This window comes from Adiantum capillus-veneris, chromosome 29 (assembly GCF_014529385.1).
Source record: "Adiantum capillus-veneris isolate H3 chromosome 29, ASM1452938v2, whole genome shotgun sequence".
Taxonomy (NCBI): domain Eukaryota; kingdom Viridiplantae; phylum Streptophyta; class Polypodiopsida; order Polypodiales; family Pteridaceae; genus Adiantum; species Adiantum capillus-veneris.
In genome coordinates, this window is record NC_140959.1 from 24,441,667 (window position 1) to 24,502,614 (window position 60,948).

Consider the following 60,948-nt stretch of genomic DNA (forward strand, 5'->3'; position numbering starts at 1 on the left):
TGCAAGAGTTGGGTCTTGAGTAATCAACTCAAGGGTTTCTGATGTCGAAGCTTTCTGATGCTATCTTCCAAATAGAAAATCTTGTAGCTTGTGTGCTCTTTTCTTGATTGTACCATCAGGATTCTTTAGCACGCTGATCCCCTGAGCTTTTGATGTCAGTTTTGACTGTTGTCGAGCTTTTACTTGCCATTGATACCTTGGTTTGTCTTGGTTAGAATGGTGTGGTTGAATTTTCTAAGACTTAACTCTCCATTGCTTAATTGGTTTTATGGTTTGCGGAGAAGATAAGTGCTCCTTTTTCTTCCAAATTGATTTCGTGTTAGGTTCCTTGTTCGGAGGTGCTCCTCTTTGTTTTTTGATCTTTGGAACCGTCTTTGGTATTGTCGATGATATTTTGGGTACCCAGATTTGAATCGGCTTGTCCTTAAGCTATGCTTTTGGTACCCAAATTTTCATGACTCCTTGCATACTATTTTTAGCAATTGCTTGTTGATGGGATGGAGAAGATTGATTGCTTCGTGGTTTGCTCTGCTGGTAACTTGCTTTCCATTCCTCCTTGCTTGGTGCAATTGGAACAATGAGTTGCCCGCCTTTAGGTGATAACTTGAGTTAATTCGTATCCCAATCTGGCACTGCCTTGTACGTCCGCATCCATGGGATTCCAAGAATCATTGTCTCATTCATGTGTTCAGTTGGTAAGCATACAAACTGATGAGAACATGAACATCCATGTACTATCACATTCAAGTTGACTACTCCCAATGTTGGTGTTGGGTTCTTGTTGTATCCTTTGATAGTCGATATTCCTGCTGTCAAAGACTGACTTGTTGCTTTCTTGTACGTGGAATAACTGACTGCATTTACTCCAGCTCCTGTGTCAACCAATGCATTTGTGCTATGATTTTTGAGATGTACTTTGATGCGAAGGTCCATTCCATCTAACCATTCATCATCTGTTGACACTGCATCTTTCGGCAATTCCCATTGTCGGTCATCTATTTCCAGGGTGTTGATGGGAATAGGTATTTGTTGATTCTTGAGAGCAGCTTTCCTTTTGAGTACTCAAAGCCGAGCTTTTTGGGCTTCATCAATAACTTATTGTCGTTTTATCTTCCTTTGCTTAGCTACATGCATCCTTTCTAGCAATTTATTGGTTAGTGGCAGATTGTACTTCTTTAAATGACATCCACTAATCCAATTAGCCATTGGTTCACCATCTAGGGTGTAAAACTTAACTGCTCCATTTGGAGATACATCTTCAATGATAAACGGTCCCTTTCCATTTTTCTTAAACTTGGGAACTTGTTGCTTAAGGGAATAGAGTAGAACTAAGTCCACTTTTTTGAATATTTTTGTAATTAAATGGGAATTAAAAAAAAATGTTTTTGTTTTTTCTTTTGTGCATAGATGTGAGCTACAACAGTTAGCCTTTGCTCATCTAGCTTCTCTAAATCTTCAGTCTCTCTGATAATTCATGTCCAATCCACTCAAGATCCTTAGCTATCATTAGTGTCGGCAATAGAAATTCTATTGGCAGTATGGCATCAAGACCATAAACAAGGTTAAAGGGTGTAGCATTTAAAGCTGTTTTGAATGAAACTTGATAAACTCATAGAGATGCATGGAGATTCATTTCCCAGTTCTTCCTTTCTGAACTAACCACTTTAGTCAATACCAAGCTAAGAATTTTATTCGTATGCTCAGCTTGTCCGTTTGCTTGTGGGTGATAGAGAGCTGATTTGTTATGGTTGACCATAAATTCAGTAAGCAGATACTTGATTACCTCATTGAGGAAATGAGTTCCCCTATCATGAACAATTTCTATTGTCAGTCCATATCTCGTGAATAGATACTCATATAAGAATGCGGTAGTGGTTCTGGCATCATTCTTTTGAGTGGCCTTAGCTTCGGTCCACTTGGTCAAGTAGTCCGTAGCTACAATGATATATTGAGCTTGGGTTCTATAAGCAGGTGGTTGTATTGGCCCAACAAAGTCTATACCCCATTTTGCAAAAGCTGTAGTCCTCATCATTGGTCTTAAGGGCATGCTATCTACACGTATTGGCATTTTTGCTCGTTGACAAGCAACACACCTTAGAACATATTCTTTGGCACTTACAAAAAGTATTGGCCACCATATGCCCACCATTAAGATTTCTCTTGCAGTGGTCTCATTAAAAAAGTGACCTCCAGCTAATCTAGCATGTGCATGTTTTATAATTGGAATATATTCGTCTTTGTTTGCACAAAGACGTAGATGTTGGTCCTTACCTCTCCGATACAATTGGTTTCCTATAAGAGCATAGTCTCTTGCTTCAGTTTCAATTTCTCTTTGACGGTGTTTACTCATATCCTCAGGAAATGTTCGGCTTGATAAGTAAGTAACTAGATAGTTACTCCACTTAGGAACAGGTGACATTTGGAACAATGTTACATGAGGTATGGGTGTTTTTTTTTTACATTGAGAACAATTTTTCCAAAAGAATTAACATCACTCCTTATAGTTGGCCAAAATACTCCAAGTCTCAAGATTCGTCGCATAGTTTGATCTTCCGCAAAGTGAAGTCCTACTATGGTAATATGTGTTTGACTTAGGTATTGGTTTTTATCTTCAGGATTAATGCATAAGAGCAATATTCCATCCGATTTCTTTTGTATAGCCTACTAGCTAGTAATTGATACATGGCCGATTGCTCAATTAATCCGATTGTAATAGGAAGTGGTATGTGTGAATCCACTTGAGCTATGGTCATCAATGATACCATATTCTGACCATCGAGGTATCATTTCCACGGAGAACAAATATGCATCTGGTAGATCATCGTCTACTCCTTTAGGTGATTCTCCTGAAACAATCCTTGACAAATGATCTATTCTTTGATGAGTAGTGTCCTTTTTTACAACCACAGTGAAATCAAATTCCAGAAGAATGATGAACCATCTCACTATTCTTCCTATGTTGCATGGCTTGTTGACCAAGTACAATAAGGATTGGTGGTCCACAAAGAACACAAATTTGTTGGCTAATAGGTAATGTCTATACTTTTTTATGGCATAGATAATTCCTAATCCTTCTCTTTCGATGGTGGTATAATTCTTTTCCACCATGTTCAACTGTCGGCTAGCATAAGAGATAGGAAAATCAATTTTCCCGTCTCCTAATTGAGCTGGTATACACCCAATGGCAAAATTGGAAGCATCTACATGTATGTGGAATATCTTATTCCAATCTGGTGCTTTTAATATTTGAGCTGAGGTGAGAGCTTGCTTAAGCTTTGTGAAGGATTATTAACATGCCTCAGTCCATTCAAAGTGTATAATCAGGCTATACATGGGTTTTGCAATTATAGCGTACATGTAAATGAACCGTCTGTAATATCCACAATGTCCCATGAAGGCTTGAACCCCCTTGACTGTTGTTGGTCTAGGCAAATCAGCAATAACATGAATTTTATCCATGTCATAGCTATGCCATTTTTAGACACTATATGTCCAATAATTTTTCCTTGTCTACCCATGAATGGGTACTTTTCAGGATTTAAGCAAATCCTGTAAAGTCTACATTTTTTGAATACCTTAGATATTCTTTAAAAGCATGGCTCATCAATCTTTGAAAGCTGAAAGGAGCATTAGTTAACCCAAAAGGCATAACCCGATAGGCAAAAATACCCCATTTCGTTGCAAAAGCAGTTTTATGCTGATCTTTTGGGTCAACCAAAAGTTGATTGTATCCCGAAAAGCCATCTAAGAAGCTGTAAGCTTCCTTCCCTGCAACTCGTTCTAAAATATTCTTAGTGATTGGAAAAGGGAAGTTGTCTCTACTGGTAGCTGCATTCACTTTCTTGAGGTTGGCACACACTCGTAGTTTTTCATTTTTCTTGGGTACTACCACAATTGGAGACACCCAGTCTGTGTGTTCAATTTCATAAATGAATTTGGCTTCCTTTAGTTTTTCAATCTCTTTTTTTATCTTTCTGGCAAATGTCTCATTTTATGTGTATGGCCTTTGTCTACTTGGTTTTGCATCATCTCTCATGGGTATGGTATGTTGATATATTTTTGGATCAACACCCTTGAGAACCTTGTAAGACCAAGCAGAGATATCTCGGTATTCTTTCACCAAGCTTAACAAAAGCTCTTCTTCTTCCTCAGTAAGGTCATTTGCAATGTAGGCAGGCCTAGGCTCTTCTCCTGGATCAACCAAATCTATCTTTTTTGCATTTTCAGGCCCTTTGTAGGACTCACCTTATTTTCGTAGTTCCCTAACAGGTTGTTCGACTACGATTTCCCGATCTTGGAGAGTATATTTCTTGTAATGGGATGGAACACTCATTACATCTTTACCATCCTCTTCTGTGGTTTCCATTTCTGTCATATATATCTCCTTTAGAGCTTTTTTCAACTCTTGATACTTCTTTTTTTGCTCAACTCGTGTCATGGTTGACTCCTTTTCTAGTTTCCTTGGCTTTGCTTGAGTATCCTTCCTCGTTTTTCTCAATGTTTTTGGGGTATAAGCATGTTAACTTGTCATGCTTTTTGGTGTCCCGGACAATGCTAGTAAGAGGTGCTTGTTAGCATTTATTCAAAACCAAAGAGCAAGTGAATTTTGAAATTTTAATAACCATAAGATATATTATTTGTTCCCTCCCATATGGGGTGTGGCCTCTGTTCTCTCTCTCTCTCTCTCTCTCTCTCTCTCTCTCTCTCTCTCTCTCTCTCTCTCTCTCTCTCTCTCTCTCTCTCTCTCTCTCTCTCGCACATTGCTTCTTGCCTCGAAGTTGAGTTGTCAAAGCTTAGCAGACTTGCAGATATGGAAAACCAGCAGACAACATTATTGCCACTAGAAATGGAGGCAAAAGGGAGCCATTACAGAAGAGAGCCATTACAGGAAATGAATCACAACTACCAGCATCTAGCTCTTTCTATTATCAGGAAATATGAGACAGAAAGAAAGCGTAAACAGCGGGAGCACCGACAGATGACAACTAAACAAGGACATCATGCCGTCGACGATGAGGAGAAAAGGAAAATCTCCTTCGAGATTGTGAAAGCTTTCAAGAGCAAGACTGAAGGTCTCAACAAAGAAGCAAAGTGTGAAATTTGGAATCTTGTTGCTCAACATCCGCTTGTTCGGGAAATCCGTGATCAATCTTTAGAGGAGGAGGCTGTTGTGCAGAGTGCAATTGTCTCCAATGTCCGCAACACACTAGCTATCGTCAAGCAGTAAGCTTCTAACGAGGAGCTGTTTTTTAAGAATGCAGCATTGTAGATGATGATAAATTCAAAGGAAAACATGCCTATTGCCAAATTCTCCACGGTCCTAAAAGTCAACCATCGCAGCTTGTTCAAAGCAAAATCATGGCAGGTGAAGTCTGGTGTCAATGCTCGACTGTTTTCATTGGCTAGATGTCACAAGCAACACCGTCATAGCCCTATCACATATGAAATTAAGGAATTGGTCTACACATTTTGGACAGAGGAGACTCGTGTTTCACCCAACAAGAAGGATGTTTGTCGAAAGAGAGTGGGAAGGAAAAGCTACATAAAACACCTTGTGCACCTCCTGGATGAGTCTCAGGTGATCAATGACATATTTGTGCCATAACTTATGCATTCTAGCATGCTAGTAATCTACCTAGCATACAGAGCATGCTAGTTATCACAATATGTTATGCTATGTATGCCACCTAGCATGTGTGCTAGTTAGCATAGTCTCACTCCTAGTATGCTGGGTATGTTGTTTAGCATGATAAGTATGCTGTCTAGCACAATATGTAAGCTACTATAACACCCTTTATGCTAGTTAGCATACCTATTATGCTAACTAGCATGCTCAAAATGTTCTTTGACACAATGAGTATGCTAGCTACCTTTCGTAGTATGCTAGCTAGCATAATGGGTAAGTTGGTTTATGGTATATGCTAGTTAGCATTCCTGTATGGTGGGTATGGTGTTCAGCATAAATCTTCTGCTAGTTAGCATGCCTAGTGATCTTGAGGACTACGCTGGTTAGCACAATATGTATGCTACTTTAACACCTTTTATGCTAGTGTGATGGCTATGCTATTCAACATAAAAAGTGTGCTGGTTAACACAATATGTATGCTAGTTAGCATACCTTCTATTCTTCTTAGCACACTTTGTGTGGTTAACCATGACTCATATGTTAAACTACACACTAATTTTGCTTGTTAGCACAGCTAGTATGCTAGTTAGCATACTCAGCTGTGCTAACTAGCAATATAGCATGTTAGTAAGCATACTCAACTAGCTAACTAGCATGCTGAGTATGCTAGTTAGCAGAGATAAGAATGCTAAGTAGCATAACGGGTAAGCTGGTTTATGCTAGTATGCTAACTAGCATACTCAGCATGCTAACTAGCATGCTCATGAGTATGCTAGTTAGCACAACTGAGAATGCTAAGTAGCATAACGGGTAAGCTGATTTATGCTAGTTAGCATTTGTAGTGTGTTGGCTATGATGTTCAACATAATAAGTGTGCTGGTTAACACAATATGTATGCTAATTAGCGTACCTTCTATTCTTCTTAGCACACATTCATGTGGTTAACAATGACTATATGCTAAATTACACACTGATTATGCTTGTTAGCACAGCTAGTATGCTAGTTAGCATATTCAGCTATGCTAACTAGCATACTCACCATGCTAACTAGCATGCTGATGAGTATGCCTCGTATGCTAAACTACACACTGATTGTGCTTGTTAGCACAGCTAGTATGCTAGTTAGCATACTCACATGGTAACTAGCATGCTGATGAGTATGCTAGTTAGCACAGCTAGTATGCTAACTCAACATGCTAGTTAGCATACTCAGCATGCTAACTAGCATGTTGATGAGTATGCCTCGTATGCTACACTACACACTGATTGTGCTTGTTAGCACAGCTAGTATTCTAGTTAGCATACTCAGCTATGCTAGTTAGCATACTTAGTTGTGCTAGTTAGCATACTCAGCATGCTAACTAGCATGCTTAGTATACAATGTTATACCCAGTTACATGCATGTTAGGACCATACAATGTGTTTTTTAACACACCAATTTGTTTCTATGGTGGACGTATTAAGTAGCAATGCGTATAGTCCTGTTTGGATTATTTCTCCTAGTAAACATACTGATCAAATATGGATATTGCAGGCTGAGCTCTTTCAAAGATTCAAACAAAAACATCCAGATTGCAAGATTGGCATGAGGATGTTTGAGATGTTAAAGCCATTCTTTTGCACTTCCAAACCCCTCGAATTGAGTATGGAAATCAAATATGTGTTCTGCTCTTAGCACTTGCTTAAAGCTTGCTAAGTGGTCGTATGGATCCCCTGATCCACTGTATTTTCTAACCCATTTTCGAAAATCAGCTGGTTTGACACATCTATTTGGTTCAACTCCCAATCTCCTGGCAGTTGGTCCTGTTCCGAGTCCTTTAAACCAGTCTGTGGAAATAGTGACTCATGTAGCCCTGGACTGGCTTTAGTGTCACCCGGTTTTCTTTGTGATGAGGTGGTTTCTGGTTTCTTAACATTACTCTCAGAAGATCTCTCACAGTGTTCATCTCTTGGAATACTTTCTGATCCTCGGCCCAATATCCAATCCCTTATGGAATACCCTTGATATTTGGTTTATTTTACCTCCTTAGGAGTCATCATAACAAAGTTGTTGTTATAAAAATCCCTAAACAGGTAGGTTGGTAGGTCTGATGAACCCTTATCTTTGATCTTGAAGATATAGATGATCTTCATGGGTGTTAGTTGTCGCGATTTGGCATGCGAAGTCCACAGAAGATCTTTTACATTTCTATCCTCCCAACAATAGACTCCAATCCTAGGATTATCCGTACTAAGCCGTTTCAAAGGCTTCAAATCAACTTGATCAGATCCCTCAAATTCTGAAGTTGGTGGTCCTTCTTTTGCGGCCATATCTGGAATTATGTATATCACGTCAGGGTTTTTGACTTGTAAATACTGAGTTTCGTTTCTATCCATGTACATTTTTCCTTGTTTGTTTGCTCTAATCTCCTCTTCGAACTCAATACCATGGTCATCAATGCAAATAGCATACTCTTCGTTAGTATCCAGGTAAACCTGAGCTCCATGGCGATTAGTCTTATAAAATGAGAGTATATGCTTGTAGCGCATTGTCATTCCGGTTTCTGAATGAGTCGAATAGGATGACATTTCAGAGTTGAATCTGAAAAAATGTCTGAGACTTCTTCAAGGATAGTGTGCAAGGAATTGCCTTGATTCACGCTTTCTTCGGTGGATACTCTAGTGGAGGCTTCTCCAAATATGCCCTGATTTGGAGAAGCCTCCACTTGACTGGATTGCAACTTCTGTCAAATTGTTGATTCCTTGTCTGCAACCTCACTCCTGTAAATTGTTGATCAAGTTAGCTATTCTTTCACAAAGACGGTATAGGTTTTGCTAGCTATTGTGATTGGTCTATGTGTAACATTTCAAATCGAGCTTATTTAGTCAACAGTTGAGACTTTCAGATTCAACTTTGGCAAAAAATCAAAGGACTAATCTGCAACCCAAAAACTGAGTGAACATGTACCAATTTGGATCCGATTGAACCCAAAATTTCCCGGTAACCTTGTATTATGTTGGTCTAAGACTGTACAAGTTCAAAAGTCAAAAGTGGTGTCTCTGTGTAGCAGTAGTAAATAATCGCGATTATTTATTTTTATTAGTTTTTTATACTTTTTGGCTTGATTTGCCAAGTATACAACCTGTTAAGGTCCCTGGACAAGTTTCAACAAGTTTGGACTAAATCTGTTCAAGTTTATCAAATGTTTCGTGTCCGCAGACTCTAATTTCAAGAATCCAGCTTAAGTCTCACTTTTGTGATCCAAATTATACCAAAATTGATTTGTGTGGTCTACTTGATATGCTTGACCTTGTGATATACTCAAATGTGCAAGATTATCAATTTTTGAAGCAGATGTAAATAATCGCGATTATTTACTCCAACTAAATTTTTTCAAGTTTTTGTTCCAACCTTGACACAGACCTGTTAAGCACTTCAACTTGAGGTCTCTAGCCAAGTTTCATTAATTTTGGACAACTTTTGGTCAAATGGTCATCAGTTTTCTGTCCGCAGACTGACTTTGCAAATTTGGTCACAATTTTCAATCCAATGATCCAAATCTTACCAAATTTGATTTGTGAGCTTATTACAACATGGTAAAACTAGTGGTATGCTAACTTAGTCAAAAAAGTTGAAAAATAGGGCAGGTAAATAATCATGATTATTTACTTCTGGCAACTTTTTGCATCTTTTTGGTCAAGTGAGCATGTACACATGTCTATCACATCAATATAAGCCTATGAATCAAATTTCATTGAGTTTGGACAATTTTTTCTCCAATTTACACTCAAGTTCCTGAAAGTCAGTACAGACTTTAGTTTTTACCCAGTTTTTTGCCAGTTTGGTGATCCAATTCCTATGTGTCTTTACAAACGTTGTTTATACACATGCAATGAGTCACTGGTATCAACCTTGGTCAAATTTGAGCTGAAAGTAAATAATCACAATTATTTACTTTATGCCCAAAATGAACACTTTTTTGCACTTTTTCAATGGACATTCTTTTCATGAGTTATTTTAAGCCTATGAATCAAGTCAAAACTTAATTTGGCCTAAAATGTCAAGAAAAAGTAAATAATCTGAGTTTTTATAAACTCTTTAAATTTTTACCTCAATGTGTCCTTGAGCTTACCCATTGGTTCATACAACTTTTAAGCATACTCTCCAGTCGGATTGAGTGGTTTGGAGTCTTTTCGTGCTATTTCTAGCCGTAAACCTAAAATTTTGCAACTTCAAATAACAACTCACAATGATTCTTTCGGAGAGAGAAATGTTCTGAAATCCACCTCGGATTCTACTTACCCTACTTGTAGGTTTTCATGCAATGGGGTTGTGGAAAGTGTCCACAAACACTCATTTTCTTGTTTTTTATGGTTTTTTGAGCATTGATCTTAAGACTTGTCCCGTCTATCAATCATCCTCACAATTCTTATCTAGTTCTATAATCTTACAATCCTAAAGGCACTCGACAAGTATAATTACTTCCAAGCTACCTCTACACAGCAAAACACAACAATCTTAAGCTATGTGGTTTCTAAAAAGAAAGTTTTGACTCTAGGAGATCCTAGAGGAAGTTAAAGGATAACTTCACAAAACGCTCGTTTTTTTCCCTAGTTTAGGTCTCTTCGATCCCCAGAAGCGGCGCCAAATGTGGGACGGGTGTCTAACCTCACTCCTATCTTATTGCAGATTTAGCGAGAACCATAATTAAATTGTTAATCCATGGGACGAAGCTGACTCGACTAGTGCATAGAGGCTACAAGAGGTTGTCAATCTCTCGAAAAACAACAAACAACTTGCATCTAACTCAAGCTACACTCAAGTGACTGAAATCACCAAAAGCCAATCGCTCATCGACAAACAAATCACATCCGTTACAGCATCAAATGACTTCCAAACGTAATGAAACTTCTAGGATAAGTTTATAAGACCTAAGAACACATGCTTATGGTCTCAAATCCCACTTTAGGTCAAGTACAAAAATCACGATTATTTACAACGGTGGATTTTTGACCTAGTTGTTTCGACCCAGAATGCACCTAAATGCTTAGCAATGATGCCTCAATACCCCGCCTATGCTTAGTTTTTGAATTGGAAGTGTAAATTTCTAGTTATGATGAAATTAGGCCGCGGATCTTGGCGACGCCAAAAGCTACGAAATACCGTGAAGTGTTTACATCAATGCGTAGAGCTCTTACCTGCGGTTGCAATGCAACAAACACGACTGCAATGTGACAACCGGGGAGGGAGTAGGAAGCGCGAGAAGGAGAGAAGTGAGTGCCATTAGCTTACGCTGTGTATTTCATTATCCAAAACTTAAAATTAACTTACAAAAGTTGGCGTTTATACCTTAGCCAAGGTTTTTGGTGGTCAAAACTAATAATCTGGAAGCTCTAACTGAAGATGGGTAATGACACGTTGATACAATCTGCAAGCTTGTAGCCCCGTCTCATCAATTACAAGGTTTATCCAAAAAATAGGAGTTACAGTATTCTTGATTTATCAAAATAATAAGTGTTTTTACAATGAGAGCTCTGAAAAATGGTATTTGAGTTAGCTTGCTGCTAACAGAGTTCAAAACTTACCAAAAACCAAAACATTTTCATCAACAGACCCCTGGTAACTGACATAATCACTGTACGAAAAAAGAGTTGCAAAAGAGGGTGGAACATGGATCGCGATCCATGTTCCTCAAAACCTAAAACTAGAGAAAATTGCACAGTAAGTTGCCCATAAGCCCAGAAACAACCTCCACTAGTTGGAATTGCAAGATGCTTCCCAACATGGATTGTGATCCATGTACCTTGATGACAAAATGAAGGGTAGGAGTTGATCGTTGGCTGAAGGATGCAAAAGTATAAATGGCCATGAAAAAATAGTCACAAAAAGAGGTCATAAAATTATTAAAACCTAATGATTTGTTACCTTCAGTCTGCAAATGGTCATCTGCCAATAATCAAGGGTAAAATTGTCAGTTTCTAGCAAAAAAATTATGGAGTAGGAATATGAGAAGGATATGAAGCTACCCCACTAGCCATAGCAGCAATTGAAACATCTTGGGGCTTTGTTCCAAAGAAAATTAAAACAAAAGGGAGTCTCGAAGAGGGTGAAACACAAGCATCAAGGAGATGTAACATTAAAGGTCTCATTATGGCCAAAGCAAACCAAAACAATACCTACAAAGTCGTGCAAATTTCTTGGACCAATTTCCACCTCCAGATGGATTTAGAAATTGATAAAGGTTGATGGGGAGATAGACAAAACAATGGTATTCAGCCACAAATCATCCAGAGTCAAGGCACTATCAGATGTCAGTTAAAAAAAGTGCCCAAAAGTGGTTCCAAAAACCAATATGGTCAAGACGAAAAAAACATGGTCATAAACTGGGAAATTGAGTAACCAAAGAAAAAACAAGTCCAAATTTGAAAGTATTTCACCAATGTGCTAGGAAGACCTATAGGAACATGTAATTCACACCATCTAGCTCAGAATATCGAACAAAGCCTAGCCATGAAGTATCAAGTCATTTGGATTCCAAGAATTGACCTAAGTACCAAACCAATGATCCTAATCCCAAAAAATTTGGACTAAGGCACCACCTTGATGTGCCCTACCAGTTGGTATCACCAGATCTTCAAAAGGTGTTCCAACATGAATCGCGATCCATGTACCTTAGAGCCAGACTTCATATGTGACCTCATAACCTTGTTACTATAGTAATCCTAGATGCACTGGTTAAATTTGGGGTAGTTTTGACAAAGCTATGCTCATTTTTCATTTTATGGTCAAAGTTTATGTTTTCTTCAACTTTTTGACACTTTTGATCAATTAATAAATCATATTTTCAAATCTGAAACTGGCCTCAGGATGCCTCAAAGAAAAGCACAAAGGGAGTAGGAAGCAGCTCCAAATGAGATCACAGATATATCCGCAGTGATTTTAGAATGGTATGTGTCCTCTTTGCTTCAAAAATGCTATGAGATCATTTTTGAAGCAAAGAGGACACAAACTGAACTATCAAGATTTTATATACTCAGAGACAGAATTGCCGTTGCGCCTCATATCGCAACATTTCAAAGTACAAAAGCCACCGCAATACACTAAACCACTTTTGCACATGGCAGTGGTGATAGCAATGGAGTTCGCAAAAAGAAGAACTGTCAGCTGTGACTTTGGCAACTACCTACTCGACAACATAGTGGAGACAAATCTTAAGGGTAGCCAAAAGGGAAAGACCTACATAAATGTTGGGCCAATGCGAACTCGAATCACCTACCAAGCATTCGGAATGATTGAAGATCTACCACCTGTAGAAGCACAACTAGATTTGATCCACAAATCTAAAAGAGCAGTAAAGCCGGTAATAGGACTATCTACGAGGCCAAAGCCGAAAATCAAACAAACACGGCAGAGCTCAAGGCAACATGGCACTGAAAGTGAGAAGACAGAGTCCGATGCACCAAACAGTGAGGAAGAAGGGTCAAAAGAAAGAAATACTTTTTCCGAATATCAGTCTTTAGAAGAGGAACATGGAAGTGAGTTTTCATTTAGACACACAAGACTTAAGAAAAGAACAACCTGGGAGGCAAAGGCCATCCCAATCACCCAAGCCCGAAGAAAAATGGAAGAAGCACAGGCACAACGAGAAAAAATCCGCCAACAGAAATACGAGGAAAAAAGAAGTAAGGGGATGGAATCGGATGATGAAAAAGAAGAAGAAGAAGAAGATGTGCCTCTACAGCACAGAAGATCAACAGCGCTAGAAAGGATTAAACAACGCAAACGAAAGGAAGCAGAAGAAAACCTGATCATTGCCAGCAAAATGCGACAACGGATTCAGAATGAGCTTAAGCGCAAGATGGAGCAAAGAGCAAGAGAAGAAGCAAAGTGGCCATGCGTCGATGATCTCAAATCATCTGACAAATCTACCAAGGCAAAGGAAAAAGCAGAAAATGAAGAAGAGAAGGGTGATCAGGACACACTTGACCAGCAAGAGGATGATTTTGAATCACCAAAAGACAAAAAGTCACCTTCAAAGGCTGGAACAAAAAAAAGAGAAGAAGCTTTATATCTTCCTAAATAAATGACGGATCAAGTGCTACCACAAAAGAAGGCAGATCAAGAAAAAGAGACAGCACCGCCAGAAACCACTACAGCTCCAACTGCTCTTGAGGTACTGAAACAAAGGAAAGAACGACAGATGAGGCTAGTACCTCGGATCAAGGCCAAAGAAGTAAAAAAAACCAAGATCGCCTCATTCGCAAAGCTGTGGTAGAGGAGGGAGCCGAAATGATCAGGTCATTTAACATTGATGCATATTTAGACCAGATAAAGCTCCATTTCTAATGCCAATGAGCTCTCTACACTTGTGCGAACTAGAGCTGGAGGACACCAAGAAAGAGGCAATGAAAGCAGTTGAAAACACACTGCAGCTACAAAACAAAATAGAGTTGCAAAAAGTCCAGTTGCAACTCCAATCAGAGTTACAAAGGGAACAAGAGAACATCGCTTATTAATACAAGGAAGTCCATCAGTTCAATGAAGCCAACACTACTCTGCAAGTTGAGCAACAAAGACTAGAGGAAGAACTAGTCAAGGAAAGGGAATAGAGTGAGAAGCTACAAGAGTCCTACGCGGTGGTCAGCAAGACTCTGACCCAACTTCTAGCTTTGCAGGAGACGTCGAGCTCCTCAAGCATGAAAGGTAGATTGGCCTCGTTGAACAAAGAGGTTCAGGATCTAAAGGAGGCCCTTGCTCAAGAGAAATATTACAGACAAATTATGACAGCAGGGCCTAGAGCTTTGCAGAAAGCTAAAGACAAAGAGATTGAAAATTTGAGAAAGCAACTGGCAGAGGCACAGGGAGATTGGATGCTCTAAGGGCAATATAAGCAAAGCCCAAACAAACAGCCCCGGTGGAATTTGAGCAAACAGGAGGACTTGAGCATTTCACTTTCAAAGCTCACCAAACGGATATGCCAGGTACAAGCACAGGAAAAGCAACGCAGGAATTTGAAGATCCATCCCATCTTTGATACGACAAAAGAAGAAATTCAGTGCTAGATCTCAGAAGTCAAAGACCCTTCACACAAGGAGTATCTCCAATATGAGCTCAAAGTGTTGGAGTCAACAGTCCTCCTCATGATCACTCCAGGTGAAGTGGCAAAGAACCTTGGGCATGAGAGATCGCCCTACCACTGATGAGACAGGAGGCTCTATTGTGGAAACAAAAAATGCTACCTACTCATTAGGAAAAATATGGACTCTCCTTGGGCCTTTTTGATTAGTGAAGGCTTAAGGGAGAACCAATGAGAATGGGATATCACCTAGAGGGGGAGGAATGGTAGGGGTGCAGCCTAATTGTCTCCCTCTTCAATGCTTGATTCTTAGAGAGAGGTGGGAGGTAGGCTGGGGGGGGGTAAATAGGAAGAGAGAGGTGTCATAAAAGAGGGAGGGATCCAAAAAAAAAAACTGGCATGCTTAAAAACCCTAAAAAATGAATTTTTTTAAAAAGTTTCGAAGTTGACTCATTTGCCTCCAAAACTGCCCCAAAACATAAACTAATTTTAAAAAATCAATTTTCCCCCCCAAAATCCACTTTTCTCTCTCTCCCTCACTACTTTTCTCTCCCACACTCTCCCTCTTCTCCCTCCTCTCATTCTCTCTCTACAGTCAAGGCAGCCATAGCCAAAAGCTTTCCACCACTCTCTTTCTCTCTCTCCATAGCTTACCCTTCTCTCACACCTCCATCAACCCTCTACAGTCCCATACTCCAAAGCCCACAGCTCCACTATCCTCTCTACCTCTCACTCCTCCCCTCTTTCTCTATCTCCACTGTCAAAGCCACCATAGGCAGCTCACCTCACCCTCCCCTCAGCCGACTTCTCTCCCTCACCTTCCTCCCACCCATTTCAAATCCCTTCCTAAGCCCAACTTCCCAAGCATGTCCACGCATAGACGGCCCAAACCAGAGATAGAGGAGATTGTGTTGCACAACACAAAATATTCAGAGGGGGTATGGATCCCACAAGTATTCAAGAAGGGTGCATGGGTCTACATGCAACTGTCACGTGATGGACCTCATCGCGTACGATGTCGAGGCGTATTGGAACGTCATTGGAAGGGCCAACTATTGGCATTCAAAGAAACAAAGTCCGGAATGGTGGCCATCGTGCAACACGTCTACAGTGCAGCTGAGATCCACCTCAAGAGAGCTTCAACTCAATTTGCACCTCATTGTAAGTTTTCATGGTTTAGCTATCCCATGCATATGTCATGTTTACGTTTATGCGATCATTATGTTTGACTAAGGGCATTTGTAAAGATGTTTTTCCACTCAGCTTAGTTGAGGAGCAACCGCTTGAGTGCCTCTCAGGCATGTTCATGGTTGTGCGTGCTCACATTGGGGAGCTTATGTTTCCTAATGTCTCATCGAAAAAACTTACCGAGCAGCGAATATTCATGTACTCTCACAAGTACGTGGTGCCGAAGTCAAGCCAAAGCTATGGTAGGTTAGAAGCCGTGGAGACACCCTCATTGCAGAGTGCAGAATGGCCAACTCCAGACCATTGGGCTTTGCTTCCTTTCAAGCGCAAGGTGCTGCAAGATTTACAAGGGTCCCTAAAGTTTGGTAAGGCAACCAGATCGGTGGGTCTCAATTGGCATTGTCCCATTCATTTGTTTGTGCATGCATTCCGCTCTCTACCGATTGTAGAAACACCAACAATGTTTGTTTGCAAAGAAGTTGACATAGATGCAATGGACACCATTCTAGGTGTCAACTGGGGCTATATTGATGGTTTGCATGATGGTGACCGTTATAAGTGCAATGTGTCCCCCACACAGCTTTGCCTTCGGTATTTGAAAGTAAGGTACACCTTGTATGCACGGTTTAGCTATGAGAGGTGGATGCAAAAACGTGGCAAATGGATACCCTTGCAGCTGACGCCGAAGAGGTTCAATCCTTTGAAATTCGTGTCCACATGCCCAATAATGAGGTAGAGGTGGTTGCAGTGAATCCGCATTGGACTCTTGCCAATCTTCGGGAACACTTTGTCATAATGGGATTCGAGGATGTCGGCAATGCAAGTTTCAAACTATTCGTGTCCACATGCCCAATAATGAGGTAGAGGTGGTTGCAGTGAATCTGCATTGGACTCTTGCCAATCTTCGGGAACACTTTGTCATAATGGGATTCGAGGATGTCGGCAATGCAAGTTTCAAACTAGAACAACGCAAGGTCTGCTTTGTGCTTGCTTAGCTACCTTTTCTTATTTTTTGTGGGTATTTGTATTTTGATTGCCCATTTTTTGGTTGTGTAGATTGGAAGGTGGATGGAGGCCACTATGCTTGTTTACAAAGATTGGGCTACAGACGAAATCATCTTGTCTAAGTGAATTGGGTTGTAACTTTAATCGTTTATATATTGGATATTTTATTAAAGATTTTGAAAATTTTTAAGGTGTTGTACTTGATTTTGTACTTGAGTTTTAAGGTGATGTAAATTTATTTTTTAAATGCATATTTTTTATTTTTTTCGAGATGGAATATGTCTATATAAGGGGGACCACCTCCTGATTTCACCATTTTCATCCCAGTATTGCAGAGAGACCTAGCATACCCAATCACGCAAAGAGAAGACATGGCTGCTACTAGTGCTTTAGATGCATTCCTTACTGAGGTTGGGCATGCAAATCGCCCTGAGCTTCAAGCATTTTCACAACCCAACCCGGTTTGGAAACCACCTTGATCCTCCACTCTCAATCTCTTGAGCACATTACTTCATACATTTCCACGTGCATGGGGAGATTCATTGTTGAGTTACCAAACCGGCCAGGGAAATGGGTCCCTGAAGGCCTTCTCCACCACATCTACCAAGGGGACATGCCATTTCATCATCGGCTTGCACGCTTTGTCACCATAGCACAACCCACCGGACAATATGTGCGGCTTGAAGCTGATGATGTGCGAGCAATGCGTAAGGGAAGGATCGAAAACACTTTTTTCTCTGTTCAGGCCATAATGATCTTCCTCCTTCACGAGTGCCCAGCAGGCCCTAACGTAGTGCTACCACACTTGCAGATCGGCGGGGTACTGGCTGATGTGAAGGACCCCAAGCCCGCGGCCATTGACTCATCCGCAGAGGAGAGGACGCTTGCCTTGACCTACCTTGTAGGGATTCAAGGCCTCTCCATCTGTCGGTTCATCCTCGGGACTGCCAGAAGGAACCACCACTCGGGATGCCATCCCTGAGGTAGAGATTACCTACTTCTCCTCCATTGTGGTGGGTGGGGAGGAGTTTTTGTTTATGCACGATCTAGAGAAATCCTTTAGGCTTCGCATGGATGAGTGTTTCGCCATCCTCGATGCCCATGGCAAGTTTGAGGTTGATACCACCACCTCCCATGACGATGATCTCCTACTGCCCATGGGGAATACTTTGGCGGACACAGTGGCGATCGCACAAGCCGAGGTGGCAGCAGCCGAGCAGGCCAAGGTCTCTGAGGAGGAGTTTGTGTCCGTGCAATCCATGTGTTTGGCTAAACGCGCAAGAGTGGATTCACCACCAACTGCTGCAACACCTATTTTGCTTGATCCAAAGGGGAAGTCAAGTGTGGATCTTTACTTGCACCCGGATGCCAATGAGGAGGATCGTAGACAAGAGGTATAGATGCTCACTTACATTTGATTGTTACAAATGATTTTGTTAATGTTATATCATAATTATGTGCCATATCTCAGAAAACCTATGTTTTGCAGGACGTTCTGGAGGTTGACGCCTGGGCGCAACGGTCAGGGGGGAGGAGGACGCCGTTCGGACCTCAAGCGGCACTTGCTCACTACCTCGGCACACTTCCGACTGGTGTCGTGGTGTTTGTCCATGCCGACTACTCTCCCAATGGTCGCTACAACATTTTTGCTCTCCGTTCACTCTCCAAGGTGTTGTGTTTAACAACACTTGCCAAATCGGCCAACCTTGTAGTGCTTGTAAAGAAAGATTTTGCAATATCCACTTTCGGTGTTAACTTTCGCGGGCGCCTTATTGCCCATGTCGGCATGAACCAAGCTGTAGGGGTTAATGACACCCAAGAAATCACAACCACTTTACTTAACAGGGAGCCACCCCAAAAGGCCAAGCGCCAAAAAATTGTACTTCGAAAGATCCTAAAGCAAAAGCCGGATATCATGTAAAGCATTGATTTCTTTAATGAAACTACTTTTTGGTGTCTACGACTCTCTTACTTGCAAGGTTTTGAATTTCTTATATGTTGGGCTTCCATTGTGTATGAGAAGCACCATAATTTTTGATATGACTACTAAAGGGTTTGGCAGGCATTAAAATTATTAAAATGCATACTTTGTTATATCTAGGCTTCCAAAGTTATGGATGTGCCTACTGAAGGGCTTGGAAGGCCCTAAAATGGGCTGCCACAAGGGCGCGCATTAGGGCCTTCCATCAGCAAATGAAATGGGCAAATGCGCGCCCTTGTGGCAGATGATTTTGGACCCATCTAGGAGCATACCCAGGTGCACAACAAAAAGACAAGACATTAATATGTTTTAGCTGCTCATTTGGGGTAACCTTAAGCCCATCTTGGCCCAGATACTTAAAGTTGTATTAACAAACCACAAGAGGAAACTGTGTGGCAATCTCTAGCCCATTTTGGAGTATAGGACTGACTTCACAGATGCAATAACCATCCTTCAAAATTTCTATGCTACATGGACTAAGGGGGGATGATTGCCAGATGCATCTATGCTAATTAAAGCATTGAATCAAACAAAATATCCTTATTGCTTGTTAAAATTATCTGGAAACCATTGGAAAGTGTTTGGAATGCACTAGAAAAGGCTGCCACAAGGGCGCGCATTTTGTCCATCCATATGCCTCTAGAAGCCCCAAATGCGCGCCCTTGTGGCAGCCAGTTTGGCGGAATTCCAAGCCATTTTCAACACTTTGTAGATGCTTTTGCCATGCAATAGTGAGTCACATAGCATGGATGCATCAGGAAGTGCATGCCCCACTTAGCCAAGGTGCTTAACGTAGGCAAGTTTTCACAATAACAAGCTAATGGCTACATACATACAATAGAAGGTAGACAAAACTTGGACCAGTGCTACATCGCATGGTACATAATTAAAACAATACAATGTGCAGTGGGGTATACAATAAAAGACGCTTATATTCAAATTCTACAATGCACAAAGTGGGGTATAGAATCAAAAGACGCTTGTATTCAAATTCTTCCCAATCTTGGAAGTTCCGTAAATACAAAAAGGTTTGATGCCTAATTACAAGCTATTCCTCATGGCACAAACGGTGAGCAAGCTGCATATCCTTGGGCATAATGGTTACACGCTTTGCATGGATGGCACATAGGTTTGAATCCTCGAATATGCTAGTTAGATATTGCTCTACTGTCTCTTGGACTGCCTCTATGGCCACGGCGCCCATCCGAAACTGAGTGTTGTACAATTGCAAAACCTCCCTGCATAGCTTTGCAAAAGGGGCCCTCCGAATCAAGAGCTCGGTGCTCTTTTGATAGTGTCGAATCTCCGCAAAAGCACGGCTGCGCTTTCGTACCTTCTGAGGTCGACGTGGAGGTGCATTTTTGGCACGAGTTGGGGCAGCTTGCTTCCTCTTCTTGTAGACAATGCTCTTTCTCTTTTTTTTCTGCACGAGCACTTCCAACACCTCATAATCTGATTCCACCCACTCTCCATCTAATTCGTGCTCTTCACTATTGAGCGGATGTGATGGTGTAGGTCCACTCCCTTTACGAAGTGTCTTACCCCCAATAGACATGTGAGCCTGATAAGTTTGTATTTTGACGCCAAACCATGGGGCATCTTCATCCGTTTGCGTCTCTTCGGAGCCTTCTGACGACTGCTTTTGGCTGTTTGTTTCTTTGCCTTGGTCGCTCTCATCCTCCCTGTTGCCATCAGAATCGTTGGAGTCCGATGAATAGACAACAAGGCGATGCTTCCTTCTCTCTTTTGCTGCTGTAGAGGACTGGCCATGCTAATTTGAAGCTCCAGCTTCTTTTGTGTGGACTTTACCTTGAGCTTGTGAAGTTCCAGCTTTTGTTGTTGTACCTTTGAGTCGTTGGCCATCCGGCCCCGCTGGATATGCAATCCTTGCCGTTTGTTTTGTTCTTGCCATGGTAGCACCTAGTAGGGAAAATGACAAAATGGGCGCCTTCAACCTGTAAATAGGTTTTTTTGAGATTTGGGCCCTTTCACACTATGAGGCCAATTGAGTGAAACTCAAATAAACCAATTGAATTTAACAACTAAACCTGGATCATGCGGACGGCTGACGCGACGCCCAAACGCTACCTTTTTTGGATACTTAGTTTCACGCCAAGCTCATGGCCCAGGGACGCTCGCGAGCGTTTCCACTCCTCGGATGCTGTAGTACGGGAGGCGTTGCGTAACTACTTTGCTAACATCGACTCTCTTGCTTTCTCGATAGTGCGAGTTCTCCCAAAGGTGTGCCTAAAAAACCAGTTAAACATCTCTTGGAGGTAGTTGGAGTGTGAACTACCACCACCATGCCGAGTATTCTTGAAGTAGACTCCTTTTTCTCGATAGTGGGACTTCTCCATGCCTTGTGTACTCCATATATCAAGCGAACCATAGCGGTCCATGAAGTATGCACCATGTGCATAGAGAATGTGCTAAAACAACCAAAAAGGAGATAAGCCAATAGAAAAGTTGCATTTTAAAACATTGCATATGTATTAAGTCCGTTAAAACAAACCATGTAGTGTGTAATCTTGTTTTCAGACCATCCGTCCTTAGCGGCCTTTGTGAATTCATAAAGCACCTTCTTGAACTCCTCTTGCTGCTCAACGGTGGTGCTTGAAAGATTCATCAATTGCACAACCTTTTGAAAGGATGACCATACTAGCTTGCGTTAGTTAGCAACCTCCACATTGGGATTTTTGTCCGTCGTGCATGAACACAAATCTTTCCACAACTCCCACCACTTCTCACTTGCTAGATCGACACTTGCCTTGGATACCTGCATTGGAGACTTTGACATCTTCTTGAAAAATCGACGTGCCTTGGCTCCATTCATGGAAACCTTCTGTGCCACCTCATATGTCTTCTCCCTACAAGTCTCTGCTACAATGTTCACCCTTGATCGGTGACATCCAGTATCATTAAGGAGCGTCTCCACCCCCTGCAAGGAGTCTTTTGACCGTTGAAGGGGCTTCATTGTGAAAGCATAATCAATGTGATGCTTTAGGATCCTATCAAATATTCGCATAAACGCCTGCAATGTACAAAAGTGAACATTGTTGAGGGAGAAGGGAATTATGGGGTTCCACCCAGGATCTTTGCTATCCCTATTGGGCACCTGTAGCATATCACATGAAAGAACCGAAGTTTGCCACTCCCTATTTATATGGTCATCATTATCTTCGTCCTGACCTTCCACTTGAGTTGCTCAACTTGTCTTGTGCCCTTTCACACAGAATGGACAGGGAAGTAAAGAATTTGCACCTTGTTTGCATCCAAGCATGCACTTTATGGTCTTTAGATCACCACCTAAATGCCTTTCAACATCAAACTACCCACGTCCTGGAACCATGAGCTTCTCACCGTTTATTTGAGCTTTAATGACCTGTGTGACCCATGGGATTCTACTGAAAATCCATGCAAGGACTTCATGTGTCTCTTTCGGAACTTCAATTGCACCAAGCCACCATATATCCTTCTCTGATTGCACAGTAAAAGAGGGCTTTGTCACTTCACTCGAACTACAAGATTGCTTGGCATAAGCTAGGGCTTCATTCATAAGCGTGATGCTCATTCTCTCCAACTTTCTCCCTTTAACAATTACACACTCATCCAACTTCAGCACGAACACAAGCTTGCCTTCAAGAACTGCCAACAATATAAAGCCTCAGAATGCATGTTATGACACATCATAGAGCATGTAGGCAACCCTAAACTAACCTACATCACTCAAATTGTAGAAAACAGCCATGGATTGCTGCAATCGTATCAAGTCCACAAAGATATTGTTGAATTTGGTGTAAACAAACCCTTCGGTCCGCAACACACTGTTAGAAACAGCACCACTTTCCTTCCCGCGGCCCTTCCTTCCTTGTGATTTGCTACGGAGCGGCTGAAGAGGCATCGTGTCTTCAATATACAAGGAGTCCCCTAATCGGTGAACAACATCTTCATTTGACACCTTCTTGGCAATCGCCACTCTGTGAGGAAGTGGGAATAGGTTTTCCGTGACTCCTCGACTTCTTAATGCATCTTTTAACACTTGATGTATTGCTTGATAGCCCTTCGTACTAATCCCAACAGCATCACAAATATCCTGAACATCTAGATCAGTGACAATATTAGAAAAATCACTAAGAACTCTCTTAGTGATTGCGTCTTTCAAGTGTTTTGCCTTTGGAGCATCAAGCATCCCAATAAAGTTCTCTTTGTTGAAACAAGAACGAAGTAAAGAAGCCGTAGCTGACGCATTCTCGCTGCCGCACATTTCTTGGACGAAGTTCCTATTACCCAAAACAACAATGATGAGCGGTATTAGACTTAAACAACATGAGGGACAGAACATCTTACCTCATAGCTGTCACCCTTCATTTTCTTGCACCTCCACGTGGTGCAAGAGTCTGAATTTCGGACAACTCTCGTTTCCTCACCCTACCTCCCATGGCAATACTCTTCATGTGTGAAAGAGTATCCTCAAGCTTTTTAATTACATTTTCCTTGGTTGTGATGGTGCTCTTTGCCTCCTCAAGCGCACTAGTAACTGTTTCCATCTGATCTTGAAGATTGTGGAAACTCCCATTCAGCAACTACCAATGACGCAAGTAGATCTCGGACCGCGCAATCTCGTGTTTGTTGAGTCTCTTGCAGTAGCCCAACAAACCTTGCTCTCCATTTCCAACGTATTGCAACAGTGATGGAATGTTTGTAAAAGGTGGATGAACATTGAGACAAGGATCCTTTGGGTACAAGCATCCGTCTGTCCAGAGATCCACATTCTTCTCCCCTTGAGCGTGGCGTTCGTTGGCTGAAGGTAATGTACCCAAGCATGTTTTCTTTGTCGGAACATACTCTTGAGGTAGGCGTAGGAAAAGCCCTGCAGACCTACCGCGTGAACAGCTTGCTGGGACATTGATCACGTCGTCAAGAGGCATTGTAGGATGGAGAGATGGAGCTTGAAGGATGGAGAGATAGAGCTTGTAGGATGGAGAGATGGAGCTTGAAGGATGGAGAGATGGGTGTGTAGGTGCAGCAGCAGGTGCAGGTGCAAGGGGGATGGGTATAGAAGAGGAGCTTAGATTAGGAGGGAAAGTTTTCAATTTTGGGGGGAATTTTCTAAAAGTTTTGGAGGGAGTCAAAAAATGCTGAATTATGAGTAATTTAACTTTAAAATCTTTTTTTAATATGTATATATGTTGGGGGTACTTTTTAGAGGGGAATAGAGTTTTTTTGAAAGTTTTTGAAAAAATCATTTTTTTAACCTCTTTGACCCACGGATTTGATTAGGTGGCATGGGAGAGTTAAGAGGCCACTTACAAGTTGGCCAAAAAGCTAGAGAGAGAAGAACCTCTACCCCCCTACTTTTCAAATGGTTTACCCCCCCTTCCCTACTTTTTAAGTGGTTACCCCCCCCCCCCCCCCCCCCCTCCCTTCCCCCTACCTTTTTAGGGGTCAAAGGTGGAGGAGACCCTACCAAAATAGCCCCATTCAAAGCCTTTGTCCCCCTTAATCTTGGCAGGCTTCCTTGAAATTAGGGATTCTTACAAGGCCCATGGAGAGTCCATTTTTTTCCTAATGTCTTGAGCCAAACAAAAGAGGGGATAACAAGGATCTTCATGTCACTGCGCTACAAATTTAGACTATCATCAACAATCAATCTCTGTGGCGTAAGAAATGATGTGAGCAGTGTCCAACAGATGAAACATATTATAGAAATGCTCCGCAGTATATCAGGATCGACCCAACTTACTGTCCTATCAACAGACGGCGATCCTGGGAAAGCTTTTATTCATGGCAAATCAAAAGACCAGCAGTGTTGAATTACCCAGTCATAACAAAGCCAAGCAATAAAAATCCCCCATAAGAAAAGTATATGGTTCAGACGCTCAAGGGGGTCGTCAACATGATGAAGGAGATACCAGATCTCGCATGCCAGATGCTCGTGAAGATTGCAAAGATGCTAATCACCTACATTACGGCATTCAATGAGATAGAAGCAGCAGAGCATCTTTGGCAAGATTTTGTTGAAGGCACAAGAGGGCTCTGCTGGAATATGGAAACAGAAATCCCAAGCAAAAATGTCATCATGGGATTATATGCGAGAGTCATGTTCCTGCCCTCCCACTACATGTAGACCTTCAAAGAGGCATTCATGATAGGATTCTTTGAGGTAGACTCCTCCATATTTAATCCCATGACCAAAGATTTATCAACTCAACACATAGCATACCAGAGCACTCTCAGCAATAATCCCTTCAGAGAGCTGGCGACAAAAGTGGAGATCGAGGCAAGGGCACAAAAGTTCAGGCACCTCATTGGGGCGCTAGAAAAGAGACTGATCAACTACTAGAATACAGTCAAAGACAGATTTCACAAGGACGTGCAATGAATAGGAAGGGGGGAATGTTTGGTGGACACAGCAGAATGACACGTAAAAGGAAGATATACAACAAACTTTGTTGTACTCACTTATTTTTTCAAGAGAAGCGGTGTAATTCTGCTAATGAGGATTCTCAATTGTAATATATTCTGTCATTCCCTCTTAGCCTCTCTGAGCCTACACACTATGTAAGTGGCCGAATGGCCGTGGGAAAGTCCCCCCTAGCTCTTAAGTCAAAACCCTTAGTTTTGAAAAACACACAATCATTATCTTGGGGAGAAATTGGATGTCGACTGTGAGAGCTCTTTGCTGCTACAAGCTGTAATCTGCTTTTCTCCTTGTCTGGTTATCAAAATTTGATTGTGAATAGCACATTGTGTTCCTTGTCTCTTGGTCTACAATCTAAGTGTAATCATTCTCAATTTTTTTGAGGTTCACTACGTCTTGTTTGTAAGCAAAATGCATTGACTTGAGGTCTTAAATGCTTGTTTTTTTATGTTTTGACGTTGGAAAAGTGTTTCTATGCTTAAGGGGGACCTTTCTGTGTAGTTCTGTTTCAATTTTTTGCACACTTTTTGGGATGGATCGTGATTTATGTACCTTCCTAGGTGGCTACTGAATTTGGTAGGAATGTGCCCTAAGGTGTTGCAATACCTCTTGTTAAGTTTCGTTGCATTCCAAATTCGTTTGGATGCTGAAAAGGCTTGATGACCTAGAGCAGTGAGATTGGATGTAGACTGATTTTCTGACTAGGAAGTGGTTGATCTGCTTTTGTAGTAGTATGAATAGTCCTCTAAGTTCACTTTGGTGAGATGGACACTCTCATTAAGTCTCTGTGCCCCATCCCGATTCGCTTCCTTGCATATTGACATTATGTTAGTAACAAAAAGCTATCCTCCAGACGTCCGTCGCGGCAACCCGCTAACAGTAGCCAAGTAATTGGAAATATTTGGAAGGCCAAATGTGATGAGAGGGACAAATTTTCCTTTGGAAATTTCTTTTTGGATTCATGTCAACCGGGGGAAAGACAAAAGTGAGAGGCTTATGCAAAGGCACATGTATCCAGATAGGGATGTTCGGCAATCAAAGGCTTCATGGTCATGGTTTGTAGATGGATATACACACATTTGGACACCCCATTCTTTAGACACAAACTTGCAATGGGCTATAGATGCATCGATAATGAGGATCTCCTAATAGACATTTCTATATAGTAAGAGCTACAATCTTAAGGACAGTCTGGCAGTCCAGAAATTGTGCTACTCTTTTAAAAGAAGTGTGAGACTTTTGACAAAGATCTAGTTTTGGAGACTTGTTGGTGGCAAATCCATAACAAAAGGAATCATTAGTGCAAGCTCCACAAGAAAGAGTAGGAGTCCATAACGGGTATTTTGAAAGTTTTTAATATGTTGTAAGGGTTTGTTTAGGGTCAATAGTCTCAAATCCCTTATGGATATTTGCATCCATTGAATTGAATTTTTTCTATTTTCTAGAAGCCCCTATGCAAAGGATATGCCAGGGTTTGCATGTATTATTTTAAGTTAATACAAATCTAGCTCGAATGAGAGTTTTTTTTAAAAACATAGGAAGGAGTATACACTCTTTGTTTTTCTAGATTAAATACAAGTTTCCCTTTTCAATAGAGATTGTTAAGAGATGCTTTTCAAAATGTAATATCACATTAGGCCCAGTATTTAAAATAAATAAGTTAGGTTTTGAAGTTTGATATAAAGGAGGACAAACTTCCCCATGATGTAAGCTAGGTTTTGTAGTTTGATATAAAGGAGGCCACACTTCCCCATGATGTCTATGGTCAAACAAACTGAGAGAAATATGTGAGAATAATTTCCATGAGAAAAAACTCCCCTCACAACTATATTCATTCATACTCGTGGCTTTTCTTTTTTGAAATAAACTATGGCAAGATGGTATCATATGCCTCTCTTCACAACTATAATATCTACACTATCGTATTTACAAAATTAACAATACGAGGACACAAATCAAGCTTACGGACCATAGATCCTTCATATGAAATAAGAGTAATGCTTTGATATTTTGAGTCCACCCCAAAGATTATGTTAGTGAGAAAACGGGATTTAATACATGATTGATTTTTACCAACAGATGAGTAGAAGAAGACTACAAGGACTCTTTCAATTTGGGCAATGTCCACCTTGGTAATTTAATAAAGTTTGGTCCTTTATGTGGATGACACGTTAATTTTTGGGAAAAGCAGTGATGTGATTTCAACCTTGAATTCAAAGTTACATGTGACCTTTGAAATGAAAGACATGGGTGAAGCAAGCCATCTCCTTTACATGTGCATTAGGCGCGACAGATGCAAGAAGTTTGTCTTTTGCATCAGTTGGAGTACATTGATAAAGTGCTCAAGTGTTTCATTATAGAGAGGGGGAAGGCACTGAGTACTCTGTTGCCTCCATATGTGAAATCTTCTAAAAAGAATTTCCCTAAGTCTGAAGAGGAAAAAGCTAAAATGGCCAAAGTCAATTGGGAGTTTGATGTATGCTATGATTGCTACATGTCCTAATATTGATTTTGCAATGGGAGTGTTTAGTAGATATATGTCAAATCCACGCAAGAAAAATTGGGAGGAAATGAAAGGCACAAAAGACATATACATTTGCTTCAGAAGAAAGGAAGCATGTGTAATGGGTTACATATATGAAGATTATGCAAGAGACTTGGACAAGAGAAGGTCCACTTCATGCTATCTCTTTGAATTTGCAAGAGGTGCTTTTTCATGGAAATAATGTTTGCAAGATTGCATTACCTTGTCTACTACAGAGGATGAATATGTTGCAGCTTCAGAAGCTTGCAAGGAAGTTGTATGGCTTGGTGGTCTTGTGGGAGACTTGGGAATCAGTGTTGAGGTGCATGTGTTACATTGTGATAGCCAATGTGATATACAATTGGCAAAGAACTCGTTGTCTTATGCAAAGACAAAGCATGTGGATGTGAAGTATCACTTCGTTCGCGAAGTGCTTGAGGACAAGCAATTGTACCTTGCCAAGGTTACACCGGTGAGAATCCTAATGATCTTCTAACAAAGGGCTTACCTTCAAATTGGTTTGCACATTATTTAAAACTCATGGACATTGGGTGGATGATTATTATCATTTTCTACCTATATTGCATGTGTATATACATTGTCAACCCAACTTAAAGGCACATTGTCCTTTAAGTGGGAGGTTGTTAGGGTGGTAAAGCCCAATGTGTGTTGGGCAGCTAGACACTAACCGGGAACTAACAATGACCATTCATTCTACATAAAAACAATAAGGACTTATAGCCCTAATCACTATTGTGATATGGTTCCACAAGCTGTGACTCCTCTTCTTATCTCTTCTCCACTTCTGCACACACACACGAACACGCTCTCGCTCGTGCACTTCAGATTGTATAAAAAATACAACTCTATGGATTGGTCATGTAGCCTGAGGAAGATATCTCTTATCTTATCAACGAGCTCAAAAGCATCTGCACACAACTAATGTATATTAAAAGACCTTTGGACAATGAAAACTAAGCTATTGTACCTCTCAAAGCTGTATCTAAAGCAGATTTTGGATAAATTGTCAAAATGTTCAAAGAAAAAGACCCAGTCCCTAACATTGAAATTGTAGGGGAGGATTGTGAGTTCCTCCATCTCCTTTTGTCAGAGATGAGGCATGTGTACTATGTGTCATATGCCTGGTGTGTTTCAAGGGGAGGATTGTGTGAGTGATGTGCAACAAAATCCATAAGGAAACTTACCAGATGTTTATACTAAACATCAATAATTTAATATAATTCAGGGAATTAGGGTTGCAAGGATGCACACACAGTTTGGAGAAGATGAAGAAGCTCAAGACACACAATAGAGAGTGTATCATTAAGTGTGTAAATAGAAAGATAAGATAGCCCTAAGTGATGGGTGTCCGGAATTAGAATTGCAACGATGCACACACAGCTTGAAGAAGATGAAGAAGCTCAAAACACACAATAAAGATTGTATTATCAAGTGTGCAAATAGAAAGATAAGATAGCCCTAGAGTGATGGACGTATATATAATACATAGGAAAAGAAACATCCCTATATATACAATGCACAAGGAGAAAAAACGTCCTAGTGAGAGAAAAAATGTCTCGACGATCCTAAGTGTATTCACATACATCACTACCACATATATAGTAAAACAAATCCTTCCTGGGAGTGATGTGATGAAGGAGAGCTAGCACATAGTGTATACATAAGTACCATTCCCTATGGACATAATCAATCCACAAAGAAAAGCAAACGCAAAGATTTTCAAAACGCTTCGAACTTCTCACAAGGCAATGTCTTTGTAAACAGATCTGTAAGGTTGTCATGTGTCGGCATATAAGCCAAGTTGATCTCTCCTCTGAGAGTTTCTCCCTGGCGTAGTGATAATGCACCTCAATGTGCTTTGTGCAAGCATGAAAAGCCGGGTTTCTCGCAATTGCCACTATTAGTGTAGATGATATTGGCGGTGTATCCGGTCTAATACCCAAATCAACCATAAGACGTTTGAGCCATACACACTCAATTGTAGCTGTGAAGACTGCCCTATACTTAGCCTCACATCTGGAAGTGGCAACAGTAGGTTGCTTCTTGCTTAACCATGATATGCATAAACTGTCGAGCATGAAACAGAAACCACTTGTAGACACTTGTTTGTCATAACAACCAGTCCCATATGAGTCCAAAAAAGCATGCAAATCTAGTGACAATGATCCCCCCTTGGGATAATATAACCCATATGTAAAGTGTCACTCAAGTAGCAAAAGATCCTTTTAACAGCTTGTCAATGCTTAGACCTTGGACTATGCATAAATTTGCTGACCTATGAGAACGTAAACTATATAGTGGGTCTCATATTGCATACATAATTAAGGCATCCAATATCGATCAGATAAAGAGCGACATCTGCAAGATCTCCAACATCATGAAGACTCAAATTCAATTTTGAATATGTTTCCATTAGAGTAGCAATAGGTTTGCAGTCCTCATCCTCTTGTATAACCTTTGACTCTAGCTCTTTATGCAGCAATACAATTTTAACCTCATTTCGACTTGCATAAAGACGAGCCTGAGTATCCGAAGCCTGTTTTGCTGATTTTGATGAGCAAATGTGAGGAGTAATAGTGTGCTTCAGAAATAATGCAATCAATACAGGAGCCTATGCATCTCTAACATCCCAACAAGATTTCTCAGTCGTCAGCAATATAGCACAACCCGAAGACGACTGTAAGGGATCTATTTTGCAAAAAAATTGCACCGACAAAAATTTTGCACAAAAGGACGAAATTGTGTGTACAATACTACCTGTAGTAAAAATACAGGGGAAAATGAGCCTGAATCAAAATTCTGAGCACATCAAGGTCTACGAGCTTATCCAAAGCATTTATCAACCTGTTGGACGCTCACCTAAATGGAAGAAAGTGAGCAAGGAGGTGCTGGACACTATGACCGGGAGGACACAACCTGCTCTGATACGAATTGTTGGAATGCCCATTTGAATACGTCAACATCTTACATAAATGATCATACCTTCGAAACGCTTAAGCTATATCTCACACAGGCATGGGATGGGATGGGATCAAGAGCGGGATAGGATGATTGAGCATTGAAGGAACCTTTCTCATTTAAAATTAGTGGAGTCCAAGAAATGGCAGCCTGGACAGGAAGCTGATCAATGACGTGCTCTGCGATGGACACCACACTTGGCACACACACTGACCAGTGTGTTCCGTAAGTCTGCATTCTTCTTGGGCATCCGACTTGACCAAATATCTGCATGAGCATTGACCATGTTCCAAAACAGTATGGTATCCCCAATAGAAAGCTTTTCAAGGTGTTTTTGTGCTTTCAATAGGACACCACGGTTGGTACACATACCAACCAAAGCATTGCCAAACACAACTCTTTTTCATTCAACAGCCCTTGACCAACAATCTCATCAAGAATTTGCTTGCCCATGTCAACCTCTTGCATAATGCCACATGCCTTCAAAACCAAGCATAGGTGATCGCATTTGAAGAGAAGCCCTCATTCTGCATTCGCTGTAAACAGCCCAGAGCTTCCCAGCTCTACCCCACCAATTTTTATTTTTACAAAAGCCCCTGGTTAATTATAAATTTGTTTACTATTTCAATGGCTTGCATGATCATAATGCCACATGCCTTCAAAATGCAAGCATAGGAAACTGCATTTGAAGAGAAGCCCTCCCTCCATATCCACCAAAGACAACACACAGCTTCCTAACCCTGCCCTGGTCAAGCATATCTTGCAATCAATGTAGCCGGAAAACCCCATCTTGGATAGGAAGCTTGTCAGAGATTGGCGGCGCTTTCATAAGTATGTTGGCATACATGTCAACCAAAGCATTGCCAAGGATGTCTTTTTGAAGAGACCGTGACCAACACTCACATCGTGTCTTCATTTGCCATGTGAACTTATAGCATAATGCCACATGCCTTTAAAATGCAAAGCTTAAGTAACCCCATCTAGAGAGAAACCATTGCTTTGCATCCTTTAAAAACCACCCAGAGCTTCCCAGCCCTACCCTAATTGAGCATATCCTGCGATTGATTCATTCCAAGAGGCCCCGTCCCAGACAAGCTCGTCACGAACTAGCGATCTCATCAAGTATTTGTCTGCCCACATTAGCTGGATAGCACTTTGCATAAGCAAAAAACAACCTAGAGCTTCTTTTGTAGTTTGCGGAATGTGGAATCCAAGAGATGATACCCGGACAGGAAGCTTATCAATGACTTGTGTTCTGAGAAGGACACCAAACTTGACATACATAATGGCCAGCATCCCAGCCTCCCTCCATGCCCCTTGCCACTACCCCATTCATATGCACGTGGGGTGACCTTCAGATACATAGAAATGCTCACAAAATCAGTGCTCTTTCATTTTCTGCAGTGCACCAGGTGCCATGCTGGCTTCGAGACTGCACTGTTGCGATATTGCATAGGATTTCAAGAATGATGCAAGCTTGCTCCAGACTTTCCTTCTCGACAATAGTGTGGTGTTCTTCAGAAAGTCATACTGACCCCATCAAGAGAGGGCCTCTGAGATGTTTTGAAAGACGACATCCTAAACACACAGCTCATCAAAAGCATTTTGTCATTTGGTATTCACTTTGGGATCACATGGAGTTTACTTGGAGTTCACCTTTAAAGGGGATTGCTTGGCATTCACCTGTGGTTTGATCCTGGACCAGATAAAGTGCATCCAATCCTGCCTCTTTGGGACCATTCATCCCACCTCAGAGGTGGGGTGTCAAATAGTCATGAGGTACAACCAGTGCGTGCCAGGTAGTAAGGAGGCATACAAAGGCACCTAGTATACCATATGTCTTGAGACCTCTCTGCTTCAGCCTTGCCACCTTCGACTAAAACCTAAAAAAGCATCCCCTCCACTTCAAACTTGCCACCTTCATACCTGAAACCTATTCAAAAGGTAATCCTGAACCTGAAATCTGCTAGGAGAATCTTTAGTAGAGCAACAAAAGAGCTTCCGTATGAGAAGCAATGCCCCCCACCAGATAATTCATAGAAAAAGATTGTATTGAAAGGGCCTGTTGTAGACTACTGAATTAATAATTGTTTTGCATTGTTTTAAAGGCTAGACAACACAACACATGCCCAACAAGCTTTTAAATGACGGAAAGCTGTGGGGAACTATGGTGGAGGAGGCTTTCAATCCGCCTATTCCATTTCATTGGAACCCCATACTCTTTGGTGTTTGGGTTAAATTTAATTTTTGTAGGTCATAGGGACTGACGTGTGGGTTGGGGCAGGCTGCTTTTGGGAGCATACATCGGGCAGGGGGACACCTCTCTGAGGCATTGTGTGCAGCCCAGCAGGGTGGCCCTTGTGGGAAGCCCTTGGCCACAGGCAGCCAGCCATGTACAGAGGGGGGACTGATCCGCGTACTTCCGAGTCCCTCCCTAGCATTTTTGGTTGACAGCCTACAGCGTCTTCTGTGACAGTTGTGGGCAGCATGGGGACCGATCCTCAACAGTAGTCTCTTTCGAGTTTTCCCCTCAGTACCCAAAATTCAGCTGGTGAAATCTTGCTTTGAGAAATGTACCTTCAAGCTGTTGGAATTTCTCACCGGGGGAGCGGGGATGATGGGACCAACGGTGGAGTTGAAAGCGCGCATCTTGAACCAGGCGATCGGACAAAAAAAGTCGATTCGGTTGACATCCGCCACTTCGCAGCCGGGACCTATGACCTGCCCATTAAGAGCCTCACGTCCTATCCATCACGACCGCACGTGTACCTTGAAGGGCATGGGATCAGTGTGTTCCATGTAATGGACTCTTCATCCAAACGGCCGCGATCACCTTGACACATGTGTCCTAGTTCTCCTTCTGTAGATCCCACCACCGGGCTTCATTCAAGAGCCCGTGCAAGTTAGTGCTGAGAGAGAGAGAGAGAGAGAGAGAGAGAGAGAGAGAGAGAGAGAGAGATGCTGCCATGGCCACACCACCCCCTCTTTTTGATACCTCTGCATGGAGCTCCCAATCCATCTGCTGCATTGCCCCCGTGATCTGCAGCCATGCTCATCATCCAGCAGGGGCTTAACATAGTAAGGGTACATTACCACTAAGATCATCCGATTTAAAACTTCCTGGCACCTTCCAAGCTCCATTTCTTACTCTCATAGCTTCAACCATGTCAGCATCATCTTTCATGCCGGCAGCGGCATAAATACTGCTCATACATAGATACACCACAGCAGACTTTTCATCTGACCGCACCGCATTATCAAAGGCAATCCTCGCAAGCTTCACATTCCCCCACTTTTTACATACACTCAGCATAGTAGACCACGCTGTAAAATGATCCGAAGGGGGCATTTTTTTAATTTCTGCCACAGCCTTGTCAAAGTGCCCTGTACAACTGAAGAGGTTTACCATACAAGTGTGATGCTCCTTAGTTGGGCTGATTCCATAGCTTGTGCTCATTGTGTCGAAGTACCTTTGGGCCTCATGAACTAGACCTAAGTGACTGCACACATTAAGTAGAACAACGAATGTTACCAAGGTTGGCTGTATACCTTCCTCTAGCATCCTGTTGAATGACTTCAATACAGCTTTATACTCTCCTGCCTGAGCATAACCTGCCATAAGTGCATTCCAAGATACGACATCTTGAACAAGAAGCTTCTCAAACACTTCCTGTGCTTTTTCAAATGCACCACATTTAGTATACATGTCAACCAATACATTCCTTAAGTTGGTTACTTTTCCCAGCAGGCCCTCTCTAATCATCTCACAATGTATCTCTGCGCCTTTCTCAGATGCACCTATGCCACCACATGCTCTCAAAATGCACGCAAATGTCACTTCATCTGGGGAAAGCCCTTCATGTCTCATTTGCTCATAACAGAGAAGAGCTTCCTCATTCTTCTGGTGCTGGCAATACCCTGTGATCAGTGTGTTCCATGTAATGGTATTCCTAAACAGAAGCTCATCAAAGACATCCTGTGCTTTTGTAAGTGCACCACATTTGGTGTACATATCTACCAATGCATTGCTAAGCACACTATTTCCCCCTAAAAGGTCCTTTCTGATAATTGCTAAATGTATAGCTTCACCCTTTTCCACAGCTCCTATGCTGCCACAAGCTTGCAAGATGCAAGCAAAGGTCACTGCATCTGGGGAAATCTTCTCGTGTTGCATTTGATCATAGCAGCTCAAAGCTTCATCCCCATATCCATGTTGGCAATATCCTGCAATAAGTGCATTCCAAGCAATAACATCGTGTGCGGGAAGCTCGTCAAACACTTGTCTCGCCTCTGCAAGTGCACCGCACTTCACCCACATATCCAACAATGCTGTGCCGAGCACATTGTCCCCATTCAGCATACCCTTTCTGTTTATCTCATCATAAATTTCTCTACCCACGTCGGCTGCTCCTATGCTACCACAGGCTTTGAGGAGGCAACATAAAGTTACTGCATTTGGAGACAAACCCTCCTCTTGCATCTGTTTGAAGCAGTCAAGGGCTTTCTCACCATGCCCAACTTGAACATATCCTGTGATAAGTGCAGTCCAAGAAACTACATCACGTGCAAGAAGCCCATCAAACACTTGCTGCGCCTTGGCAAGTTCACGACACTTGGCATACATGTCCACAATCATTGTATCAAGCGCATTATTGTGTCCCAAAAATCCATGTCTGATGATATCTGCATGAATCCGATCACCCATGTTGGCATCTGCTAGGCTCCCACACGCCTTAAGAATGCAGAGAAAGGTCACTGAATTAGGAGAGAGACCTTCATCTACCATGCGCTGGAAACAACTCAATGCTTGCTCACCACGGCCATGTTGGGAGAATCCTGTGATAAGGGCATTCCAAGAGACAATATTTGTATCTGGAAGCTCATCAAAGATCTGCTGCGCCATTGCAAGCGAGCCACATTTGGCATACATGCTGACAAGAGCGCTGCCAATGAAGATGCTGTGTAAAAGCAAGCCATGCTTGAGAGCAAGAGCATGTGACTTGTTGCCTTTCCGCAGATCCTTATGTATGGAGCAGGTCTTGAGGAAGGAGACAAGCTCTGTTTCTTCAGGGGGGGCATTAATGGAAAGAACCACATCGTGCTGTTCTTTACAGATTACGCGATTGAGGTGCATGGATCTTATGTTACCCCACTGATCAAGCACAGAAAGTGGAACAACGGTAGTGAGAGCATGAGGGTTAGCAGAGGCATGTACATGCTCTCTCAACAAACAGCAAACTGTAACATGCCAGCAGGTCACTGCAGAGAAAATTTTGAGCCTCACGCGCGCACGGTTCTCCTCACATCTCTTAGCACGAGCACAACCAGAGCAGCCGGCCAGCCAAAGAGAATCTTGCAGGGGCGAGTGCATACGTGTCGAGTGCTCTTTTTGGCCGGCAAGTGGCTGGCTGGCCGCTGTAGCCCACGCCTCACCTCCCCCGGCAACGTCTCCAGCCTCCTGCCATCCAATCAAAAGTCTGCAACCCTCTTTCACTCGCTGGCCGAGCTGCTGCCGGAGAGGTTGTGCTCAATATCGCCAGCCAGCAAGGGAAGATTCCTCAGCATCAACTGTTGGCTGCCCAGCTGCCGTCCGGCTCGTTGTGCTAGAGCTATCTGAAAGTAAGCTTTTGAGCACCATACCCAAAGCTCAATCTCCTACCCGGCTAAGTGCAATAGTCTGCATACCCATTAAAGCGCCCACATCGTGGAGGTGGCTTTATGTAGAATCTGAATTAATGCTAAGTCAAGAGTGCCCTGTCGATTTGCCAAATTGAAAGCAGGGGTGCTTTCTATTTTGATCAAAATAGAAGGGAAAATTAAACCGCCCCCCAAAAAAATCCCCCCCCCCCCTCGCTTTCTCTCTCTCGACTCTGTACATCTCTCTCTCTCTCTCTCTCTCTCTCTCTCTCTCTCTCTCTCTCTCTCTCTCTCTCTCTCGTGCGGGGGAAAACGCAGCGAGTGTTGGAAGAACACGAACGTGGAGGAGCTCTCTCTCTCTCTCTCTCTCTCTCTCTCTCTCTCTCTCTCTCTCTCTCTCTCTCTCTCTCTCTCTGTGTGTGTGTGTGTGTGTGTGTGTGTGTGTGTGTGTGTGTGTGTGTGTGCGCGCGCGCGCGGTGTGGGCTCTCTCTGCTTCGTTCGCACGACCGTCTCATACGCTCGTCGACGTTGTCGACACTGCGATGGTGTTTTCCTCCCCCGACTTCGGCGATGTTGGGTTAAAGGCCCGTGTGCCCGGCTGCCCGTTGTTCAGCCGCCCATGTACAGCCATTCATTCACTCATTCATAATAACTATACTCACAACTACACATTGTAGTGTGAGTACCGCCCTGCCACACACTGTGTCTATCTCCTTCTTCGTGCTGGCTCTCTGTGTGTGTGCTCTCCGATCCCAACAAGTGGTATCAGAGCTTGGTAGTGAGAGCATTGAGAGCTTCATCATCATTGTTGAGTGTGTTGAAACTTGCTGCTGTTTCATTGCCGTTTTTTGGTTTCGCGCACGCGCGCATTTCCAAAGAGCAGAAGGTTTTTCTGAGCTTGGCATTGGAAGGTTCAGCACTCTGCAGCAGGTGTTGTCAGATTTGCAACACTACTTTGTTGTGGCAGTTTGTTGGTTGGTTACAGGTTTCTCATTGTTGCATTCTTGTTGTAATGGGCACTAAAGAGGACACAGTTTTCAATATTGAGAAGTTGGATGGTGCTAACTTCTCATATTGGAAAGATCAGATTTGGGATGCCTTGGTGCAGAAGAAACAGATTCGACCTCTAAAGTTGCAGGGAGTTAAGCCAGAGAACATGGAGAGGGATGATTGGGAGGAGTTGGATGAGATGTGCAGGTCTACCATTAGGCTTTCCCTTTCAAAGTCTGTTTATTACAATGTGAAAGATGCACAGGGTGGAGCTTATGAGCTATGGCAGCGGATTTGCGATATGTATGATAAGCATTCGGCTGCTTCTATGGTGTATTGGATTAAAAAGCTTATTGATTTGCGAATGGAGGAAGGTGCTTCCATGAATGCGCATTTGAATGAGTTCAATACAATTTTCAGCCAACTTGCTACGCAGGAAATTACGTTTGAGGAAAATGTAAAAGCTATGTTTTTACTTGTCACGTTGCCTGAGTCATGGGACACATTTAGGACAGCCATAAGTAACTCGGTTCCTGCGAATGAGTTGACAAGTACTAATGTGGAGTCTAGTCTTCTCACGGAAGAGATTAATCGAAAGAATAATGCAGGTAATAAGTCTTCTAGTGCAATGGTTGTCAGAGGCAGGACTATGGACAAGTATAAGTCCAACAGGGGTAAATCTAGAAGCAGGTCCCGTGCAGGCACAAGTAAAAAGGATGTGGAATGTTTCCATTGTGGTAGAAAAGGCCATTTCAAAAAGGATTGCTACAAGTGGAAAAGGGAAAATGGAGATGGTAAGAAGAAAGACCATGATGCTAAGGACAAGCCTAAATCCAATGTCAAGATTGAGGAGTTAAATGCAACACAGGGAGAGTGTAGCTCTCAAGATGACCATGTATGTGCTCCGACTAGTGCTACTAGTGAAGAGCTTGGTGATGTGTTGCTTGCATCCTATTTTGATGACGCTTTTCTTCTCACTCATGAGCGTAGTATGCCTATGGATTGGGTCATTGACAGTGGTGCTTCTTTTCACGTTACGCCTCATAGGTCGTGGTTTCATGACTATGATGCTTCGAGCACAGGTACTGTCAGGATTGCCGATGGGCGTTCTATGCAGATTCATGGCATTGGGGATATTCATTTGGCTATGCCAAACTCTACTACGTTTGTCTTGCAGCGTGTGCGTCATGTGCCGGCTCTTGCAAAAAGCTTGATTAGTGTGGGTCAATTGGATTCACTTGGTTTCAATGTATCTTTTGGTGATGGAGGTTGGAAGATCACTAAGGGCAGCCTTGTTTTGGTTAAAGGTGCTAAGAGGAATACGTTGTATTCTCTTTGTGTAGCTAGTGTGGCTGATCACATTGTGGGGATCACTGAGCAACCTCCTGCTTCTTTATGGCATCAGCGTTTGGGGCATATGTCACTAAAAGGTATGAAGTTGTTGGCACGTGCGGATTACATTCCCGTTTCAGATTTTGGTGGTTTTGAGTTTTGTGAGCATTGCCTTTATGGTCGACATGCTCGGTCTTCTCATAAGAAAAGTGTTCCACACAGATCTTTGGAAAAGCTAGCTTTGGTGCATAGTGATGTATGTGGGCCGATGCCCAATGCTTCTCTTGGAGGTCCTATGTACTTTGTTACGTTCATTGATGATGCTAGCAGGAAGGTATGGGCATACCCCATTCGTAAGAAGGATATGGTGTTTGATATATTTAAGCAATGGTTGGCTCTTGTCGAGAACCAATCAGGTTGTAAGTTGAAGTGCTTACGTACGGACAATGGGGGTGAATTTATGTCTCATGCTTTCACAACATTATGTGTTGAGAAGGGTATACGGCGCGAGCTTAGTGCTCCCTATACACCTCCTCAAAATGGTGTGGCAGAGCGCATGAACAGGACTATACAGGAAAAAGTCCGTAGTATGCTCTCTATGGCTGGTTTGTCAAATGGATTTTGGGCTGAAGCTGTTGCCACTTCTGTACATTTGATAAATCGTTCACCTAGTGTTCCTTTGGGCTTCAAAGTGCCTGAAGAGGTATGGACAGGTTTGCCACCTTCGTATGGTCACCTTCGTGCTTTTGGCTGTGAAGCTTATGTACATGTACCTAAGGCAAAACGCAGCAAATTGGATCCAAAGAGCAAGAGATGTATCTTCTTGGGTTATGGTAGCTCTGGTGAGATGGGTTATCGATTGTGGGATCCTATTGACAGGAAGATTGTGCACAGCCATGATGTTGTTTTTCATGAGGACTCTATGTATAGAGCATCACCGCGAACGGTTGAGGTTCGGCGTGTGATATTTGAGGAGGATGGTCATCGGTATGATGGTCCCATGGCTGCTCGTGGGCAGCCCATTGACCCTCAAGTGGGAGATCAGCCCTTGTTGGGAGATCATGTAGATGTGGGACAGCCAGATCAGCCCTTGTTGGGAGATCATGTAGATGTGGGACAGCCAGATGCACCTCCTGCATAGTCTTTGAGGCGTTCAGAGCGGCGTGCAAGACAGCCTCAGCGTTTTGTGCCTTCTATGGATTATGTATTGTTGACTGATTGCGGGGAGCCATCATGTTATGATGAGGCCATGTCTAGTGTTGACAAGCTCAAGTGGGAGCAGGCTATGCAGTCAGAGATGGATTCGTTGATCCAAAATGAAACGTGGGAGCTTACTCCTTTGCCAAAGGGTAAGAAGGCACTACCATGCAAGTGGGTTTACAAGATAAAACTGTGTTCAATGGATGCAAAGCCTAGGTACAAAGCAAGGCTTGTGGCTAAAGGATTCAAGCAACAGAAGGGCATTGATTTTGACGAGATCTTCTCCCCAGTGGTGAAGATTTCTACTTTGCGTATGTTGTTTGCTTTGGTAGCTACAGAAGACATGGAATTGAAGCAAATGGATGTAAAGACAGCTTTCTTACATCCGGACTTGCACGAGGATTTGTACATGGAGCAACCAAGTGGGTTTGTTATTCATGGTTCAAAGAAGATGGTATGCCGGCTTCTTAAGACCTTGTATGGGCTGAAGCAATCATCTCGTGAATGGTATCGTAAGTTTGATGCATTCATGAGTTCATTGGGCTATGTACGCAGTTATGAGGACCCATGCCTCTATACTCGCAAGGCTGCAGATGGTAGTCTTATTGTTTTGGTTTTGTATGTGGATGACATGCTGATCGCAGGGAAGTGTATTTCTGATGTGGATGCCTTGAAACATAGGCTACATGAGACCTTTTCCATGAAGGATCTTGGGGATTCCAGTCATATTTTGGGTATGCGGATCACTCGTGATCGTTCTCGCAAGTTGCTCTTTCTTAGTCAGAAAGAGTACATTGACAGGGTGCTTGAGCATTTTCATATGGAAGGGGGGAAGGCCATTAGTACCCCGTTGCCTCCATATGTAAAACTCAGCCATGATGACTGCCCTCAGACAGATTTGGAGACTACAGAGATGTCTCAGATTCCCTATGCGTCAGCTGTTGGTTCCTTGATGTATGCCATGGTGGCTACGCGTCCAGATCTTGCTCATGCAGTTGGTGTGGTTAGCAGGTACATGTCTAACCCGGGCAAGAGTCATTGGGATGCAGTGAGAGGTATTCTCAGATACTTGAGAGGGACTTCAGAGTTGTCTCTATGTTATGGTGAGAAGGATATGTCTGTTTGCGGATATACAGATTCAGACTATGCAGGGTCAGTGGACTCGAGGAAGTCTACTAGCGGCTATGTGTTCACAGTTGTAGGTGGACCGGTTTCGTGGGCATCACGTTTACAGCCATGCGTTGCTTTGAGCACTACAGAGGCTGAATATATGGCTGCCACTGAGGCTGCCAAGGAGGCCGTATGGCTCTCACGACTAGTGGGAGATCTTGGTATGGCTGGTGATGCTCCGATTCTACATTGTGATAGCCAGAGTGCCATAGCGTTGGCACGGAATCCTGTCTTCCATGCGAAGACAAAGCACATTGAGGTGAGGTATCACTTCATACGAGAGGTGCTAGAGGACAAGCGCATAGAGCTTGTCAAGGTACACACTGACGATAACCCTGCTGATCTACTCACGAAGTCGTTACCCTCACAGCGGTTTGCACACTGTAGATCGCTGATGGGTATGGCTTGACTTCTTTTGTTGTACTTTGGCCACTTTAAAGGCACACTGCCTTTAAGTGGGAGATTGTTGGGTTAAAGGCCCGTGTGCCCGGCTGCCCATTGTTCAGCCGCCCATGTACAGCCATTCATTCACTCATTCATAATAACTATACTCACAACTACACATTGTAGTGTGAGTACCGCCCCGCCACACACTGTGTCTATCTCCTTCTTCGTGCTGGCTCTCTGTGTGTGTGCTCTCCGATCCCAACAGGCGATGACCTTCACAGAAAGCCACGTCAGTGGCTTTGTGATTAAGGTCGGCCACTAATACTAATACTAACGTTTGTGTGTTTTTTTAAAGTGATAGCCGTCGTGCCAGTAAGCCACACAAACATTAGTATTATTTCAGTTAGCCCCTTCACTTTCTCAACCCACCCTTCTCTCACGCTTCTCCATGAACTATCCACAATGAACTCCATGTGAACTACTTGAAGCTATAATTATGTTCTTCAAGTGAACCACATGTGATCCCATTGTGAACAACTGTCTAAATCTCAAGTGAACCACATGTGATCCCTTTGTGAACAATTGTGTAAACGTCAAGTGAACATATTGTGAACTTGGAGTGCCAAGCATCTTCGGTGGGGGTGTACCATTACCCCATATTTGGCTCAAGCACATAAGGATTTTATGGATTTTGAGACTCAAGTGCAAGATAGATGGAGGAAACCTCCAATGATTAGATGCCCTTTCAAATGGTGGTTCGAGTTCTTTCTCCACTAGTGACAAAGATGGTGAGAATTGCAGCGATAATGAGGAAAGATTGTATTGTAGTCCATGCACGCATTCCCTTGACACCTATTTTTTTGGCTTGGAGAAATAAGATGGGCTACATGGATTCTCTGCACTTGATCCGTACAAGTATGTGTCTCCTTTTTTTTACTCCTTTTGCCAATCGAGTTATAATTTGATGAAGCTTGCACTTCAAGGAGAACATTTACCAAGCCCAAAGAAATTGCAGGCATGTGACCCCAAGTGGCATGCTTGACTTAAAAAGGTGGAGAAGAATGAAAGACAGGTTATGTTTGAGGACAAATGTAGAAGGCTTTTGGTGTTTGTGCACAACAACTCCCCCAATTTTGAAAATCTCACCCATTGCAGAATGGGAGAGTATTATCATTCAATGTCATTTTCATGAAGATAATAATTCTCACCACACTTATGAGGACACAATTAGAAACTTGAAGACCACGTGGTGTTTGGACATCAAGCAACAAGGGATACCCGTAGCATATGTGAAGGCCCTTGTGGAAAGTTGTGGGTGTTGGTGTGAAAAAGAGACCGATGGTGGCAATGAGTGCCACACATCAATGCATGTCACCAAAGATATTAAGGATGCCATGAAGCATGAACGTCAAAGTGTTGACATTTTATGTGTGGAGCAATCTGTAATTGAGATTATGGTTCAACACAAGGTGAGGCTAGTTAAGGTTCGCTCATATGAGAGCCAAAGTGGAAGCACAAATACAGTTGACTATGCATGCCAAAAAGGAAGAACGACCCGTAGAAGTGGGACTGTGAAGCAGCTTAGGAGGTCCAAGAGATGTGGTTGTCCTTTCCAAGTGAGAGTTCAATATCGACATGCCTCAAAGATTGCACACATATCCACTTACCATATTCATGAGGGGCATATACTTGGATCAAGAGGGGATTTGTATCATTTGTCCGTGCATCCTAATGTTATTGAGTGTTGCATGGAAGGTTTGTTCGATGTGGGTACAACAAGACATGTCGCAAAAATGTCTTTGTCTAAAGAGAAGCTGCAATATGAGTGATCTTCAGCTATTGACCAAGCAATTTATCACTTTTTTATGATACAAAGGAAAATTTCAATGATGTCTTACCAAATACACATCAAGGTGACTCATATTATGTTACAGATTAAGCATTATTGCAATTGTTTTTACATAGTAACATTGTTTCTTTTGTTTTCACAGGAAAGATTTCTAAAGATGATTGGAGTGCTATGTGGGTCGAGGTTTGTAACTTACAAAGTCGAGGGAAGGTGTGTTATTGCGAACCGTGTAATCCCTCTGCACAAGATCCTAATCAAAGGCCCTATATTGTTGTTATTCAAGATAAATGGATGCTAGACATGGCCATGAGATTTTCTACACACAACTCTTGGGCAATAGATAGCACATTCAAGACAAACGTTTTTGGCCTTCCATTGTATGTTGTAGTTTTGCCTAATCAAAATGGTGTAGGTTTATCAATATGGCTCATGCTATGCACCAACGACACAGGAACTAACCAAGAACGAATCGCAATTGAGATAACCCTAAAGACAATTTTTGCAAGATTGAGTAATGTGCGCCCCACGTCAATAGTGATTGATAAATCACCAGTGGAGCTTGAGGCTATTCATAAGGTGGTGGAGAAGGACCCTTACTGCTGGGTTTATGACGTCCATGGCTCTTGAAAACAAGTTCTTGGTCATATCATTCTATGTTGGTACCATGCTAAGAAAGCTTGGGTGGAGAACCTTCTTCCAAAGGTATGTAAGAACTCTAACATTTTCTATACCTACTTGTGGGCTCATGCAACACAGGAGCTTTACTCTTTGCTTTAGGTAACAAAGCTAATGTGCGAACATCTCTACTCTTCCATGTGTGCACTTATGCATAGTGTCACAGAGGCTGAGTTTGAGCAACCTTTTCAAGGGCTCCTTCAAAACTACACAGAGTTCACGAGTGTGCAAAGATATGTGATGAATGGTTGGTGTGGGAGTGATTGCCCTTGGCGCAAAAAGTGGCCAAAGTTTGATCGGATGTTTAATCATGGGAATGTGGATACAACAAACTTGGTTGAGAGATTGTGGAAATACATAAAATATACTTTGTTGAATGTCCAAGTCAACATATCAATCTTGGATTTGATCCATGCCCTTGTCGGTGACTCAAGTAGTGAAACCTGCATGGGGGGGACTTTATTTGGAGTTCTTCAAACAGAAACAAGAAATAGGTAACTATGCCCTTTTTTAAAGAAGATCTTGCACAACATAGGTGGCTAATAAGCACAAGGTGTGTTGCAGCCGACTCAGACGCTTTAACATATATGAATTGTCAAAGCATCAGACCACAAGGCTACGAGAGGGGGAGAAAATTCTACAACAATATGAGGAAGATCCTTCCTCTTTGCATACCCTCAATGAAATGACATTAAATTTTGAAATACGAAGTGGTTCCACGCCAAGAATATGGTATCGTGTAAGCTTGCAAAGCATCTATTGTGATTGTCCTGATTTTGCAAGCCTTTATAAATACGTCTATGCCACATGACTAATTATAGAAAAGCACTTCAAACATTTGTGTGCCATACTTCCAAGATTGGATAGAGATTATGGCCAAGGGATCCAAGAGAGTGTTGAGGATAAAAATGTTTGAGAATGTTCAAATAGTGGAAGAGAAACCTAATGAGGAAGTCCTTTCTAGTAGCACTACCAGTCAACATGAGGTGTTGATATGCATCAAAAATGTTCGACATATTCTTCAACAAATTAAAGGTGGCCTAGAGGAGAATAGCTCTTCTCAGAATGAGGCCTTCAAACAACAACTTGAAGCTAAATACTCTTTCACCCAAGTAGATTGAGATGCCAACAAGAGGAAGCATTCAACAAATACAGGCACAGGTCACCCAAACTCGCCTTGGTCATGGTGTGTGCCAAGTGCCAAGTCAGGGGACACAAGGCCTCCAACCTCAACCCACCAAGCCGACAAGAATGACTGGCGTCTTGAGGAGAAAGCACCAACATGACCGTTATAGAGTAAGGTTCGACAATGCTCCTCGCATATGGTGTCCACATTGCTACACTAAACATGGTGGATCCACAAATCAATTACACACGCTCTACATGACATGCTTTGTTGCCCCTAACATCAAGGCATGCCTCCATAGGGAGCGAGCAGCATTTACTCAAAAAAATGATAAAGATATGTGATATACCAACCCATATTATGGCAAGAATTGTAGCTTGCACCTATGGTGATGTGGAGAATGGTGAGAGACACTTTAATTTGGCTCAAGAGCAAGGGGGGGTTCTTTTTAATGACATGGCCTCTCAATGGAGGCTTGTGATTGTGTAATTCTGGTCATTTACATGCTTGAGACACTCATGTTGTTCTAAATTTGTATCCTTTGGTCCTTTAGATGTCGAGTGTTCACTTGGTAATCACATATAGGTTCACTTTTGCAACACTCAAGGTTCATTAAATGATTACTTGAGGATCACAACACTGTGTATCAATGCTAACATGGGTACCTTCTCGATCCTCATTCCTTGTGATCTCTTTAATTTCACTTTTGGATCTTTTTGAGTTCACCTAGAATTTCATTTGGATCACTAGCAGTTCACACATTTGATTACTTGGGGTCACATCACTATGAATTCTTGCTCACTTGGGTGTCCTCTCGGCTTTTATTCCTAGAAATAACTACGAGTTCACTATGAGTTTACAATTAGTTCACTTGCATATACCTTTTAGATCACTTTTGAATCTCTACGCTATCACTGGTAGTTCACTTGTGGATCATATTAATGTGAATCATTAATCACTTGGGTTTGCTCTTGGGCCTCATTTCTAGGGATCACAAGGGGTTCACAAGGAGTTCACGTTTCGATCTCTTAAATATTACTTGGCAATAACTAGTAGTTCACTTAAAGATTACATAACTATGAATCATTGATCACTTGGGTTTGTCATTGGGCCTCAATTCTTGAGATCACATGGGGTTCACAAGTAAATCACTTTTGGACCTCTTGAACATTACTTGCAAATCACTAGTAGATCACATGGGGATCACATGTCTGTGGATCACGGAGTAGTTGGGTTTGCTTTTGGTTCTCAATTCTTGGGATCACATGGGGTTCACAAGAAGACCACTTCTGGGCCCCTTCAATATTACTTGCATATCACTAGTAGGTCACATGGGGATCACATAACTTTGAATCATTGATCACTTGGGTTTGCTCTCTTAGGTTTCATTTCTTGGGATCACATGGGGTTCACAAAAAATTCACTCTTGGTTCTCCCGAACATCCCTTGAAAATAAATAGTACTTCACATGGGGATTGCATAACTGTGCATCGTTGATCACTTGGGTTTGCTCTTCCCCTAAGTGACCATGGGGTCTTCTCAAAGTGGAGTTATAGATTACTATAGGGTGGCTCATTGGTGTCCCCATGTGTGATTATTGGTAAGTACTTGGAGCAATCAACACTTGAGGTCTAAGAGGTTTGCATTATATAATGATGTTCTCATTACACCATGATGATTGCAATGCCACTAATTCATTTTTCTCTATGTGGATCCATGTTTTTAACTATGTTAGGACACTTCCACTATGTTTAGATATTTGCTTTATGTAACAACATTTGCTTCACGACACTTCCACAATGGTCAAGACAAATTCCATTATTCCAAGACACTTGTGCTACAAGAACAAATTTTCACTCTTATGCCACACAAGTACACCATCAACATGGAATCACACCATGTTCAAAAAACTGGATCACATTGAAAAAGAACGATTCAAGAAAGCACTCCATTAAATTTCCATCCAAGTAATGTTTACATCATAAAACATCATGTGATACAAGAATGCCAATGTTCAAATGTGGCAAAAGAAAAAAAAAACTCGTGAAAGGACAAAAACTTGTCAAAGGTAGAGAGCATCCTTTGTCCATGCGGCAAACTCATGCTCCAACTTCTCCACATCTATATGCCTGAATTATGTCTTTGTCAGTTGAAACAAATCAACAAGCAATTAAACAAGTATTAAGATGAATCCTTTTAAAAAATTGTGTGTATCAATAGTGTTAGAAGCTGAACACACCCTACGGAAATTGATTGCTCGGCAGATTATCATTTTTTGTAATTATTCATTTCGTGTATCAATAGTGTTAGAAGCTGAACACACCCTACGAAAATTGACTGCTCGGCAGATTAGCATTTTTTGTAATTATTCATTTATTGAGGAAACCCGACATTTCACCTTGTAAATATTGGGGCTTACAGAAGTTTCCAGGTTATATCCTAGTTTTGACATTTAGATTGAGTAGATGGTTAATTTGGAACTTTAGGGTTTGAGAATTGTAAGGTATTTATACCACTTTTGACCTTAATGAAAAAAACCTTTGTCATTTAAAAAAAGTTTTGAAGTCTGTGAGTGAGCGTACTGTGTACGAGAGAGAGTGTGAGCTTCATCTTGATGCTACGTGTGCACCGGTGGTCGGAATCAAGTGTGGAGAAGTGCAACGTGTTGCCCCCGACGAGAGCTACGTGCCGATACCTACATTGCGTGCATACGTTCAGGTTTTGCGAGCTCCATCTACCAGATTCATCTGGTGATTCGGTGAGCATACATTGTCCGATTTTGCATTGCAGCATATCCACGCGTTCACATTGAGTAGAGCTACACATTAAGCACTTTAGATTTTGGAAACGAAGACCTGCAAATTTCAGCCAGACATCCTACATGATTTTGCACTAGGTGTTTTGGGTTGGGGTTTTGGTTCATAGATCTTAGGGAGAGCGACCTAATGGTGTGAGTAGGGTCCCCTTCAAGTTCTATGGTGTTTTGAGATTGTTTGTTGGGTGTTCGGCTCTAGAAAGCGTTGTAGGAAGTTTCCTCTTATGCACTCCTGAAGGCTGTGACTTAGACATTGGACAGAGACCTCTGTAGGAATTAGTTAGGAGTCGATCGAGTGTAGGTTGACACCTTATGCTTGCTTCCACGTGCCTGCGGGTCGAGCTTCATCCTTAGCTGACAAATCTTGTTAGGTGAGTTCTCGTTGTGCTGACGTCCGTCGCAACGTATCCGTCCAACATTGGCGCCGCTGTCGGGGACGAAAACCTTAGGTAGGTGACCAAGACTAGTCCTTGAGGATAGGGATTTTTTGGCTTGCCAAAAGTCTCATTTTACATTTAGATAGGATCAGAGGGTGGAGGACTCTCTAGGTCTTAGAGGGAGTCTAGGGAGCGTGTGTCTTGCCTAGATCCTTCGACTTAGGTAGATTTAGGTAGACTGAGATAGTTTTAGGTATTAGCTGAGTTCTTGAGTAGGAGTTGGAGTGGTAGAAGCTGTGAGAGGAGAGCTTGAGAGTCCGTGTGAGGCCAGAAAGCAACCAAAACACCATTATCACCATTTCACATGATGAGTAGGAGTAGAGTAAGTAGGACATCATGATTCAGGATCTAGAGCACTTCATGCATGTATACTTGCTTGGTAGATTCATCACAAAGTTGTAAAAGACGCAAACGTGTGTTCGAAAGCTGAAGTGAAGTCCAAAAGTTACTGTGAGTGTTTCTTATAGAGCTGCAGAGCATCAGGAGCATTTCTATCAGGAAAAAAAATTAATTTTAAGCCAGGAGACATCCTACGCATAGGATGTCTACAGGCTAATCTAGTGGGAATTCTAAAATTTTGAGTAGACCAGTGTGTTCAGAAGTTGGGGTTTACTCTAATTTCACCTGGAAAGTGGAAATTTGACCATATCTTTACAAGATAAGGCCAGATAGATTGAAATTGCTAGACATCCTACCCAAATTGTGCCAAAGCATTATTTTAAGACCAAAACCATAGGATGGCTGCATGAGCATGATCTGCATGATATATTGAGTGACTGAGAGAGGTTTCATCTCATTTGGGAGAGAAAATTGTTCAAAACAAACTTTAGCACTTTTGACTGAAAAAGGCTAGAATAGCTAAAATTGGGGACTTTTGAAATCCAAACCAAAATCTAAGCATACCATTAGGTTGCTGACATCAAGGGGAAGCTGTGGGTCAAGTCTGGGGTCAAACAGGCCAAAAAGACATCCTACGTGTAGGATGTCATCTGTGTGATTTTGCACCCCAAACCTAATTTTGAGCAGACCAAAGTGATCAGCACCTCAAGGAGAGCATGTGCTTTGAATTTAAAGCCATTCTGATGAAAAATACATCCTACGTGTAGGATGTCTAAAGCAAGAAATTGAAGCCAGATACTGACTGTGGGCATAGCAAGGTGTTGTATAGCCTGAGGCAAGCCTCCTAGTCAATTTTGGTCCAAATTGGAGTTCATTAGACTGATCAAGACCAGCAGCAGGCTGTCGGAACAGATATCTGATCCATTGACCAGCTTATAGGTGTCCAAATCAAAAAGTAAAAACAGTTGTGGACTTAGCACATCAAGGGGAATTCATAGTGCAAGAATCCAAGCAAAACAGAGCAGGAGACATCCAACACGTAGGATGTCTACTGGGGCCTACTGAAGAGAAAATTTGACTGGGCTTAGACAGTGAGGTTCCATTTGGCTTAAGGGTTCCAGAACTTCTTTCAGAAGTGAATTTGGACCTTGTTTGGCCATTTGACGGAGGAAAGACTGAATCAGACTTTTTCACATAAATTGACCAACATCCGAGGGAAGTACAGTTCCAGATTAGCAGACCTAATCCAGAACATCAGCAGTGTATAACATACAGTAGTGGTTGAGATCAACTCTCCAGTTATACCAAGTATTACTAAGATCACCTCTAGCAGTTAAATGCTTTGATTCAATTGCCGAAATTAAAGGTTTGTGTACAGGTATATTCAGCAGCAAAGCAAGAATTTGTGCGGAGACTGATCCTTTGCCAGGTGAGTGGTTGGATTTGTGATAAATTGCATTGATAAGTTTGATGAATTTAAGATCAGGAAGGTACATTTTTAGAGACCAGAAGGTGACAGGTGACCAAGGTAGCTTAGTGTCCACAGAGGAGAGTGTAACTCAGGCAAGGCTAGATCCACTAGCACCGATTATTGAGGAGCGTAGTGATACTGACACTTCGTCAGACAAATCTTTCTTCATGATGGGTAGCCAACAGCCAAGAGGTTTTACCTATGACGGACCAATGCCAGGAGGAAGCACCTCCCTAAACCCACTGAATGATTCCAAGTTCACTGTGATCTTCTTAGAAGGAACAAACTTGAGGGGAGCCCCAGTCTATTCTGACTATCGAGGACGCAAGTGTATTTGTATTGAAGAAAGTCCGGCTCAGAGATTGGAGATAATTTGAGTCTATGATGATGGAGATAGATTCCGAGACGAAAAGGGGAACCACTATCTGATAGTTAGTAACCCCGAGGATTACAACAGATATGGAGATAACGTGGTGAAAGGGAAAACGGTTTCAAAAGCTCAAGAGCCGCCACCAAACATTGATCGACCTGGAGCAATTTTTATGTATAATAAGAAAACAACCAGGGTTTCAACTTATAATGAGACCGTGGGAATCTACAGGCATGAGAGTGAGGGAATAGTCGCTTACTTTCGCTGCAAAGAACCATACCCAAACGAGTTAAGCAAAGACAAGGTTCTTTACTTATTCTCGTATGAAACTGCTATGGGAAAGGATATAGTTTTTGTTGATAGGTACGGGCAAGAATACCAACGTAGTCTCCCAGAGGAGGTAGAAAAGGCCACACTTCCAGGAGCATCAACATATGCCCCCGATGAAATGCCAAAAGCCACCTACACCCCTAGCAAGTCGACAAATCCCTTTTCACAGGACTATGATGCTACCTCACATTCTACCCGACCGCAGACATTCAACAATCAAAACCAACCAGCAACCCAGCCATCATTGCAGGCATGGCTTCGACAGAGTGCAACATTGGAGCAAGACCGAAACCGAGATGGTTATCAAGCCGCACGACGGCTAAGGGATTTGCAAGAACCACCACTCTATTCAAGGTATCAAGGAGAGAGTAAGCCAAAGACTCAAGGGTCAACAGAGCCTGGAAGACCACCCATAGAACGAGTTCGAAGCGATGAACCATCTCTTGCAAAAACTGTTAGAAATTATGGCTTAGGAGCACCAGTGGGAGAGGAACCAGCCTACTACAGAAGACCAGAGGAGGTATATTGATTAGGACATGGAGATCCAATGATGAGGTTTGTAGACCATCGTAGAATTAGACCTTCTCAAGTGCAAAAATGGGTAAACAAGAAATACACAGGAAACAGAGATCCAAGAGATCATGTAGCAGCCTTTGTGCGTGTAATTAGAGCCGAAGAGGTGTTAGATTTCCCTACCCAATTTGAAGGATTTGGACTAACCCTCGAGGATGATGCTGCTACTTGGTTTGACTTTGTAGAGCGTAGAGACTTTGAGTCTATGGAGGAAGTGTTTGACGAGTTTATCGAGGAATTCTCACAAAGGGGGATAGCTCATAATACCGTCTCACAAATCCATAAATTCAAACAGAAAGACGGGAAATCTGTGCGAAAGACAGCTCTAAGACTAAAAAGGTATGTTAAGTTATGTCCGGTGGAAGAACTGCCAACTCAGTCCAGACTTTTGCTTATATTCATCCAAGGACTAAGGAATGCAGATCTCCACTTACATATGAATAGGAGCACGACGTTGAATGAGTTAACCAAGGAGGCTCTTTACCTTGTTGACAATTGTGCGGTCTACAAAGAGGGCGAGTTCAAGGATCTTGACGACGATTCATCTTCACAACAAAGCGGAGGCAAGACTTCTAAGACAACACTGAAAGGAGAAGTAGCTGTAAACCAGGAGCAGCTTGTAGAGGAAGTGCTAAAAAAGATTAACTTGTACGCCAAACCCCATGCTAAATAGCCCAAGTGGTGTGCTATTGAACAAAAATGGACAAACCATGGGACAGAGGAATGTTATTATAACAAGGGATATGTGAAAGAGAGACCTTACGCTCCCCAAGCTCAGGTAGATTCTCCTCAAGTTCCACCGTTGCCTAGGTATCAAGTAGGCAATCTACCAGGACCTGTAGGTGTAGAAAGACCACAACCAGTGTTGGGGCAACAACCACCCCTACCAGGATTACGACCAGTCGGTATAAGATATACACCAACAGTGACCGAATCAGAAGAGAAGGCTTTGGTGCCTATGCATGCATATTATGAAGATCCCAATGGATATGCGGTAAACTCTGTCTATTATCCACCGAAAGAACCCTCGACACCAGAACCATGGAGCATGATAGGAAATACAGGACCACCAACATCTGCACAGGCAGCAGGAGAAGGAAGATATAGCTTAGATGAACGAACATTGTTGTTCATAGCCAACGGAGGCATGGGTGGACAGAGACATGCATACCAACAAAGAGGAGCTCAAGGAGCACCTCAACAACCCAAGGGACCCTGCTACAAGTGTGGTGGAGTCCATTGGCTAAGAGACTGTCCTCATGATGAAATCATTAGAGTCAACACATATTGCACCGAGTGTGGAGTTACTCATTTGATTCCTAATTGCTCTAAGAACCCGATCAAAGGATCAAAAACTACCTTGAACATGCTGGAAACAGTGCCTTCCAGTGGAGGGTCAGAAAATGAAAAAATCATACCTATTCAGGCAGTGACATGAGCCCAAGCCCAAAGAATGACGAACGAACCCATAATTGAAGAGCCAAAAACCGATGCCCCAAGTTCAGAAACGAAAAATCGGAGAAGCATTTGGAAAGCTAGAAAGGTGCGTATGAAAGCCAAGAAAGAACGAGAGCAAACAGCTCTATCTGAGGAGTTAAAACACACAAACGATAGATTAGAGCGGTTAGAAGATCTAGCTAGCCTAAGCTCACACATCACGGCAACCATAGCACCCAAGGAAATAACAGAGCCCAAAAGTGCAAGATCGGGAGGATCAGTACTGGCAGACAAGGTAAATGAGCAGTTGGATGCACTTCTAAAAGCTTACAAAGCCAGACTAAAAAAGAACCAAACCCAAGAGCAAAGATGGATGACTTATCCATATGCTGAAATAGAAAAACAAAGGTTGAAAATGTGTAGAAAGATGATAGAAACAACTCAATCTTTGATGGAAAACCCGCTTAGTAAACCTGCAAATTGGCATGAAGTACCAGCTCCAACCCCTATCCAACCAGCTTCAGAGGAACAAATAAAAATGAAGGAAAGACTCACGAATTCCTATGAGTCTAAAGGAGAACCTATAATAGTACCAAATGCAACAGATGAGGCAAGTGACAGGTTCCAGCCTAAAACATTGGCAGAAATGGGTAAGGATTGTAATGGTCTAGATGATCTGTGGAAGCAAATCCGTGAGGCCAACGAAGCTAACAGGTTGAGTTCCCACATGAATAGCACGAGAAAAGAGAAAAATGAGATCTTACCTCCTATTGAATAATTTGAGGCAAGATCACAAATGAACTTTGATATACATTCACAAGGGGGAGACTGGGGATCAATTAGTTCGGGGCACAGCCAACCAGACTCGTTGAAAACTCTACCTCTTACCTAGGAGAGTATGAAGCCAAGTCTGAAGTGTGAGAAATCCCATCTCAAAGACTTTCTTCTAACAAAGTGATGGACTCACAAGGGTTGATTGAGTTATTGCCCACCCCGGTGGCATGCACAATCACATTAGCCGAACTCCAAGGTTACGACCAAACATGTGGACCACAGTAGGTAAATGCCTGGAAAAATTTGGAGTGAAAGACCCCACCTCGAAGCTTCAGGAAGGGATCAGAGAATTGGACAGGCCTCAACTAAACACTAGGCCAGTACCATTAAACAAGGTTGGAGAGTATTGCGAGGGAGAAGATGGAAACACCACGCTACCAGTAGAATTCCAAGGAGTAGTTTCCAAAGCTATTCTTGACAGTGGAGCGGGAGTTGCTATCGCCACCAAAGAAATATGGAAAAAATGGGAAAAACCAGCTTTAAGAGCTACCAGAATGAAATTGCAATTGGTAGATGGGTTCATGGAGAATCCTCTAGGACTCTTAGAAAAAGTGATTGTCACTTCATGCGGAATCGAGTATGAGCATACATTTGCAATAGTCGATTTCGACAAAAAGAACAATTACGAAATCATTTTGGGAAGACCGTTCATGAGACAATTGAAGATGGTCCAGGATTGGGGTTACGACCACATATACCTCAGACATGGTGAGACAACCAAAATACACCTGAAAGACCATAGTTACAAGGATGTGAACCAGACACCAGTGGAAGAGTTTGATTCAGCTACAGTCACAGGATCGGAACTCCCAGCGTGGTTAGGGCAACAAAAAGAGCTATGGATGTGCGGAGCTTCACATTGTGGGAGCTTAAAAAGAGAGGAATGCGTCTTAGAAAGAGCAATTGAGGACAAGGAGTATATTCCGGAACTTTTTCCTGAAGATGCCTTGGAACCTCTAGAATGGGAACACATACTAGCAACATTGGATGTCTGTACCATTAGAGATAGTCCAACAACAAAATTTTGCGATAAGGATGGCTATGATGTGCTACCCTATTACATGGTAAGCATTATACCAGGAGGAGATGAGATGGTAGAGCCTCCAGAACAAGAAGAGTTTTATAACTCCCCTGAGCATCTGGAAGTAAACAATGATGCAGATAATGAGTGTTTAGACAACTCAAGTGAGTGTGGGGGGGAAACAGAGAGAATATCAAGTTTTTTATGATTTTGCTAATCAGCACCCTAGACGCCATGAACACTATAGGAGGAAACGAGCAGGGAACAAAGCGAGAGAGAACCTGATGCCCAGGATAAAAGATATAACTCACTATCTGATGCTTGTAAAAGCGGAGGATTGTGTAAAAGATCAAATATCAGGAAGATTCTCAAAAGTTCGAAGGGAAAGAACGCGAGAGGAAAAAAAACAAGTAAGAAAAGCTAAAACAGAAACAAAATCACAAAAATCTCAAAAATAAAAAAAAGAAACAACGAAAGACCAAGAGTGTACCAAACTAGAGCGTAAACAGAAATACCAAGAACTGAAACGGTCTTTACGAGAGATATGGACTACTGAGGAAGATAGTGATGGTAAAGGGAAGTCAGAAAAGGGAAAAATGAATGTACCATCACACTATCGGAAATTTACCATCCAGGACAGAAAAATCATAATGACACCACCAATCAGGGATAAAACAAACCAGGAATCTTACGATGGGCCAGAAAATGCAAAAAGGATAGACCTCACGGAACCAGGTGAGAAGCCTCAGCCGGTCTATATAGCAACCGATTTAGAGCTTGAAGAAGAAGAACGGCTAACACAACCTCTCAAGAAGTATAAAGATGTGTTTGCATGGTCCTACAAAGACCTCAAAGAAGTTGATCCATCGATATGCCAACATACAATTCCTTTGAAATCAGATGCCAAACCTAGCAAACATCGTCCTTATACATATAATGACACATTTGCTAAACAAATCAAAGAAGAGATTGACAAGCTGATGGAAGCTGAATTCATCTATGAAATTGAGCATACAGATTGGGTGTCATCCATTGTGGTAGTTCCTAAAAAGAACGGAAAACTGAGAGTGTGTGTAAACTTCAAAAAGGTAAATGCAGCCACCATAAGGGATAATTATCCCTTGTCAATCACAGAACATGTACTTGAGAGGGTGGCAAGAAAACGGGCTTATTCCTTTCTGGATGGGTTTCAGGATACAACCAACTAGAAATTGCAATGGAGGATCAACACAAAATAGCGTTTTCCACAGAATGGGAAATTTATGAATATCGAGTTATGCCTTTCGGCTTAACTAATGCCCCAGCTACCTTTCAAAGGTTAATGACGTACGCATTCAAAGAATACCTGAGAATATTCTTAGAAATATACATGGATGATCTTTGTGTACACTCCCTTCTACGAGAGGAACATATTGACCATTTGCAAAAGGTATTTGAAAAATGCAGGACATATCGAATTTGTCTTAACCCGGAAAAGTGTATTTTTATGGTTAGGCAAGGCCGCATCTTAGGACACATTGTCTGTAGAAATGGCATAACCACTGACTTAGACAAAGTCAAAGTCATAGTAGACCTACCCAGGCCTACTAATGCGAAATAAGTGCAATCCTTCATAGGACACTGTGGGTATTATCGAAGATTCATATATATGTATGCAGTCATCGCACAACCTCTGTATCGTTTGCTAGTCAATTTCGACTAAACCGAGGAGTGTGAAACTTCATTCCAAAAGCTAAAGGAAAACCTTGTATCAGCACCTGTACTTAAAGCACCGGATTGAGAAAAGATATTCCATGTTCACATTGATGCTTCTGCATATGCAATCGGGAGTATTCTGGCTCAACCTGGAGACGGAACAATGGATTTTTCAGTTTGTTATGCAAGCCGACAGTTAAACAGTGTGGAAAAGAACTACCCAACCACCGAAAGAGAGGGGTTAGGAATGATTTATACTGTAAAGAAATTTCGGCATTATTTGCTCACAAACAAATTTGTGTTCTTCACAGATCATCAAGATCTTTTGTATCTGGTGAATAAACCATGCAATACAGGAGAATTGTACGATGGTTTATTATATTGCTAGAGTTTGATTTCACAGTGGTGGTCAAAAAGGGTAAAACCCATCTACGAGCGGATCATCTTTCAAGGATACACAACGGGGAAGCTCCTGAGGGAGTAGATGATGACATACCAGATGCTTATCTTTTCAATATTAAAATGATACCCAAGTTGTCTCAGGAAATTGTTAGCATTCTTTGCTTTGGAGGTAGGTTTGATAACACGGAACATAGATCCAAACAACAAACAATTTGACTAACAAAAAACTTCCAGTTGATTGCAGGACGGCTGTATCATCTAGGATCGGACCAAATTCTATGACTATGTATAAATCCGGAGGAATTCGAGTGTTACCTTGAAGAAGCACATGTCCAGGATTGTGCATTTCATTGTTCAACAGTGAAAACACACCAGAGACTGAAACAGTTAGGGTTTTATTGGCCAACTATGTATGCGGACACACATGCTTATGTTACCAATTGTACTATATGTAGTGCCAAACGACCAGTGGATCACGCGACATTGTTTCAGGTAAACATTGCACCTGCATGGAGTCAATATATCATTGATTTCTTAACCACAAGGACGTTTCTGAAAACATAACAAGAGCACGGAAAAGGGCTATAGAGCTGGAGGCTCTTGACTTTCAAGTAAATTGGGAACCAACTCTATAAGCGAGGAAAGGACAATCAACTTAGAATCTGTGTAAGTGAAAGTGAATACCTGCTGATTCTAGAACATGCACATAGCGGAATAAGTGGAGGCCATTTTTCAAGAGATAAGACGGCAAAAATTGTCTTAACCGCAGGAATATGGTGGCCTACATTACATATTGATGCTGAAGAGTTTGTAAAGAGTTGTGACGCATGTCAGCGCACCAAGGTGCCGATAAAGAGAGATGAGATGCCACTACGGCCAACGATGGGAGCAAGGGCATTTGCAAAATGGGGCATTGATTTTGTGGGGCCTATTTCACCCCCTGCATATCGCACCCATACCCAATATATCATAGCGGCTACGGACTATCTCACAAAATGGGCGGAAGCCAAGGCAACACAAAAGGCAGATGCACGGACCACTGCACAATTTTTGTATGAGAATGTTTTTGTACGATATGGTTTACCAATAGAAATTGTCAGTGATCGTGGAACACATTTTCTTAATGAGGTCATTGAATATCTGCTCGAGGAATTCATGGTCATACATAGGAAATCTACTCCATACCATCCATAGGCAAATGGACAAGCTGAGGCCACAAATAAAACACTATGCACGGTTCTCAATAAAATTGTGTCAGAGTCAAGAACAGATTGGGATCAGTAGCTACACTCAACACTATGGGCATACAAGTAGCTTACAAAACATCGATAGGAACGACACCGTACAACATGGTGTTTGGCCTAAATGCTATATTACCCATAGAGTTTTTTATCCGAACTCTACAAGTAGCAGAATCCCTAGAATGGACAGGGCATGAGCTCTCTTCAAGAATAGATGACCTAGAAAAGCTAGATGAACTTTGCTTGAGAGCTGTAGCTTCAATCTATGCTAAAAAGAGAAGGCAAAAGGAGTTTTTTGACAAGCATGTGCGCACGAAAGAGTTCAAAACTGGTGATTATGTACTTGTTCATACTTTGAAGCAACATGCCAAGAAACTTAAAAAGCGAGGGATGGGACCCTTTGTGATTAGTGACCTCTCACAAAGAGGAGCTATCAAGCTTGCTACATTAGCAGGTGATGAAATGCCAAATTGGATTAGTGGATGTCGATTGAAGAAATATCATTTACCACTAACACATGATATGCTTCAACAAATCCATCAAGGAAAACAACGAATGAAGGAGAAACAGAGAGTACAAGAAGAAGCTCAAGCAGAAGCAAAAGAACGCATTGCAAAACAAAGACTTCTGCGACAACAACAACAAGGTGGAGCACCATTGCGAATCAATGCCATTCGACTAACGAAGTTTGATGAAGACACAGTGGAGCCAATAATTGCAGTCAAAGTGGGTAGCAATCAAGTTGAATCGACGGCATTGCTTGATTCTGGAGCTCAAGCAAATTTGATCTCTTACAGAGTATACAAACAGCTCAAGTCCATAGGTCAACTTCATCCTACTCCACAAGTGCTGGAAAGTAGTACATCACATTCTCTGAAAACATTGGGCTGGACTATATTGCATGTACAAGTACATCAATATATTTACCCACACAAATTTTATGTAGTCGAGGATGAAAGCACACAACACCCAATGTTGTTGGGACAACCTTGGCAAAAAGAGTACAATGTGAAAATAGATTGGAATGTGAATGCAGTCAAAATTCAGCATGCACAAGAACAACAGGTAATAACCTTTGCTCAGCAACCCCGGAAGAATCAGATGCCAGCAATTCATTCACTGGATAAAAAGCCGAAAGAAAGGGTTGTTGGAATTAGGGTTGCAGAGAAACACACACAGCTTGGAGAAGATGAAGGAAGCTCAAGGCACACAATGGAGAGTGTATTACTTAGTGTGCAATGGAAAGATAGATAGCCCTAGAGTGATGGGCGTATATACAATGCACGGGGGAAAAACCTCCTAAAGAGGGAAAAAATGCCCCGGCGGTCCTAGTGTGTTCACACACATCACTACCACATGTATATGGTAACAAATCCCCCCTGGAGTGATGCAGTGAACGAGAGCTGGCACATGAGTAAAGGGAAGTGCCATGCCCTGAGGATTGGATCAATCCACAAAGGGGAGTAAGCCCAAAGCTTTGCGGAAAGCTTCAAGCTTCTCACGAGACAATGCCTTTGTGAAAAGATCTGCAAGGTTGTCCTGTGTTGGCACATAAGCCAAGATGATCTCTCATGCTGAGAGCCTCTCCCTGACATAGTGGTAATGCGCCTCAATGTGCTTTGTGCGAGCATGAAAAACTGGGTTCCTTGCAACTGCCAATGCGCTCTGACTGTCAGTGTAGATAGTGTTGGCAGTGTCCTGTCCAACACCCAAATCAGCCATAAGGCGTCTGAGCCATACACACTCAACCGTAGCTGTGAAGACTGCCCTGTACTCAGCCTCACAACTCGAAGTGGCCACAGTAGGTTGCTTCTTGCTCAACCATGATATACATGAACTGCCAAGCATGAAACAAAAACCACTTGTGGACACTCGCGTGTCAAAACAATCAGCCCAATCGGAGTCCAAAAAAGCATGTAAGTCTGGCGGCAATGATGCCCCCTTGGGATAAAACAAGCCAAGATGTAAAGTGCCACTAAGGTAGCGGAAAATCCTCTTGACAGCCTGCCAATGCTTAGACCCTGGGCTATGCATAAATCTGATGACCTGTGAGACTGCAAACTGAATATCCGGCCTCGTGTTGCATATTTAAATGAGGAAGCCAACAGCAGTTTGGTAAAGAGTGACATCAGCAGGATCGCCAGCATCATGTAGACTCAACTTCAAACCTGTTTCCATGGGAGTGGCAATAGGTTTGCAATCCTCAAGTCCAAACTTACATAGCAATGTCTCTATGTAACTTTTCTGACACAAAGCAATACCACCATCACACTGCTTAAACTGTATACCCAAGTAATGATGCAACAGCCCCAAATCTTTCATCTTGAAAGTAGCATTCAAATCAGCCTTAAATTCAGCAATATGTCTCTCATTTGGTCCAGTGATCAGCAAATCATCAACATAAAGAACCACAGTGAGAAGTACATCACCCTCACGCTTTACATACAATGTGCTTTCTGTTGGACTGTTACGAAAGCCTCGTTTAACCAAATGAGTGTCAGCTTTCTCATACCAAGCACAAGGAGATTGCTTCAACCCATACAAAGCCTTCTTACATCTGCACACTTTGTCCTCTTGTCCTTTTATGACAAAACCGCGAGGTTGCGTTACATAAACTTCCTCAAATATGTCACCATTCAAGAAAGCAGTAACAATGTCTGATTGATGTACATCCCAACCAAAATGAGCTGCCAATGCACATAGAAAACGTACAGTAGTCATACGACAAGTGGGAGCAAAAGTCTCTTCATAGTCTATGCCTTTTTGCTGTGCATAACCTTTTGCAACAAGTCGAGCCTTATGGCGATCGATCTCACCATCCGGCTTGCGTTTCAACC

At 42.2% G+C, this 60,948-nt stretch overlaps 1 protein-coding gene and 2 pseudogenes across 1 annotated transcript; 2 read left to right on the top strand and 1 right to left on the bottom strand.

Annotated features, from left to right (window-relative positions):
- The first annotated feature begins 24,752 nt into the window (after positions 1-24,752).
- LOC147418911 (uncharacterized) lies at positions 24,753-42,847 on the top strand (annotated as a pseudogene).
- LOC147418912 (pentatricopeptide repeat-containing protein At3g53360, mitochondrial-like) lies at positions 32,981-36,361 on the bottom strand. The gene has a single exon (XM_086505325.1). It carries the CDS (start codon positions 36,149-36,151, stop codon positions 33,851-33,853), a length of 2,301 nt encoding a protein of 766 aa, XP_086361451.1. The 5' UTR covers positions 36,152-36,361; the 3' UTR covers positions 32,981-33,850.
- Positions 42,848-42,860: 13 nt separating the features above from the next.
- On the top strand, positions 42,861-43,972 carry LOC147418913 (uncharacterized; annotated as a pseudogene).
- The last annotated feature ends 16,976 nt before the right edge of the window (positions 43,973-60,948 follow it).

Bases quoted from the DNA above. Each gene is read 5' to 3' on its own strand.
- LOC147418912 (XM_086505325.1), bottom strand. From the start codon at position 36,151: ATGCACTCGCCCCTGCAAGATTCTCTTTGGCTGGCCGGCTGCTCTGGT.